General features: G+C 31.2%; 4 protein-coding genes across 4 annotated transcripts; 1 reads left to right on the plus strand and 3 right to left on the minus strand.

The window, feature by feature from the left end:
- The first annotated feature begins 21,363 nt into the window (after nt 1-21,363).
- On the plus strand, nt 21,364-24,212 carry LOC120085302 (basic leucine zipper 34-like). Its single transcript, XM_039041218.2, has 4 exons — nt 21,364-22,144; nt 22,392-22,482; nt 22,622-22,748; nt 23,596-24,212. Exons 1-4 carry the CDS (start codon nt 21,564-21,566, stop codon nt 23,769-23,771), a joined length of 975 nt encoding a protein of 324 aa, XP_038897146.1. The 5' UTR covers nt 21,364-21,563; the 3' UTR covers nt 23,772-24,212.
- Nucleotides 24,213-24,986: 774 nt separating this feature from the next.
- LOC120085163 (glutamate receptor 2.8-like) lies at nt 24,987-29,692 on the minus strand. The gene is made up of 5 exons (XM_039041044.2): nt 28,351-29,692; nt 26,915-28,158; nt 26,330-26,642; nt 25,842-26,239; nt 24,987-25,721 (listed from the first exon to the last, which is right to left on the minus strand). The coding sequence occupies exons 1-5, from the start codon at nt 28,616-28,618 to the stop codon at nt 25,326-25,328; spliced, it is 2,619 nt and encodes an 872-aa protein (XP_038896972.1). The 5' UTR covers nt 28,619-29,692; the 3' UTR covers nt 24,987-25,325.
- An 8,155-nt stretch (nt 29,693-37,847) lies between these two features.
- LOC120086153 (glutamate receptor 2.8-like) lies at nt 37,848-42,902 on the minus strand. The gene is made up of 5 exons (XM_039042629.2): nt 41,680-42,902; nt 40,257-41,494; nt 38,991-39,303; nt 38,481-38,878; nt 37,848-38,369 (listed from the first exon to the last, which is right to left on the minus strand). Exons 1-5 carry the CDS (start codon nt 41,945-41,947, stop codon nt 37,962-37,964), a joined length of 2,625 nt encoding a protein of 874 aa, XP_038898557.2. The 5' UTR covers nt 41,948-42,902; the 3' UTR covers nt 37,848-37,961.
- A 3,572-nt stretch (nt 42,903-46,474) lies between these two features.
- Nucleotides 46,475-50,246, minus strand: LOC120085367 (glutamate receptor 2.8-like). The gene is made up of 5 exons (XM_039041314.2): nt 49,785-50,246; nt 48,375-49,621; nt 47,806-48,118; nt 47,308-47,705; nt 46,475-47,179 (listed from the first exon to the last, which is right to left on the minus strand). Exons 1-5 carry the CDS (start codon nt 50,113-50,115, stop codon nt 46,784-46,786), a joined length of 2,685 nt encoding a protein of 894 aa, XP_038897242.2. The 5' UTR covers nt 50,116-50,246; the 3' UTR covers nt 46,475-46,783.
- Nucleotides 50,247-72,089: the final 21,843 nt, after the last annotated feature.

Below are 72,089 nucleotides of genomic sequence, written 5' to 3' on the forward strand. Positions count from 1 at the left end.
CTTCCACCTATGAATTTATCCACAAACAAGAATCACAATACCAGAATCAGACTTTCATAGAATATTTACACTAAGCCATCATTTCTCTCATTCATAAATATCATATTAGTACTAATTCCATTCACAAAGATCATGGTTAGATAAATTTACATTCATTCTAAGCTAGCATTTACATTTTATTGAGACAAAAAACAAGAATTACATCCTTACACAAATCGGCCAACAAAACTTGCCCATTGGGTCCGAATTACGTCAATCTCTCCTTACGTATATGCATCTTTTGTATTGAACTATAAAAAGGAACAAAAAAAAAATTCAACATAAGTTTACATCCATTTATTAAATTAAATCTAGCACTATATAAAAATAATTTACGTACGAGGCTAGTAATGGAAGTAATAGGATTATGCACTATTTCGTGTATATACTTTTGCACATAGTACCCGCATCCTACAGAATCTAATTGACGAGGGCACTGCATATAAAGAAGTTGAAAATAATTGTTAAATTGTTATAAAGAAGTCGAATGAACATAAATTGTTAAAAAATGAATACAAATTTATCATTACAGGTTTCTATTTTAGAGAAGACCGATGGTGTTGGAGATCGTGCTTGGCTTGCCATGTTTTCAATCCACTAAATAGTTTTAAAACATTAGTTAAACATAAATACTTCAATTAAGAGCTAAGAAAGTTCAATTACACTTACATATTTATAACTCCATGAAAATCTTTTTGAACCTTACTTCGAAGAGAATCCAAAACATAAACACAATTTTCTTGTAGATTGATTACAATCAATACCCAATGATAACTATAATAAGCAACAATTTTGAAATATTAGTATGTGTATAATACAAATTAAAAATAACTTAAGAACTTGTATCTACTTATCCTGTGTTATATGGAATGAGGACTAATTGGTCTAAATTAGCCAATTCTAGTTGATTGGCTAAATTTCTGGATCGGATATCTTGAGACTTCACGTATGGCGATATTCTTACTTGATCAATTATAAAAAATTTCTTCGTAATATCACGAACACATTCATCCCAAAGATACCTAAATAAATTAAAAGTTATTATTTATCAACATGAAACAAAGTATACATGAGTGAATCTAGATGAGTAATACTTACGCAATATATGTCAAAATACACATGTAGCCTATTTCAACCATATTGCAATATTGTAGCAGATCATCGAGGCCTAAATAAAAAAAAAATTATCTCTTCCAAATAAATGCTCATCCAAAGAGATACGGATCATGTCTACATCGGTCATGTTATACATGGCATGTCCTTTTAATAATTTGATAGTACCATTAGCGTTAGTATATTTGGAGAGGACTGGCTGAAGCTCTTAATTACTAAATGATCCTACCATAACCAAAGTTACAAAAATTCAAAGTAGGAAAAATAATAAATAACCAAACTCATAAACTGAAAAGGAAACATATTTTTTTCTCATCAACCATAACTACAAGTTCACAAGGCCATTTTACGAAGTTGCCTATTGCTTGCTTTAAGAACTCTATTTTACCCTTCACAGGAATTGGTATAGGCAAATCTTCTCCAATGACAATGTCAATTAAAACTTTAATAGTTAAGCATGACACATCATCATCAAATGTTGTGGCTACTGCAACAATATTATCTACAGTTCTTATAGCCAAGTGGCATGGTGTCCCCTTAACAAATTTAAAAGAACTTATGTCATGCATGGTTAAGCACGTACAATATGATTAAAATTTAAAAGTACAATAAATAAATTACCGCCAAATCTTCTTTAGACATCTTCTCAGTATCTTCTTCTTTAGACATCTTCTCAGTATCTTCTTCAGATGCACTTAGTGCAACACCTCTAACAGATGATTTGGACTGATGAGATTGCCTGCTGTGAGTTCTTTCTCTTGACACTTTAGCATGTCGAATATTTTTTTGACTAGATCCTCCTTCAATTTCTTAGTTCATAGAGACTTTGGTTTTACTAATTTGAAATATAAAGAATGGGAAACAAAATCACCCATTCCTCTAACACGTCCCCAATGTTCTTCTGTACCCAATGCTTCAGTGAGAACATCTTCACCTTCATGAACTTCAGCCAATTTATCCTATAAAACATATCACAATTTTCACACAATATCTATATCATCTTAAACTTATATATATGTCATCTTAAATTTTGCATAATATATACTTACAATCCGATTGGCACATTCTCGAGTAACTTCATCAAAGTATTCATTATTCTTTCCTTTTCTTGCTTCTTTCCATAAATTCGCCTGATAAGAAGGGTCATTCGATAGGTTCTACATGAACATACATATTTAATTAGCATAAACATATTAGAATAAAATATTTAATTTAAGTCTAATAACTCACTAATTCTTGGGTAAGATTCGCATAGCCCTTCCGAGAAATGTGGTGATTATATACATATTTCGCACGTCTTTCTTTTTTAACACAACTGATTTTCTGTACAACAAATCTAGTTGAAGTTACCTATCAAAACAATGATAATGTTGACATGTAATTTATTGTGAATGACTTACCTCCCATTCTTCACTCAATCGTTCATTGACGAACGATATCCAATGATCTTGCTCTATATGAGAATATTGTTGCGGTGGAAATTGCAAGACCGAGGGTTCATCCTTAAATGGAAGTATGAACTTTTGAGACAACGTTGTCTTGAAAGTCCGTAAAGTTTCAAATCTGTGAGCGACACTAAACTTTGAATGTTCGATGAATAGCCTTCAGGTACTTTAATTTCTGATAGTACCTTACAAAAGCTCAATTTCTCAGCTCGTGTTAATGTATAACATGCGGGAGGTAAAAAGACCTTTTTTCTCTCCTACTTGAGGGGCTAACTATGATCTAATGTTCAGTTCCATCAAATCTAATCAAGTCTATATTCCATCTTTTGTTTTACCAGGAATATCAAGCAATGTGCCAATAAAATTTGCACATACATTCTTTTCGATGTGCATCACGTCTAAACAATGTCGCACATCAAGATACTTCCAGTATTCTAACTTGAAAAGAATAGATTTTTTCTTCTAATAACTATCTCCACTGTTCTTTTCTTTGATACTTTTCTTACCAAATGAATATTGATACTTACTTGTTTCTGCAAGAATTTCTTCCCCACTCAATGGTTCTGGACCAACTTCTAATTCTTATGTTCCATTAAAAGCTTTATTTTGTTTTCTATATGGATGATGGTGGGGTAGAAACTTGCGATGCCTGAGATATGCCATCCTCTTCCCCTTTGGTAAATAAGTGGATGAAGTATTCTCTCCTCAAATTGGACATGCATGATATCCTTTAACCGTACAACCACACAAGTTACCATACGTTGGAAAATCATTATTGGTCCATAATAAAATGGCTTTAAGCATGAAACGTTGTTCTTCATATGCATCATAATATTCTACCCCATCTTTCCAAAGTTTTTTCAAGTCATCTACTAATGGAGCTAAATAAACATCAATGTCATTTCCCGGTTGTTTAGGACCAGATATTAGTGCAGTCAACATCAAAAAATTTCACTTCATGCACAACTATGGAGGTAGATTGTACGTCACTAACATCACTGACCAACAACTATATCTACTACTAAGATCTCCATGTGGATTTACCCTATCTGTTGAAAGAGCAAGACGAAGATTTCTAGGTTCTGACCCAAACTCTGGCCACAAATTGTCTATTTTTTTCTACGATAGGGCATCTTTGGGATGTTTTAATAAACCATCTATTTCTTTCTTTTAGCATGCCACGTCAGTAAACTTGCTGTTTCTTTACTTCGAAACATTCTTTCAAATCTTGGAACTGGGGGGAAATACCACAGGACTTTTGCTGGGATATTCTTAGTCCTTTCGTTTAAATTTTTTGAAGCTTCCATCTTGACATACCACAAATAGGGCATACATTTGCATTAGAAAGTTCTTTTCTAAACAAGCAACAATCATTTCTACATGCATGAATCTTCTCGTACTTCATTCCAAGAGTACTCAACATCTTTTTTGCTTCATAATTAGAAGTTGGAATTTCATTAGGACTAGGTAATATGTCATAAATTAATTCCAACAACTCTGTGAAACTCTTATTGCTCCATCCAAATTTAGCTTTTAAATTATATAACTTTACCAATGTAGATATTTTGGAAAAAGTTTTACAATTTGGGTACAATGGTTTCTTCACATCATCTAATAATTCTTCAAAATTATCGAATTTTCAACTGAAATAGTTATTGTATGCAGCCTTATATATTCCAATTATGTCATCAACATCAACATCATCCTTATCAACTTCGTCTCTTTCACTAGTAGACACATTTTCATTGTTTCTCTTAATCGGTGATGATTCACCATGAAAAATTTATGTCTGATAACTTTGATCTATACCATTAAAAAATAAGTGTTCTCTTATTTTGTTCACATCTAGAGTCTTTGCATTGACACACTTCAAATATGGACAACTCATGACATTTGGTATATTTGAATGTTGTAGACCATTTTTAATAAACACCTCGACCCCTAAACCATACTCAGCTGACATCCTATTCATTTTCCTCCACGACTTATCCATGATTGTAAAATATGCAACTTAATCTACAAAAAAAAAAAAAAATAACAAGAAAAAATTTAAAAGCATAAAATTATGATCGTAAAATATGCAACATCAACAAATTTAAAACAACTAGACTTTTAAAATAAGCATCTTATAAATATTACCCTGTCTTTGTTATTAATGTTGTTATGAAGTCCTTTTTGTGTCGGGTGCTCCTTCTCCACTTGTCAACCTTCTTAAAACACATCCAATGCAATCTTCCTATCTTCCTTCCAAATCCCCAAGAATCAAAATTTAGCCTTTACACATCAAACTTGAACCTAACAAATGAAAAACTTTACTTAAAATCAAGTATTGAATCAAAACAAATATCAATCCAAACAAATATCACAATAAACCGTGTCCTTAGATTTTGTATGAGTCAATATCAAGGAATAATAGCTCTTTTTTAGAGCTATCACATAATTAGGCTATAATCTCAAACCATTAAACTAGAATCTCGAAACTAACATAACTTAGCAAAGATTATAACATATGGTGGATAATTTACAAAAAGGAATATGCGACTAAGTTAGTAGTTACTCCATAGTTCTTGACCCAAAGTTAGTAATTACAAAGGATCCAACTTCATTAACAATAGGAAAAATATTACATACTGCATATCAAAACAATTACTCCATAGGAGCTCCATAGCCCTCTATTTTCTTATGTGTGCTACGGTGGGTCCTAAAGACCTAAATCATATCTCCTCACTACATGGCCAGGTATCTCTGGATTTCCCGGTTACTCTGGCCTTTTTCATCCCTAGTAATCTCCTACTCACTTAGGTGGCGCTAAACACATTCTCATAGCATAAGGGTAAAGTCACCATGAGTATAAGATCTAGTGGTTCACCATGAGTATAAGATCTAGTAGTTCGAAAACAATCTTTCACAAACCAACATAAACCATCACTTTCCATAAACCTTTATGAACAACATTTCACGCCAAACCATTCCATGAAAATCAAGCTAAAACGGGATTTTCAAAACATTTTCATCAATAAATCCAAGCTAAAACATATTTTTGATATAAATTTCCAACGAATCATAATATTAAAAGTACCATAAATGCCTATGAATCAGTGATAGGAAATTATCATCAAAACTACAATTTAATTACTCTAAAAACAAGTCATGCTCATAAAATCAGGTAAAACTGCAAAGGTTTATTTTCAAGGAAAGTAGTCACTCACAGTTAAGGGCGAGAACTGTTTAGGTTGTAAGCTTCCCCAATCTCCGTTTTTCCTGAAATTGTTCAACCAATAATATTAACACCATTTTTCTATTTCAAACGCCTTGTTTCAACCAACTTAACTTCTTCACAACCCATACTAAGTCAAAAGAAACTACCTAAAATATCAAGATGGAAGTGCATTTGGGAGTTCAAGCTAAAAGTGGGTTAATCAAGCTATAAACTAAAAGAAACAGCAACTATGTAATAAAACAGCAGTAAATTTGACAACAGTACAGATTTTTTTATAGTCACTTCATTGTCGAAGAATACAGAAAATTCGACGGCAAGCGATGGCGTGAAGGAGATCGACGGTGAGTGAAGGAGATCGACGGCGTGAAGAACAATCGATGGATGGCGAGGGATGAAAGCTGATAACAATCGACGGACGGCGAGGAAAAGGTTTAGGGATTGGGCGAGGTAAGGATTAGTGACGGCGTGACAGAGAATGGTTTGGGTGTAAAGAAGAGAAGGAACGCGCGATTTAGGGATATATTATTTAATAAAATAAGAAGAAAAAAAAATTACACCTTTATTGTCGGTTTTAAACCGACATTAAAGCCCATCTTCAATGTCGGTGTCCCTTTTTTTTTAAACTAACATTATAAATCCGATTTCACTTTTTCCAACCGACATTAAAGCCCGAATTTCTTCTAGTGTACATAAATCCACACATCCAAACTATATATTATAATTCTTATAATATAAATGATGCACGACTATGTTATTAATGCATGTAAGCATATATTATACTATTTATATTATATGATGCATGAGCATGCTATAAAATAAATCATGCAACTATATATTATAACATTTATAATATAGATGATACATGAATAATGCATAACCTATGATGAGATTTTACTATATGGAATACATTATGACATATATAATTAAATTAAATCATACATCAAGTGCATAATTTAAAAAGAAATTTATGGATCGGGATTGGACTCCTAAACCATTAATTAAATTAATATAACAATTATATTGATTTAATTAATCAAAAGATTAACTATTACATAAATAATAGCCAAATCGGTTCAAAATAAGTGAATGATAGCACTGAAAATCTGTTATTTTCCTCTTCCTAATTCTAGGTTATTACTATGCTTAATGTGTTTATTTAATGATTTTATAGGTATCAAGTATCTTGGAGGTAGAATCAGTCGTTACAAGCTGTTCGTGGTTAATTTTGAGCAATTATGAGCTAATTTGAGCAACCAGACTTCAAAAAGATGTGAAATGACGAAAATGCTTCTGGACGGATCGTTGCAATGCTACAAGGCAGTAGCGATTTGACACTGGAAAACAGGGTTGCATTGCAATGCTACATGTAGCGTTGCAACATTCCTGATTTTTTGCGGAGGCGCACAGGATGTTATAATGCTGAGTTGTAGTTTGTAAGTTTTCTTCTTCATTTTAGGGCAAAATGTTCATGAAATAATTGACTCTCAATCGGTTCATATGCCGATTTTCTCCTCTTCTCACCTCTCCACATGTATTTTTCTCAATTTTTCTCGTCATCTCATGTAATTAGTGAAGACATTTTTGGGTTCTTCTCTTTTTTATCTTCATGGGAAGGTAAGACCTAGCTCTCTATTTTAGGGATTTGGAATAATGTAATTTTGGAAGCTTTGTTTGAATATAATTTTTATATTATTGTCTATGGGTTTCAATATGAATTTTGTGTTTATGAATTGCATAATTTCATTATTGATTGACAACCAATAATTTGTTGTGTAATTTGAATGCTTAGAGATAGTTTAGTTATGATATGTGATATATAATTAGAGGCTAATCTCAAAGGAAGCAATAGATTAGTTAGGCTTGCAATTCATTGTTTAAAATGAATAGTATTTCTCCCATCAACTAGAGAGAAACCACGTTGAATGTTTAATTAAACGGGCTAGGGACAGTCAAGAACCTAAAATTGTATTTAAATAACTTTACGAACAAGAATTGGATTGGTCCATTCTATTTCCCTAAGTTATAATGTCGTAGTTAATTACATTTTTATCTTTTACTTTCATTTCATTTTATTTCTTTTATTCATTTCCTATTTCAATCCACACCAAAACCCACCATTTTACTACTTTAATTAAAATGCACTTCAAGGAACGAATCTTCCGTGCTTCCCTGATGTTCGACTCCAGACTTGTCGCTTGTACTACCAATTAGTATAAGTTGTTCGTTCAGTGATTTATAAATATTATTTGACTAGTAAGGATTTATAGGCGACGATAAATTCCAAGCTAGAAGTGAACCGGGACTTGAACTACATGAATTGGACCGCCCAACACCCAAACTGCCCACGAACCACTCGAACCAAGCGAATTGGATGCAAACCAGCTAAACCAAAAATCGAACCACGTGCGAACCGGTTGATTTTTTCCATCTCGGAGCATGGAAACCCTGTACAGTAGCCACTATACAATTACAATTTGTGTCGTTTCTTCTCCGATTTGGGCCTTGTTTTCACCAATACATCGCCGGAAATATCACGAATGACTCAAACAATAATTTACATACTCTATTGCAATAATTAATGCCCAAAACAACGAACCCTTACAAACCAATTTGTAAAAAATTAAAGAAATAAAGACTACAGACCAATCTCGAAATTATCCAAGAATTGCAAACAAAACATTCAACTATTCATCACATGAATAATACAAAATGCATACCCACCATTAATATGTAAAAGAAAATTCTGGAAATAAAATAAAATTGGGAAACCAAAAAACCTGGCTCTGATACCAATTGAATGAATGGTGAAGTTCCACAACGAAAGCGGGATCGTTCCCAATTTTATTTTTTTACGGAATAAAAATCTATAGAACAGAATTATACATTTAAACAAGAAAATACAACATGCTTAAAAGGAAGAAATTAGGGAAAATAACAATTATCCTTGGAGCCAAAAGGTCTTCACTTAATTCCTTCTCCAGTTATGAACTCTTCGAAATTCGAACAAAAATACAGTAACCCAAATGGCCACCACCACTAGAGTACCTTTTGTATTCTCTATTAGGGTTTGAGAATAAGCAGGAGTGGTGGACTTTGCTAAAACTTTTGGGAAGAGGGAGGAGAGGATGAGATGAAATTTTTGTGAAGAAGATGAAGATTGATAACCCAAAAAAAAAAATCCCAACTTACACATTTTTAGTGAGAGAGAATTAAGGGGAAGGCCCTTTAATTTTTAAATTGCATTTGATACAATATAATAACTATAGATTGTGTTATATTTGACATAACATATATATATATATATATATATATATATATAATAAGTTAGTTATTGTATATGTAATTATTATTTATTAAATTTAATTTAATTTAATTTAATTTTTATAACATATAGTTATTATATTATATCAAATGCAATATAACCTATAGTTTTATTTTTCTCAATAATACATGGTATTTAATATGAGTTCAATTCAAATTAAAAAATAATTATATGAATCTCATCCATATAATTAGTATTTGAATCATATTTAAATATTGAATTCCTCTCAAAATAAACTTTATACTATAATGTATCAATACATTATATTAATTATATCACATATAATTAATTCTCTCAAATAATTTGAACAATTCAAATTAATCGAAAATTAATTCTCAATAATCCTTGTTGAGCTACAGAGGAAACCTTATGGACCTGTAGATTGAAACTCCAATGGTACGTGGTAATTAATTAAACTCTTTAATTAAACTCAACATCTATTAATTGTCGATTACTCCACTAAAGACCAACAAATGCACTCTTCGCATTACAGATATATTTTTGCGTCCATTGGATATAACCAGGCAACAATGTGATGACCCTTCACAAATTGCTCGTAAGTACAGCTAGGCCAAAATTACCGTTTTGCCCCTATAGTTACATCTAATTCCTTAAGTACCACTGATCCCTCTAATGAACAATAAGTCATAGTTCAACTATGACCAAATCCCTCTCGGGCCAAGAGATGGTGTGGCGCATTGTTCAAGCCCTAGAATCGGCCCTTAAGGGAGCAATTTATCTACTTACCCTAACATCAGGGAACGAGTGAATTTTTTCTTCTGTAGTTATGTTCCCAACTTCCCAATTAGACGAATCCTCAAAATGGTAGACATATTGAGTCGGCAATCTAGCCACTCTCACCCAAATCAAAGAACCACCTTCATAGGCAGGAGTTCACAATTCACTCAGGATTCAAGTCATGTCATCTATGGTCACCCTAATGAAATGTAAGTCTCTATTATTAACGATGTTATATAATGAGATTAGTCATTTCATGGTTTGGTCTTGTACAAACTCTTTGTATAGTATACCCCCACCACATATCTCCATGTGATGATCAAGATCAGATCATTTGTAACACTTTATAACACTTGTAACATCTACAAAGCAGGTCGTATCCATAGTGTCACCAGGATAAGGTACCTAGCTTTATCCATTTACTACAGACCGTTTAGGTTATCATTTGAACATGATCCACCCGTATGTCTCTACATACATGTTTAAATTACATAAAACAACCTAGTATCTTAGTTTATTGGATTGAGTGTATGCTCATAAAATAACAATTATTTTATTAATAACAATTTTTTTTATATAGAGTTTACAAACTACGAGAATACAAGAGAGATTTAGGACACCAATCCGAACAGACAACGCAACATGAATGTCCTAAATTAAAGGAGGATATATTAAAGGAGACAGAACAAAACATAATTCACCGAAGTTTTTCTGCACTCATGATCTTGAAGAAAATGACCACTGTTACATAAGTCATCGAAGTTTTTCTACACTCATGACCGAAGTTTTTCTACACTCATGATATCACTATACAAAAAAATTGTCCGAAAAATAACCTACCAGACTTATTTACCCACTACCTACCGCAATCTTTGAAAAACTGGTGCACAACATTGGAATACGGCGACTCAGAGATCTCAAGTAATGTTTCCATGAAAGGGAGTAAATCCTTGTTTTAAGAGTATTAGATTATATGAAATATGTACTTTTTTTCTTTCATTAGGATTTTTTTTCCAGTGGGTTTTTTCCTAGTAAGGTTCTACCAGACATATTTCATATATAATGGGCAGGGAATATTATAAATATGTTAAATTAGGTGTAATGTAGATGACCACTGTTAGTGTCCATTGGTCATATGTCACTTATCCAGTATCCCATGTGTTGTCCATGTGTCTCAAGATTACACACTATTAGTGTTCATGTAATCCACCTTCTACTTACCAAATTGTCTATAAATAGTGGCATTTGGTGAGTTTTGAAAGACACACATTGGACAAAGTCCATGAAAATTTGAGAAAGTGGAGAATTTAGATAAATTTCTTATTTTATATTTTGTTAATTTATTTTATTTTGGGGAATTCTTATACATGGAAAAAAATATGAAACTATTTACATATATAGTAAAAAACAATTTCGTAAATTTGGTAAGTTTTGCTATAATGTGTAAATAATTTAGTCAATTGTCTATATTTGAAAATGTTCTTTTATTTTTTTATTTATATATTATATTATATTTATTTTATTATCATATTATATTTTCTTTATATTCATGTTTTTATTGTGTATTGTTGTATTCCTCAAATTCGTAATACTTTTACAAATTTTGTTCCACATGATTGTGTCTACGATACAAACTTTTTTTTAATCTTAAAAATAGAAAAAGAAAAAGAACAAGTATATAAAATATAAAAATTTAATAAGTAAACAAAAAAAAAGGTAGGTTTTGGGAGTTGCTTGGTTGGTGTTCCCACGTGCTAATAATGGCGGTGTCGTTCACATCGCTGCTTTCCCGTACCGTACTTTTGTATTATTGGGATTCCCAAATTAAAATTAAAATTAAATTAAACTAAGATATTAATTAATTGACATTTATTTCTTAGTGCCTAAAGGCTACAGTAGTGCCTATATATATATGCCTAATGGCTAATCTTAATTATATTTATAGATTATACAAATATATAATATATATTTATAAATATTCTTCTGCTTTCTAATCTTCAAATGCTCTGCACATGCTGCACAGCTAAATTAGAGTTGTTTTCTTTTTCTTTTTTGATTTTTTGGATAATAGCTATTCCCAAAATTGCTGCTGGCTTGGGATTATCAAAATCTAATTATTCCTCATTCTCTTCAAATAATATCAATTTGGTTAATGATTCTTTAAAAAAATAAAAATAAAGCACTATTTTGATCTATAATTTTTAAGTTACTTTAATTTTAATCTATATATTTTAAAATATTGAATTTTAGTTCCCGTTTATTAAAAAAAAAAAAATTATCTTAACATCTACAGTTGGATTATTATTGATTTTTCAAATTTTATTTTTATAATTTATTAGCACTTTCGCTCTTAATTTTAAAAATATTTTCACATATTATATTTTCTTACATGAAAGTTACTACGGTTATTTAGTCAATTTTTGATAAAAATTAGGACAAATATCAATTTATACCCTAAACTTTAGATGTTGTATCAATTTAAACGTATTAAACTAATAATTATATTAATTTAAACTCTGAATTTTGGGGAATGTATTAATTTAAATCTCAAACTAATAATTGTATTAATTTAGACCCTTAACTTTCATAATCGTATCAATTTAAACCTCCCATTATGTTTTATTTAGATACACTTATGAATGTTCAAAGTTTAAATTGATTAATTTATGAAAGTTTGAGGTTTAAATTGATACACTTATGAAAATTTAGGGTTTAAATTGATATAATCATTAGTTTTGGGTTTAAATTGATACGAATATCAAAGTTCATGGTTTAAATTGATACAACCTCCAAAATTTAAGGTTTGAATAGATACAGTTCTTAATTTAGGTCTTAAATTGGTACAATCCCCAAAGTTTTAGGTTATAAATTGATATTTTACCCCTAAAATTAACTATGAATGACTAAATTTAAAATTTATTAAAAATATAAATTAAAATTAAAATTAAACAAACATCAAATTACATGGATCAAAATATATTTCAAATATATATATATATATATATATATATCAATTAGACTTGGAATTATGCATATAGCTTTAGTTGCTAATTATATTGATCAAGTGGCCTTTGTAACAAAACAATAGACCATATATTTTTATTAACTTAAAATTTGTTCATACGGTTAGAAGTTAGTCTCTATTAGTCTTCCTCTTATGTATATAAATTTTTTTTGGCGCAATAGTTACATTTGTAATTTTTTTACATAAAATTTATTGTTATTATTTAACCAATTTCGATAAAAAAAATTAATTTCAAACCAAGAATAAGGATTGATTTTAAGATATATTGGAAGTGTTGGACAAATTTTAACAATTAAAAATATAAAAACACTATAATGTAATGAGATATTTAACATGGATAATAATGGTATTCTGTTTTATTGTTGTTCTTTTGTTCTATCTGTAATACTTGTGTATAGAATCTACTTTAAAAACATCCTTAAAACACTTGCTAATTTTTTGGGTTGTTTGAAGAACTATTTTCAAAACCTTTTTATTTCCAATTTTTACAAATATGTAATTTTAAAATAAATAAATCTTTTTTCCAACAAATATTATGTTATTTGTGATTATATACTAAAAGCAAACAAAAAAAATTAACATTTTAATATGGTGTTTGTTCATAATATAAAATGAAGGGAATTAACTTCTTTATTTTTTCATTTTTCTTTTCTTTTCTATTCTCTCTCTTTTTTTTTTCTTTTTTTGAAAAAATGAGGAAAATTAACGTTTTACCACAGAAAAAAAGAAAGGAAAAAAGAAAAGGTAACTTTAGTCATTAGAAAACCGTTGTCTAAACGCATATTTTTTAATTTTCATTTAAAAGCAATGAATATACACATTTGTAAAATAGAAAACTTATTCAAAATAGGTTTTATTTATGAATCTTTTGTAAAACTTTTTGTATTGCTTAAGTAATATATTATAAAGGAAATTACAATATGGTACATTTTTTCATTCAAACGTTTAAAAAATTAAAAAAAGGCTTTTATTTATAGGTTGTATGTAGGTCAAATCTTTAGTTTTTTAAATTTAAATTTATAAAGAATATTTCTACATAAAATTTATTTCCTTTGTTATTTTTCCAAGAAAAGGGTATTTTTAAATATAAAAAAAATATTTAAAAATATTCACACAAATTCCAAAAGTACAAAGCACTTTTGGTGTAAATATTTTTAGAATTTTTTTTATTTATAAGAATTTTCCTTCTAAAATCAAGTAAGTAACTAAAATCAGTTTTAAAAAAATTATTTTAATTTATGAAGTTTGACCGATAATTCATGTATTTTAAATATAAAAAATATAATTGGAGATCGGAGATAAACAAACATAAATTTTAGAAATATAAAACTAAAAATGAATGATCTTGTTTGATAATCAATTGTTTTTTTTTAATTTTGAAAATTAAGTTTATAAACACTATTTATACTCTTAATTTATTTGTTATGTAATCTACTTTTTATTAGTATTTTAAAAAACCAAACAAAGTTTTGAAAACTAATAAAATTAATCGTTACAAACTTGTTTTTATTTTTGAAATTTGCCTAAGAATTCACATGTTTATTTAGGAAAATGAAAACTACTATAGATAAATAATATGAAAACAAATCCAAATTTTAAAAATAAAATCCTAAAAATCAAATAGTTATCCAAAAAGTTGAAAATATTGTGAAACAAAGCCTTAATTTTTGTTTATTGTTGTTGCATCAACTTTCAGATTTTGACAGTCATTTTCTTTGCTTCAAATATAAGAAATGAATTTGAAACAAACAGTAATAAAAAAGAGAAGAAAACAAAATATGTTCGGAAGATGACAAACATTTTACATATAATAACTTAATGAAGTTCTTATTTAGTTTATAGATAAATATTATTTTAACACACTCTTTTATTTTAAACAACCACATTTTTTTAATTATGAGTATGGATATATTTCTTAAACTTGCATCAAGATTTTAAATTGAATGGATATTATATATGTATGTTTTGTTCTAAATCATATGCATTGATTCCATCCTTGTTTGATACATTACTTAAATTTATCTTAATAATAACATTTCAACTTATTCCTTTTATTAGTTACTTTATCTCTAAATTGGTCAAGTTATTGAAGAAGCATTGAATAAATAAGATATTAATAATTCTTATATGGTTTAAATGTTTAAATTTTTATTCCATATTTATAATATAATAGTTGAAAATTTAAACTATCAGATCTTTTGGTCACTAACATATATTATTGTCAATTGAACTATGTTCATTTTGGTGAGATAACTATTACAACATTTTTATCTAAAGAATAATCCTACAATGTTTGATTTACAAGCTTTTTGAACATAGTTTAAAGAAGCAATTGGGAACAGGAAATTTGAAAATTGTTCATCGAAAATAAAAATAAACCTTAATTAATAGATTAAAAAATATCACTATCTCTTGGGCCCCTACTTCAAAGGAAGGAGAATCAAGATGTTTATTAAAAAGAGTAATCTCATTTCTCTTCGATACTTTCGTGAATCACATTCTCATCCTTTATTCGGTAGAGTTTCACATCTTTTTGTTAATTACTTTACAATATTATTGTTTCTCTTTCGTATATTGTTATTAATAATTTTACTATTAGTTTTCTTCTACTAAAAATGTCGGCTTATCTATTCTTTTATTATCTCTAATCCTTTTGTAAAATTTATAGTTTCTATTTAATTTGTTAAATAGTTAATCATTAATTATTCTGTTAAAATAGAATATTTGTATTAGATAACATATATATATATATATATATATACGTTAATTAGCTTTCTTTTAACCAAAAAAAAAAATCTTGTCTGAATTGATGGAATTTTATTTTAATTAGTTATTGTTTTTAATATTATATAATTTGTTAGAATGGATCACACAGTGCTATCAAATAAAATCATTATAGAATAGATTTCCATTTATTATTATTTGAATTTAAAAATTATACTAGCACATCGTAATGTAATTAACATATGAAAATATTATTATCTTAATTATAATATATTTAATTTCTATGTTGATTAACCATAGCACATAAGTAACATTAGTAGACTTTTGATTTGAATCTCACAACTCGTCTAGATAAGTAATAACAAAAAAGATAATCTTGACATTTAGATGGATTTTTGTTTTGATTTTTAGTAAATAAGTAGAGTTTAAAGAGAACATTATAATTGTTAATATGAGCATAATTGATGAACTAAATACTTTATTATTATTATTATTTTAAAAAAAATGTTCATTAAAAGGGAAAGCAAAGTAATAGAAACGCTCTCCTTCAAGGCCTTTTGTCACAAAGTTATGAACTAAAACATTGTGAAATTCATGAATCAATATTACCACGTTAAATATTAGGATTTAAATTATTATTTTTTTTGGAACTAATTTACCGTGACAAAAACCGCGTGGATCCAAAATAAAATAATATAGAAAAAGAAAAAAGTAATATTATGGACAATCCTAAATTTATGGGAACTGATCCAAACGTGGAACATGGCATGCATTATGCATGTGATGATGATATTCACCCCCCTATTTATTTCTTTTATTTTTAATAGTTTTTTTTTTCATCAGAAAGAGAATAAATCTTTATTTAAAAAAAAAAAAACAGTAGAAATAGTAAGTTCGAATTAACAAATAGGGATATGACAATAAAGTTGGGGTGCGGGTTTGTTTTAATATATTAAAAATTAGAGAAAATATCAATTTACCTTCCTAAATTTTAGGAATGGTATAAATTTAGACCCTGAAATTATATAAAAACTTGTGTAACGATATCAATTTACAATTATGTTTTATTTGAGAAAATTTCGTGTGAAACTTAGAATTATATTAATTAAATCCCTAAATTTTCATAGATAAATCGATTTAGACTTTTAGTAAGAATTTTCAAAAGTCTACCGACGCTTGAGAATCAATACGTACATGGGTGATTTTCAAAAGTAATTGAAATGAAAAGAAGAGTTTAACTAACTCAAATCATAAGTTTAATACGATATTGATAAAATAAAATCAAGATGATAATTGTTTAAATTAATACATTTACAAAAGTTTAATGTTTAAATTGATACAACTATTAATTCATTATTTTAATTGATACAATTCTAAAGTTTAGGGATATAAATTGATATTTTGCTTAACAATTAAAAATCTACTTAAAAGAAAAAAAATTCCTTTTCTTTACTTTTTTTCTCCCGATAATATGTGATGTGGGGATTAGGCATTTGGTATTAAACCTTAAAGGTGTGGATAGTATAAATATTATGCCAATTGAAATTTATTGATTGTAGTAATAAAAAAAAAGTAGTTAAGCAAGAAGTTTTGAATAATCATAATTAGTGTCCCCTAATTTTCTTAAAAGAAAAATAAATTTGGCATAAGAATGAGAATAATAATAAAAAAAAAAAAGAGCATTAATTTTGCCTTTTCCTTCACTCTTGAGATGATGATTTGTACAAGGTACAAAGAAACCATAGAAAGAGAAAGAGAGGCTCCCATGTGAGTGTGATTTGGGGACAAAGCAAAGGAGGGGAAGGTGGGCTATTTGAAACAGTTCACATGGGAGGGAAAAGAGAGCAGGGCATTATTCTTACAAGCCCCCCTCTCTTTCTTTTTCACAGCTCACATCCCCCTTTTCTTCTCCATGGAAAATACTATTCAATAACATATAGACTCTATTAATATGTTTCATGGAGTTGATGACTTGGATTTTTTTATTCAACAATTACATCTACATCATTTAACACACATTTTTTACTATTAGATACCACAAATGTTCAACAAAAATTATCACTTTTATCTTAGTTAAAGGTTTTACTTATCTACACCTCACTTCCAGTTGAATAAATTCGCCATCTAATCTAAGCATAATTCAATTAGATTAACATAAATACTTTTAACCAAAATGTTAGATATTCAAATCCCGTGTGTTCAAATACTTGAAAAGGAATTTAAAAAATGTAATTGATCTTGCATGCATATATTTAGGTTAAATTACGATTTTAGTCTCTCTATTTTAAAGTCTACGTTTGGTTCTTGAATTTTCAAAAGTGTCTAATGAGTTCCTAAACTTTCAATTTTCTATCTAATAGGTTATAAAATTTAAAAATAGTTTAACACAAATTTTTAAATTTTTTAAATTTTATTTTCAAGATTTTTTTTAAATTTTGTATCTAATAGGATATTTGACCTATTTGTTATATATTTGTATTTTTTTTTTTTATAAAAAATGAAAGTTTAAATTAACACTTTCAATTTTGGATTGACCTATAATATTTTTACGTGAAAATAGCAATTTATATCCCTGAACTTTAAGAGTTATATCAATTTAAATCTTGAACTAATTATTATATCCATTTAAACACTGAACTTTGAGGGTCATATCAATTTAAACTCTAAAATAGTATAATTATATCAATTTAAACCCCAAGCTTTTATAAGTGTATCAATTTAAACCATGAACTTTCATAATTGTAACAATTTAAACCCTCCATTATGTTTTATTTGGATATATAAATTGATACACTTATGAAAATTCTAAGTTTAGATTGATATAATTATTTGTTTGAAGTTTAAATTGATACAACTCCTAAAATTCAAGATTTAAATTGATACAATTGATGCAATAATTAAGTTAAAGTTTAAATTGTCACAATCCCAAAATTTAAGGGTATAAATATTTTTAAAGTTCAAGGACCAATTAGATACAAAATTGAAAGTTTAAATATATCTAATAGATGCTTTTTAAAGTTTTCATTTTGAGTTCAACAACCTATATACAAAGTGGAGAGATCTAAACTATCTCTGATAGTTTAGATCTCTTAGGCCGGTTAAATTATATGCTTAGATTAATAACAATTTTCAAAATGAACATTTCTCAATTAACGTAGTTTATTTTAACAATCAAAAGGTACGTAATTCGAACAATCCCTCACCCCATATATTAAAGGATCCTTTAATTCATGAGGAATGTACCAATATTATGATGCTAGCAGCTAGGCAACAGTATGATTTTTAATTGTTTTAGGGAGTACTTGAGAGTGATATTTGGCATATGGATTGATTGATAAACCAACAACATGGTTAATGGGAGATGTTCCTACCACAAGAATTTTGAGTTACCTACTCAAAACATTAATTATATATAATCATCCTTTCATTAATAATTCTTATTATTTTACTATTTATATCTCATGTATATCTTAATTATGACACTCATATCCATTTAATACTAGCCAGGAATTCATAGATTTGAACATTTTATTTAATAATACATATGCAGCCTACAATAAGATTTTCTATTCCCATAAAAACCCAACATTATATGAAGAAATGCAAATTATGTAAATTTTTTATTTTAAACATAATTTAGTTTATGAAGGTTCATATTTACATTTGTTTGGATATTGAAACTATTTAGAAGTCCTATATTTATTTTCTAAATTTTGTATTAAAAAATATTTTAGTCCTTACTCTTTACTATTACTTTTTCTTTTTTCAAAAAAAAAAAAAAAAAAAAAAAAACTCTCTAATCTATTTAAAAACCAAATACCTAACTTTATTATGAAAATAATTTACTAACTAAAATATCTCGCATTTCCATTCACTCAACCCATGTGTATAAAAAAGAAATTATTAGTTTTAATTTGAATTCTAGAAATGTCTCTAAGGTCAATTGTAATTGTAAAGGTGATGTTTTAACGACACTAATTTTCAAGATTGTAGTAAATTAGATTTAAATTGACTCATTAAAAAATTTACTGTAGATTAAAAATACTTGCTTAATTTTTTTTTAGTCAAAATCTTTATAAAATTACTAGGGTATAATCGGTTGAGTTTAGCTCAATTTGATTATTGGATAATGTCACACCAATTAATCGATGATTTAATTTTATCATTTATGTACGTTGATTCATGATTCACTTAATCCCAAGTGTGAAGGTGGTTTCGGTCAAGTTAGAGGTAGGCACAAATGAGTATATGCCACGTTAACTTCACATTGTATTGAGTTGTGGGAGTTATCAAGTGGATCGCTCAATCGACATTGCTATCCATTAATAAATAATGAATGACTATAACGAACTGAAAAAGTTAATTAGTTGGTTTATTAGTTCGAAGAGATTCAACAACTCAAATCGAGCTAAACTGAATCAATTACACATCTAGTATAGTTTATGAATATTTTGAGTTAAATTGATTAAAGTCATTCCACACATATGTTATTTATTATTAAGATTCAATTTTTATTGGTTAGATCTTTTTCTATTGAATTTAACATCGCGAAACTTGAATCGACAACAACTTCAATTGGTTTAAATCTCTCTTTTATTTAAAGCTAACAAGTTAAAATAGAAAAGAGAAAAACATAAAATCAATGTCATATACAGATAAATCCATAATTTCATTATATCGTAAACATATAGAGAATAAAAAAAAAAAAAAAAAGTCATAAATGGGTATAACTAAATATAATAAAAGGTACAAGATAAAAGGTTTACTTTACAACTTAAACATTAATTTTTTTTTCCCATTTTTATAATTTTCTAACAAAATATCTCACTCAACATCAATATTTCAATCTTTTCACTAACATTTCTATGGAAGTGAGATCTAAACATTTTCATGGATAATAATAGTAATACACTAAACACTATATCTATATGGTCAGTTTGATAGGTAACTCAGATTGTGTTTTACAAATATGCATTTGGTTGACTATCCGAATTTTATTTTTGGATTATGTGATTTAAATAGTAAAATTCTAAAAAACAACTTTTTTTAAAATCTTTTCAGTATATCCAGATTTTGAATTCAAAATTTTAAAAGGCAGAATTATATTAAATATGATAAAAACAATAACAAATATAGTATTTCATGTTATCAATTCAATTACTTTTGTTAAATTAAAATATGCAATACATAATATTTATATATTATATGATAATATAAAATAATATAAGTATACAATTTTTTTTTTTCATAAAACAAGTTCATAAATTAATTAGTAATAGTTTATAATCAATCTAGTATTTAGTAAGTAACTAAAATTAATTTTATAGTTTATAAATATATTTTTTAAAAAAATGTTTGTTCAATTAGAAATTAATTTCTTAATATGCTATCAACATATATCTAAAAATTAAAAAAAAAAAAAAAACATAAAATACAAGTTTGTTTTCTTTAAATTTCTTATTTTCAGATAGTTCGTATTTAATATATATATATATAGTAAAAATAAGGGGAGGGGATGTCAATGACAATGGGTCACATCGGCACGTGGTGTCTGATATCTTTTGTATAAATATATACACACACATATATATATTTAATGTGGAATTTGAGATGTTAAAATTAAAGAAGAAGAAGAAGAATGGCCTTAGTATGCATCCCCCACAGCTGTTGCTAGCTGTCCCTAATCCCATCTCCCCATGTGACCCACTTTCCCCCCCTTCCCCCTATCAATTTCAATTATAATCATCCCCCAACTCCAATAACATTTCTTCTTCTTCTTCTTCTTCTTCTTCTTGCCCTTTAAACATTATTTATTTATTTATTTATTTATTATTTTTTATGCTTCTTATCAGTTAGTTAAGTTTAGTTCCTAATAAATCCATTTTCCTCTATATTTGAAACACTTGTTTTCTTTCTCCTCTTTAATTATTACCAATTATGGCTCAATTGCCCCCAAAAATACCCTCTTTCCCTCAAAATTGGCCTCATTTTCCTCCTCCTAACTCAATGCCCAATTTAACTCCTCCTCCTCCGCCGCCCTCCTCCTCCCCCACCACCCACCAACCCAACTCTTCTTGGCTCGATGATTTCCTCGACTTCTCCACCGCCCGTCGCGGCCTTCACCGGAGATCCATTAGCGACTCCATTGCCTTCCTCGAAACCCCTTTTTCCGATCAATGTCGCAACTCATCCCCCGCCCTTCTTCATCCTCCTCCTCCCTTTGACCGCCTTGACGATGACCAGCTCATGTCCATGTTTTCCGATGACATTTCCATCCCTCTCCCTGCTTCCCCTTCCAATCCTTCCACCCCTTCCGATCAAAATAGTAACAACGATGACAAAAACCCCACCGATGACCCCATGCTTTCGCCGCCCCCACCGACTCTTCCGCCGCATCAGTTGAAGAATGAACCCGCCGACGTCGAAATTAGCTCCGGCTGCCAACTCCTGCACCAATCTCAACCTCCGCCACCTTCCTCCGCCGGTGATAACTCCATTGATCCCAAGCGAGTTAAGAGGTATGAATTTTTCAATCAATCAATTCCAAAAATCTAATAAATTCTTGAAATTTCAATTCATTCAACTACTAATAAAACTCTTAAACCACTAAAAACACACTAAACAAATTATAATTAACGTAACATTTGTGCATGGGTGACCACTACATTATAATTAATGTAACCAACAAATATAATATTAATTAAATTAGAATTAAAGCATAATAATCATTGGTGGGTGGATTTTTTTTTTTTTTTTTGGTATTAGAATTTTGGCAAATCGACAATCAGCACAAAGGTCGAGAGTGAGAAAATTGCAATACATTTCTGAGCTCGAGAGAAGTGTAACCACATTACAGGTACGGATTTAATTTAATTTAATAAAGTTTAATTTCCTCTTTAATTAAATATTATTTTTTTAATTGCTATCAATTAAATAAATTATATATAATCACAAATATAATTATATATTTATATTTTTTTTTTGGGTGGTGGTAGACTGAAGTATCAGCATTGTCCCCAAGAGTGGCATTTTTAGACCACCAAAGATTGATTCTAAATGTTGATAATAGTGCTCTCAAGCAGAGAATTGCAGCATTGGCCCAAGATAAGATTTTCAAAGATGGTAAATTATTCCTAATTTTTCAAACCCATTTCTCACTCTCTTTTTAAATTTATGTTGCCATCTATATTTTTTAATCCACTTCTATATGCAAAAGCTCAAATTTTTGTTTTAAAAAAGGTTAGCCATATTGATAGATTATAATTGGATAACTAGATAGACTGCAAAAAGATAGGTGCAGACTACTACGATACACGAGAAAAATTTCTAATACTAACGTAGTATATATTCTTTAATTTCACTCATATTTTAACACGTCATTAGACGATATATTATTTTAGATAAATTACAAATTTGGTCTCTATAGTTTAAAGAAAATTATAATTTAGTTCTTATAGTATATAATTAGAATATAGTCTCCATAGGAACTATTTATGAGAATATTATCAAAGTATAGAGACTATTAATGAGACTTTATCTAATTATAAGAACCAAATTTATAATTATTACTGATATTTTAATTCATGGGTCCAACAATAATGTTTAAATAGACAAATTTTTATAGATAAAAAAATGTCAAACTATTTATAGAAATAATAAAAAAATACTAATAGGCAATGATCGACTTCTGTTAGTAGTGTCTATCAGTGATAGACCTTCTAGCAGTTTCTATCAGTGATAGACATTAATAGATTTCTATTAGTCTCTATAAAAAAGATTAAATTTTTACTATTTTGTGTAAATAGTTTATCTTATTTTTCTATTTTTAAAATATTCTTTTATGACAAGCCAAGAGGTTTTCTATATTACGATAGTACTAGGTTTTTTTCCATAATGCAGCTAAGTAATATTTTAAAAAAAAGAAAAATGATAATAAATGGGGTTTTTTTTTTTTTAATTATTAATGTAGCTCATCAAGAGGCATTAAAGAAGGAAATAGAGAGATTGAGGCAAGTTTACCACCAACAAAGTTTGAAGAAAATGAGCAGTAATCAAAATGGGGCGGCGCAACCGCAACCACCGTCGTCCGGAGAAGGTACTCCGCTGCAAGTGGCTGAGACGGAGAAGGAGCAGGCTGTAAGTTGACCGTGAAAAAATGAATGAATGAATTGCTAACAAAATGAACTTTCTTCACGTGATTTGCTTCCAATTCCCACTTGGATGTTTATGTGGTGGGACCACACTTGACAGCTCGACAATCAATGGTCAGCATCTTGACACGTGGATGGATTGATTTAGGAGGGTGATTATGAAAAAGAAAAACAACAAATTGTTTTTCTTTCTTTTTTCTTTTCAATTTTTTTAACAGTAATGGAAGAGAAGATAACTATCAGTCTGGATCTGTTGGGGTAACGAATCTGGGTTTCTTTTTCTGTCTTTTTTTTTTCAAGATAAATTTTTTATTAAAAATTGGGGTTTTTTTAAGGGTGGATTTATTAATTGGATTAATTAATGTATTGAAGCAGATGTTGTCAGGAATTGATGGTCTAATTGTTTGAATATTTTCTTATATGCTTTTCTTCTCTAGCTGCTCCAGCCTCCAAATCATGTGAACATGTTCTTTCTTCTTCTTATTATTATTTATTCTATTTTTGAAAATTTTGAAATATTTAATACATTAAATTAACTCTTTCCAATGTTGGGCTCATTTTAACTTTTCCCTATTACTCTCTCTCTCAATATAAGATTATTATCATTATTAAAAATTTAGTTAATGAGCAAATTAGGCAATCATATAACTTTGGTGCATATACAAGTCCACATGACACATTCAAATGTCATGTTAATTCATGATATTGGGTTAGCTTGTCATTACTATTTAGATGTATAATTAATATCAAAGACTGAAACGGAAAGGGAAAAAGAAAAAGAAGAGAGAAAAGTATTCTAAAAGAAAAACTGTATTGGTGTAGGTTCAGAATTAAAAAAAATTGGATACAGTATACAAATCCAACATTCTCCTGCATTTCTTGTAATTTGACCACATCATTCTACTTGTCTCAAACAGATGGTTCCTACTCATGTGATCAAAGATGAAGTATTAAATTGTATATCAAATGTACCTTTCAGGACTAACAGAGGGAATAAGAGAAAAACCAAAAATGAAATAATAGCAAAATATGAGTTGGCAGCTACTCGTATATTAAAGGATAAAAATGTTACACAAGTGCAAATTATAGTACATATCAGATGTGTCTTAAGCCTGAGGCATTACATAAAACATCTCAAAGAAAGAAAGAAGAAAAAAAATAATAACAACACCCAACGATCACTAATCTTAAAAATCAAAATGCTAGAATGTATCGTTCGAATCTGAGATAAAAGACATGTCTGTTATGTTCTATGGTTAAAACATTTAACTTTTACATTCTAATCTTATTTTTTGGACACTACGTTGAGAAACCGAATCATAGAGTTTAGTAGTGTAAGTTTATGCTAGTTGAAAAATGCTCAGGTTTACCTTCTAATCTAAAACTTTGGAAATCTCTTTTGTTTTTGAAAATGTAAATGGAATCATCTGATTTCTCAAGCTTCCAACTAGAGCTCCCTCATCTGTTTAGTCATCATCTGATTTCAATTCTACAGAGAACACCCTGAACTATATGGTATGCCAATGACATGGAAATCGAGTACAATTATCTAGACCTGAGCTTGTATATCCATGGTGTTCGAGAAGTTATTTGAGACGGTCATTTGCGGCTCATCGCTTACTTGTCGAGAAAATCGCCTTCTGTGCTTTCCCCAGTTTCTCATTACAGCTATCATTAATCTCCAAATGGTATTCTGTTGAAAACTGAAGTTATGAGCATTAAATATGTATAATGTGAGAGCTATTGTTGATACTCCTCCACTCAATACAAATAATATGAAGAAGCTGTTGGGGCTGAGGCTTGAATTTTCATCCTTTGCATCCTCATCCTCACATTTCTCATTAGCAATCATGCTATCTTCCAAATCTCTGAACTTCCCAGTTTCAGATACCTTAAGCAATGCTTCATTAATATCCGTTAACAGTGGAGAGCCTCTTGGAAATGCCTGTAGGTGGGAAACAAAGACAAAAAGTATTAATCGTTTTCCAAGTGAGTCTTTGAAATGCAGAGTATTTACATGTGATATGCTATTAAAAAGAATAGCAGCAAAGCAACAAGGACTTACAAATCCAAATCCTCCAACTTTGTAGGTTGGCCCAGAAACCATGAATTCCCTACAAAATCTTGCAAGGAATATTTTTACAAAAGGGACTTCAAGAAAAGCAGCTGCTATCTCCTGGTTTCTGAGAGCTTCAGCATAATCATCAGGTGTAGAGTAGTTTCTTATGTTTTTGGCACGAAAATGTAAGACATCTTCCAAATATCTTTTGACAAATGATCCTCTACCAAATCCGACCAACGCATTTGTCCTTTGGAGAGTTTCGATATTCGTTATAGTCGGTTCGAGCTTTTGAATAGTGAGCATGCTTGTAAGGTTAGCAGTATATATTTGAGTTATCACAAGTGCCATAAATAGCCAAACCACCATGGTCATCCTGGACAAGTTACTGTGCAGCACATTACCTATGGTCAAGAAATCAGCCAATATGATGTTAGATTATCTATTTACCCCCCAAATGCAAAACAAAAATTCATCAGCTGTGTGTTGGTTACCATGTAAGGAGAAGAGGGTGGTGAAGGATGAGCAAAGCATGGTTCCAGCTTGATTAAACATCGAACCTTCATGACTCAGATAATGATTTCTTTCTATGAACCAGACTACAAAGCCATTGTAGACATTTATCACAGCAATTGCAAACCACATGGTCACTGTAAAGGGCTTTGTGAACATCAATGCTCGATTACTTGTATCTTTTATGGTAGGAACTACCATCACCAGCCCTGCTTCTGAGTAAGGATGTGTAAACTCTGCATTTTTATAGCGTCGTGATAATATCGCTATATCACCTACGACTGCGTCGAAGTTCTTCATAGACAAGCAGAATAGGAAAAGATTGTTAGGAAGGAGAAAAGTAACAGTAATTTTTGTATGTCTGATACATTGCGTGGGAAGAAGCATTTTCTTCCATGACTTTTCAGTGTTAAAAATCTTCTTGCAAAATTTTGTTAAAATGAGATGGCAGTTAATGGTATTAAGTTATGGCCGAATTAAATAAGAACTTTAATATTCGTGCAAAGATTGGCAAGTTGTTCTTGTAGCAGCAATATATTGAAGAAAATATGAATATTTTTCTTTACCTTCAGGTAGACTTGCTCCACCAAATCATCATATGGTCCATCGAAACGAAAAAATTGGTACGGCAGAGGGAAGTTAAGGTTGTCTATTGTTGCTTTAAACAGATCAATTGCAAGTCCATTGAAGGATAAATTGTTTCCCATAGGATCTTCTTCCACATGTACATACTGTTTGAACATGGAACTAGTTGGCACCCCAATTCTCAATGAATTGGCATCTGTTGATACAACCCATCCCCTTGGAGTTATCGAAGATCCACCTGGCCAAAACACTTCACCGAGATCCTTCATCGACAAGCTCGAAGACGAATTTTTCCTCAACTCTCTTGAGAAGCCTAATTTATCAGACCAGAAGCCTAGTTCTCTATAACTCCTCCCCATCACATTGATGATCTGAAAAGTATCAGATAAGGCTAATTTTCTGTCCTTAAACTGAATCTTTCCACTGAGTCCTTGAAAATCAGTGAGCTTTATTTTTTCCAACAAGTGATTACCCTTTTCTTGGATTTCACTCATTGCCATAGCTGCTGTCCTTGCAGCATCATAAGCCTGAATCGCGAAAATTCCAGGCTCGTGATTGTCCTCGTCAGAATGCTCTAATCTAAACCGTTTACAAAACCGACGATAAAATTCATGAAATGGAGGATTGTCTTCAGGGAAGAAGCTCTTGACTCCAACAACTCCTTGTAGTAAAGAGTTGATAGAAGCATTGAAAGAATGTGCAAGGTTTGTGAAAGAATCAGTAGTGATCCAAACATAGTCCTTTCCCATCATTCCCATATCTTTGGCTATCTCAAATAGACGTAATGCCAACTTGAAAGACATATGAACTACAAAAATTCTGCTTGACCCTCTTCTTAGCCTCTCCAATTCTTTGGAAAATAAATCAGAATCAAATTGAGAGAGACCAACAAATTCACTTACTTCAGCTCCTATGTCTCTGAGGGCATGTACAAGATGAGGAAATATTCCAGTGGTTGAGAAATCTCTATCTTCATATATAACATTGACTAGGTGCCAATCCCACGAACTGACGATACCAGCTATAGCCCTCATTTGATTTAACTGGGAGGGAGAAGCTTGGACCAAAAACTCGAACCGCTCAGTTGCCCAATTTGGTATTTCATTAACTAAGGCTAGAACTGGAATCTGTTTCTCATTTCCAACCTCAGCAACTACGGATGCAGCTTCCCAAGTTTGTGGTCCTATAAGAATCTGAACTCGTTGCATACTGATGAGATCATTAGCTGCAAATTCAATAGAACGTTTAGATTGTGATTAGGCTATAAGCTCTGTTTGATTCATAGGAGGAAACTTGTTTAAACTACAATTTGTTGAACAAACCAGGACTCTTCATACTTCAGAACAGTTCAATAAATATGGTAAAGGAAGGAAAGCATTCCATTCAATTAAATTAAGAAGAAATATAAACTCTCTACCTGCAAGAGCTGCAAGATTTGGATCACTTTTGTAGTCTCGGATGACAAGACTGAAACTTCGATTGCTGAAGGAGTTAAAATCCTCAACAGCCATCCGCATAGCTAAAATCTCTTCCTTACCAATCCTGGAACTTTTGTCTACAATGACACCTATTCTGCCGTTTCTGCTATCCTCCGTCGTCGACTTCATGTTTCCTTCAGTTTCATGCTCCCCAGAAACCATCAAAGCAAACAAGAAGAAAGAAAAAAGAAAAGGAAACTTTCCCATTTTTCATAAAGGCATAGGCCAATGGGTCTACTTTCTCCTCTCCTATATATATGCAGTAAGAAGCCCCCAATCCTTTTTCTTTATATTTTTCTTGCCAACTAAGAAAAACATTACCTTTTTGGCTCATATAATCCAAATGACCAGGAAATCATAAGATTCAAGTGTGTCATAGACCACTAGCTTCAAAGTGTTTTGACTCTGCCTAGAATAATGAGTTGTGAGAGCTCGGAAAGGCATTGATTACTTAATACCACTTTGGTCAATATATGAGTTCAGACTATAAAATGATATTGACCCTCTTATACATGATGAAACTCAAAAGTCTTCCCTAAATTTCCAAAATGTACATCAAACACAGCCATTTCTTATTTGTACAATCCATATCATTCAAACAACTCAATGAACATGAAGAACTGAGAAAGAACATGGAAGCAGAAAATGGATTTAAATCAAAACTTCTTAGAAACTCAGGGATGTCATCAGCAATCGGATTATAATAATTGGAATTTCTAACTATTATACCTTCAATTAACTATAGTATTACTATTTCAAATTCCTCTCTACTATATGCTTTTTCTATTTCCTACTCATCCTCTCTTTCTCTCTTTATTACAATATTTACTATTTCCTACCTATACTATTGTAACCCAACTACTATAATAACCACCGACTGTAATAACTAACTCAACACTTCAAATGCCCTCTTAGGTTTTACCATTTGGGTATTCTGATCACAGATACAATACAGAGCAAAAGCAATGTCCCAAAGCAAAAAGGGTATTCTTGGTTTGTGAAATCCAAGTGGGGGGAGAGAGGGAAAAGGAAAGAAACATTAGAAAATGAATATTCAAAGGAGAAATACATACAAGAGTGAATAAAGAATGGATAAAGGATTGACTATGTTGGTCAGAGTCATCATCAAGAAGGCGGAAATCTCTGAAGGTTGTTTTGTATATTCAAATAGAGAAAGAGAAATGAAACCTGGAATTGAATCTTTCAAGCTGCCTCTACATATTAAAAATTTCTCAAAGCATTTTCGTAGATTTCTTCTTGGGACTTTTGAAAGAGTTGGCCAATATTTTAGGCATGTTATTCCATTCTTGTAAGTTGAATTTTTTGTCCACGCCCATGAAGACACTAGACTTAAATGCCATTTCCGGGGAAAAAATATAAAATATATTATTAGTTTTGTTTACTATTGTTATAATAAATATTATCATCAAGTAATCAAGTTAGTTTTTTTTTTTAATATTTTTTCAAAAAATAAAACATGTGAAATGGTGATTTGAATATCTAACCTCTTAGTTTTTGAGCCAATTTTATTGAATTTAATCATTATCTTGATATACATTGGTTTCATTTACTAAATTATACATTGGTTTCTATCAAAAAAAAAAAAAAAAAAAATTATGAAAACTTTAAAGCCTAAACCGTCAACTAGTTAAAGATGATTCTTTTTTTTAGTATTAGAAAAACAAGATTCAAACTCATAATCATGAAATTTTAATTAATATCTTAATTTAACAAAACAAAAAAAATTCAAGATGAAGAATTATTAAGTCCTCTTTGGTTTGAACAACACATACAAAGAGACTCTATCACCTAATCGAGACCTACACCCCTCTGTCAGACCACTAATTCTCTCCCGTGACATCCTCCCTCATGTGGTTCTCAGTCTAGTCATTATCGCAATGTAGCAATATATAGATTAAAAGTATATTTTAGCAAATAACATTAACAATGACCATTTTGAAAAAGTTTTTAAAAACTTGGGGTTAAATCATAAACCTTAGAAGGCTCAATACATTAAATATATCAATTGGATAGAGTTCAAGGTTCCAAAATATGTGTATATATATGTTAGTTATTGTATAGTCAATATTTTGACCATTTATATTAGCATTGATGTAATATGTAATGGTATAATAACAATAATAATTTTCTCTAGACATGCAAATTAATAAATTTGACATAGTAAAAGGGGAAAATCCACGTTGGCGATTTTACAAATCCATAGAATATAACTCAAAAACGACATTGTGAGTAGTTGGAAAACAAGTGTGTTTGACCTAATCAAAGTCTTTAAAAATTTTGGAAATATTAAGAATTAAGATGTGAAATCCTTACCTTTGTCTGTCCCTTCTCCTCTTTGTTCCTCCTGCACACACAAATGACAAGACCATTTTATACCATTTTTTGTACCTTGTTACATGTTTCTACTTTATCCTAAATTCCTTAACTTGATCTTATTTTCATATTGGGTTAGTTAAGATTCGATGATTATTTCAATCTCTGTCTACACTTTAATATGCTTACTTAATTTGGACTAGTATGGTCTACATTAATATAATTTAATAATTAAGGCGGTAACTTATCCGATTAAAGTTAAAGGTTCTAAATCCTCATCTAATATTTATAATCCCAAAGTAAACCAAAGAAGGGAGCCAATGTCCTCTCTGATTTATCTTAAATTTTTATATTTCTTCTTATTGGTATATCACATCATGTTAATATTGATCAATTTTTTAATACTCATCCAATCTATTAAAAAATTACTAATTTAAACCATAAGCTTTCATTAGTACATCAATTTAAAGTATTGTTACTAATTTTTAACTATTTTCACTTCATTCTATTTTAAATAAACTAAAATCATTATAAAAATATTGTTCTTTTAAAATTCTACCAAATGAAAAGAGACAAAAATATATCATGATTGTTATGAACTTGAGGAGTACAACGATGCACGATGAGAATATAGATATAGAGAAAATATAATATAATGATAATATATAACAAAATAAATAGATATTAAAATTAACAAAATAAATTAAATTAACAAAATAAGAAATAAGAAATTTCTCTAAAATATCAAATTTCTCCAATTTTCATGGATTTTGCAGAATATATATGTCTTCCAAAATTCACCAAATGCCATTATTTATAGGCAATTTGGCAAATAGGAAGTGGATTACATGGACATGTAATGTTGAGACACATGGACAACACTTTGGGAAATGAGGACATGACACATGGCCAATGGACACTAAACATGAGCATCTAATAGGCATCTATTATCATAATATTTATAATACTGACCCTTAGATGCCATTATACATATGAAATATGTCTTGTTAAAACCAAACTAAGAAAAAACCTATTGGGGAAAGAATCCTAGTGAAAGAAAAAGAATATATATTTCATATAACCTAATACTCTTAAAAAGAATACAATATATTTATTCCCTCTCATGGAAACATAACCTTGCCTTGAGATTCACTACTTAAATAAACGAACTCCCAATTTGCATTATTTTATTTCCATAACCAAACAGAGACTGTTGATGAAAAATTAATTAACTAATTAAGAAGGGAAAATAAGAAAGATCAATATGGACGATTAAGTTAATTAATTTAAGGGGGTTTTATAAACAAAGTCTTGCATTGGTAATAGCTATTCAATAGGTAAACTGAAGTTGGTGTATTATATTATTTGCAGGCTAACACAGATAGTTTGATTAAGAAGGTTTTAGAGTGTTTCTTTGTAACCTCGTGCAGAAATATGACACTAGAACACCAAAAAATGTATCAATATCCCTCCTATTTAGATGAATATCGATATCATTGGTAATCAACATTATACCAATACAAATATATATCGAATTATTTAAAATTACTGATATTAATTTTAAGTACGACAAAAACCATATAGATAGTAGTTGAATGGTACGGGTGTCTCGTAAGGACAAAATCTCGAAAATGCTCAAAGGTTTCCCAAAAACACAAATGGATCCCACATAATTGTCAATGATAATTAGATTGCAACTTTTGTTATAAAGTCCAAAATTGATTCCAAATCCAAACAAATCCAATAGTAAGAACAGTATAATGGCATAAGAACAGTATAACGACGATCAAAATTATAAGAAATCATAGAAATTGGAGAGAAGCGAACTCACGAAAATGTAGGAATAGACACAGTGACGGCGACGAATGAACGACGGTGAACGAACTAGTGACCAACGATTATTGATTGTGAATGGTGAACGGCGACCAACCAGCGCCAACGCTCTCGGACGACCAGCGACCGGCGACACCTCTCTCTCGGACAAACCAGCGAACGACGACACCTCTCTCCCAACTTCACTCTCGGACGACGCCGTTTGGGGGAAGAAGCCAGATGGTCTCTTGTGCTCTTTCTCTTTAGGGTTTCAAAATCTAGGGAAGAAGAAGGCCTTCTACTCGATCTGATTTTTATACCAAATCTCTTGACGGCCCTCAATAGCTGTCGGAAGATCCATCGGGAGTTACAATAACTCCCAACGGGTAATGTCTTACCGTCAGGAGATAGTTCCAATCTCCCGACAATTGGTATACGTCGTTGGGAGTTCTTTTTAACTCCCGACGTGTTCCTCACGTCGTTGGGACAGAACTTATCTCCCGACGACTGATTTACGCGTTGAAAGACCTTTTTCTTGTAGTGTTGCTTAATGTTGATTTAGGTTGGTTGAATTAATCTTTACATATCCCATACCAATCTTTTTATTAAAATCAAATCGGGTACTTTAAAAGTATTAGTTTTAATTACTTTTCCATTTTGAGTTGTATTTATTTACATGAATTTATTGTTCAAATTATATGTTAGCGAAAATTTTGTTAATTTATTTAATTGGGCCCACATGAGGGGAAAAAAATTTTCATTAGCTTTAATTAATTTTTTAAAACTCTATTCACCCCTTAGGGTTGTCCTATCATCCTACAATTGGTATTAGAGTCGGTTGCTCTCTTGTTTGTGATAAAAAATTTCATAAATCATTTTAGATTGATACTCATCGTTTGAGTTTCTCACATTCCTACTATTGGTATTAGAGCAAGGAACTCTTCCACATAAACCATTGTTAAAATCTTGTTTTTGATACTTAAATAACTTATTTTGAAAAATTATTGGAAAGCTTAATTGCTAGAGTTTTATGGCAACTTTAGAAGGTCAATGTGTTGATAAACCTCATTTCTTTAATAGTAAAAGTTTTGATATTTGGAAAAAAGAATGAAAACATTTTTGCTTGATATTGATTTTAATATCTTGTATGTTGGTGAACATAATTTGTCTAAATTAAATTTGAATGATAAATTGCTCTCTTTTAATGCCCAAGCCATAAATATCATATGTATTGGTTTGGATAATAGAATATATGATAAAGTTTCACAATTTGATTATACATATGATATGTGGAATTTTCTATGTGAAATTTTCTTCACAATATGTATAGCATAGAAAATTCTCCTTGTAGTATTAATGATTTATTTGATGTGAAGGAGAATTACAATTCTCAAAATGAAAGGAAAGTCTATGAAAGGGAAAAAGAAAAATGTGATGGATCCTCTTTGTGCATAATGTCTCATTTGGATAATTATTCAGGAGATGAAAGTGACACAAATGAGGCAATTCAAAAATCCTCTACTTATGATGAACTATGTGATGCATTTGAAAGCATGCAATGTGATCTTGAAAAGCATTGATCTAAATATTAAAATTATCCAAGAAATAAATCTTTGGTAGATGAAAATGCATGCTTGAAAAATAAAGCTAACAATGTGATGTTGAATAATAAAATTGATGATTGTTGTGATGAGAAAAATGTTTTGAATGATAGAATTAAGTTGCTTGAAAATGAGAATGATGAACTCAAATCTTTATCATGTGAAATGAAAATTGAATTGAATGATTTGAGAGATGAAAATGAGAAAAATTAGATATTATTTTTTAGAGTTGAAAGATGAAATTGCTAGCTTGAAAGATAAAATTCTTATTTTGGAAAATAGCAATATATCTTTTGAAAAAAATAATTTTTCTCTTATTCATAAAATTAAGTTTCTTGAATGTGACAATCATGAGAAAAATGATCTTTTGAATGTGCTTAAAAAAAGAATTGCTTGCTACTGAAGAGCTTGAACTTGCAAAAGAATATCTTAAGGAATTAACTATTGATGCACAAAAATTAGATAAAGGTAAATCTTCGGATTAGGTTATATGTATAAAAATTGTTCATCTACTTCTAAAATCATTACTTTTGTTAAAGGCGCCCCTTATATGTATTTAATTTTGTGCACAAAGCATGGAAAAATTAAACATATTCATGAAAATTCAAAGTTTGTGCATAAACAATTTCATGCTAGACCAAAATGTACTCATAATGTGAACCTTGTGAATAAGCATGAAAAAATCAAAATTTATGCATAAACATGTTCATGAAAAATCAAAATGTATGCATAATGCTAAATGTGTGCATAATCACAGTAATACAAGAGACATACATGTAAAATCAAAATTTGTGCCTATATATCATTTTTGTGGAGATAAAGGTCATATCAAAACCTTATTTTAAATTGAAAAATGCTCCAAGCAAGAATTTCTTTGAGAAAAAGATTGTGAAAAATCAATTAGTTAAAAAGAAATTCTTACCTAATGTTACTTGTTATTCATGTGGTAAAGTTAGACACAAATTTAATACTTGTTATTTGCCAAAAATGAATAATAATAATGTTGGAACTAATTTAAAATGGATTCCAAAGTATTTGCTCACTAGCAATGAAGGACCTAAGAAATGGGTACCTAAACTTTTTGGTTGAGCTTTCTTTGTAGGTGTGGTTTAAAAAGTAAATGGTTCTTTAGACTTCAAATTGGGGAATTAATTCAAATTAAAGCAACTAAAAAGCTTTCTTGAATCTAACAAAGAAAATTGCATATTTGATAACATTTTTTTTTTTGTAACTCTTGAGATAATTATGCTATTGGTATCTTTATGGAATTTATCTCTTGAATGGTTTTAGAAAGTTTAAATTTATTTGCTTGAATTATATTGTATATAGAATTCAATGTCCATGAGAAATAATTGAATATCTATCTATTTGCCATTTATCTATATTGTTTATTATTTGGCTTTTTGGTCAAATAGATATTTGCTCTATCCTTATGTTTTTCTTGAAAAATATTGAGGAAAAGGATGTTGAGTTTTGCAAAAAAATATCTTTATTTTGATGCTTAATATATGTTGATTATCCTCTGGATGAAAGTGATTAGAGTTTTTATTTAATGTCTTTTGAGCATGAAGTTATGCATATTCTATGATTTATATCGTTGAATGAAAATCATTTTGAGTTGATGTTTGTCCTATGTTAAAAAGAAATGTCAAATTCTTTTCCATAGGAGGACTATTCACAAAATTGCTAAATTCTTGAATCCCGATAGCATATTGTTCAAAATTACTACAAATTCATTTGTATTGCTTCCATGGCTTATATTGATTTGCTAATATGACTTTGCTATTATTTGGTATCATTTGTTTCACAACAATTGGTGTTTATGTTATAATATTTGGTATCTCAATTGTTTGATTTATTTGAATGATTTTATCTCATTGGTGTTTATTGATTTTTCTCATTAGAAGGAGATTGCTTGATTTGAAGAGGAATTATATATTTTATATATGAATGAAATTGATTCCCATATATTTTATTGATGTGTGCCCCTCTTATGCATATTATTGTAAAATTATGTTTTGAAAATTTATTTAATATTTTTACCCTCAAGTTCAATTATGTGTTAAATATCTTTCTGTCCCTTATTCCCTTATCAAGGGGAAGTGGTTACTTGATTTTCAAAAGGGGGAGAAATTTGTGAAATTGGTCAAAATAGAATTAGTTTGAGCTTGGTTGATTCTTTATGATGTCTCTTGAATTTACAATGTTGTTACTTATTTTTAAGAAGCATGTCAATAGGAAAAGATTTACAAAGTATGTGTTCATGATTTTAGGAGAAACTTTTATGTTTTTATGTTATGTTTTCTTAATTGTCTTTTTTGATTGATTCCAAAAGGGAGAGAGGTAATAAGGAAAATGAAAACATATTATTATTGAATATATTCTTTGTGTTCAAGTAAATTAAAATTATGTATGTGTGTTGACTTCAAATTCATATTGTATATCACACACTTCTTTGGATTTTATTTTTCTTGACTTGTTTGTCATCATAAAAAATGGGAGATTGTTGGCTTTTTGGCATTTATTCTCAAATTAATTAATAATTCTTCTTTTATTCATTAACAATTTGAGTGTTTTGAAGTATCTATTGCGTAGTGCTCGAAACAATGATTCCAATGAAATTTGAATCACTCAAATTGAAGTTCAAACGAAGAAGATATAACCGAAACAAACTTAATGAAAAAATCTCGAATGGATGACGACATGAAGCTCTAGGGTGAGTGACACATGAGACTTTAACGGTGGATTTTAGTTTTTATTGAAAGGAAAGAGAATTAAAAGAAATTGATTTTGTAAAAAAAAAAAAAAAAATTTTGTTAAATAAAAAATAATTTTAAAAAATAAATTTTATATTATTTTATATTTGTGTCTAACATCTAGTTTTGGACACATGGTGGGAATTGCTTTTGATTGGGTTTTTAAAAACTTATTTAAAAAGATATATATTATTATATTATTTTTTGTTTTATATCTAATGTGGTTAGTTGAATTTAAATCTCCGTCATTCGACTTTCTTTTACCAACATCCAATAGTCTAAATTAAATGTGGTTTTCAACAATTTTTCTTCTATTTAAATTCTTCATCTTCTCCAAAATTATAACAATTAGTTTATATTATTTTTCAATCCTCCAAACTCAAAGCCTCCATTGTTACTCTCTTTGAGTTTCAATTTTCTGCTTTTCATCTTCTTCTTGAGAGAGATATTTTATATTGTAAAGATTCATTTGTTGAGTGCTACAATTTGTAAATCCACTCTTGTAGAGAATTTGTCAAGTGTGCTCTTTATTTTTACAAACATTTTGTAAGAGTTGCTCTTGTTCCCAGAAAAAAAAGTTGTGAACATTGGTTCGACTCTTCTAGTGAAGTACTCAAAAGAAGCTTGAGAAGTGGACATGGACCGATTTTGTCAAACCACTATAAAATTTCTAGTGTTAATTTCTCTATCTCTCATACTTTAATTATGCAATTAATTTATTGTTATATTTTATTGCATGAAATTAATTACAATATTTATTCCTTAAATTAATGGCTTAATGTTAATTTAGATTGGTTGAATTGATCTTTATACATCTCATACCAATATTTTTATTAAAATCAAATTGGGTGTTTAAAAATATTAAATAGCATTGTATTTATTTGCATGAATTTATTAATGAAAAGTTTGTTAATTTATTTAATTGGACTCACATTAGAAAAACAAATTATTAATTTTAATGAATTTACTTAAACCCTATTTACGATTGTCATACCGATCCTACATTTCATGCTTCCAACTAAAGCTACCATGTCTGAACAATGGAAATTAACGTACAGTTTTCAAGACCTGAATTTGCAAGTTTGTAGCATCTGGGAAGTTCTTCGGGTCGGTTTCTGGCACGTCGCTTACTCGTCGATAAAATCCCCTGCTGTGATTTCTCCATCGCTTAGTTACAGCTAACATTAATCTCCAAATAGCGTTATGTTGAACACAAGATTTATGAGCATTGATAGTGTAGAATGTCAATGCTATTGTTGATACTCCTCCACTCAATACAAATAGTAAAAAGAAGCTGTTGGGGCTCAGGCTTGAACTTTCATCTTTTGCATCTCTATCCTCACATTTCTCTTTAGCAAGCATGCTGTCCTCTAACTTTCTATACTCCCCAGTTTCAAATACCTTAAGCAGAGCTTTGTTAACATCTCGTAATAGAGGAGAGCCCCTCGGAAATGCCTGCAAGACATCGCGAAGCAAGAAAAAAAGTTAATCTTTTTCAAGGGATTTATAAAATGTAGAGGATTGAAATGAGATGCAAAGCAAACATAGCCAGCAACAACATCTTACAAATCCAAATCCTCCAACAACGTAGGTTGGTCCAGAAATCATGAATTCCTTGCAAAATCTTGCAAGGAATAATTTCGCAAAAGGGACTTCAAGAAATGCAGCTGCTATCTCCTGGTTTCTGAGAGCGTCAACTAGATCGTTCGGGGTAGTGTAGTTTTTTACACTTTCAGCAGGAAAGTCGAGAACTTCTTCCAAATAACCCTTGACAAAAGTTCCTCTGCCTACTCCCACGGATGCATTTATTTTCTGGAGAGTCTCAATATTCGATATCGTCGCTTCAAACTTTTGAATAGTGAGCATGCTAGCAAGATTAGCTGTGTATGTCTGAGTTATCACAAGTGCCATAAATAGCCAAGCCACCATAGCCATTCGCGATAAGTTACTGTGCAGCCTATTACCTTTTGTCAATAAAATCAGCCAAAATTATGTTTATTGATCTGTTTTATTTTATTTTTTGTCCAAATGCTTAAGTAAAGAATGACAAGTAAACGCATCGGTTATGTTGGTTACCGTGCAAGGTGAAGAGAGTGGTGAAGGATGAGCAAAGCATGGCTCCAGCTTGATCAAACATTGAACCTTCATGTTCAGGACAGTGATTTCGTTCTATGAACCACACAACAAAGCCATTGTAGGCAGTTACCACAGCAATTAGAATCCACATGGTCACTGTAAAGGGTTTTGTGAACAACAATGCTTTATTGCTTGTGTCTTTTTTGGTAGGAACTATCATCACCAGTCCTGCTTCCGAGTAGGGATGTGTAAATTCTGCATGTTCTACACGTTTTGTCGTCATTGCTATGTCGCCTATTGCTGCATCATATTTCTTTATAGGCAAAAAAAACAAAAGAACAAAAAAAGATCATTAAAAGAACAAAAACTAAACAAGAATTTGTATAAGGCTTATAAAATGTGTGGGAAGAAGCATTTTTCCATGATAATTCATTGCCAGCTTTGATGACTAAACAAACAGAAGTAACATCAAATGACGTCTTGATTAGATGAGAAGACAGTTCTGTAAGACTCCTAGTAAAGAAGGTTTAGGGATAATTAGTATAATTAGTAGTAAGGGCATTCTAGTAATTAGACATTAAGTTTGTTAGGTTCTTTGGTTATAAATAGAGGAGGGCTAGAGGGTGGGGAGAATTTTGGTGGAATTTCCTAATTGGGAATTTGGGAGAAGATTTTCAGCCCTCTTGAAAGTGTTGCTTTGTTCACTTCTTATTGCTGATTTCCGCTGTAATTTCCCCTGAAGTACATAAATAATTCATTCTAGTGCCTTGCTCTGTTTCTTGGAAATTGTCTTGTTGAGTATTTTACTGTTTGCAGATTTGGATACCTAACAAATTTGTTAGGATACCACCTAACAAGGAAATACTCAAGAACACAAGTATTGGTTCAAGAATAATTAAATATGGAAGTATATGAAAATGTATTGAAATATGCTATAATCTCATAAGGAAAGTAACAAGGTAACCCTTAACCTTTCGAGAGGGCTAGTCTCTCCCAAATTTCCAAATTAGGAAATCCCACTAAATTCTTCACACCTTTCTCCAACCCTTCCCCTTCTATTTATAGTAAATTACCTAACCAACTTACTAATTATTTACTATATACCCTAACTAATAACCATTATAATATTCTACTAATTATCCCAACAAATTCCTTCAAATAGATTTCAAATGACGTCTAAGATTAGATGAGAAGACAGTTCATAATTAAGGTGAGTAGTTCTTGTAGCCAATTATTCAAGAATTATACGAATATTTTTTTCCTTACCTTCAAGTAGATTGCTTGCACTAAATCATCATAAGTTCCGTTGAAATGATAGAAGTCATGTGGCAGTGGAAGGTAGTTTAAGATTTCTTTAAACAGATCGATTGCAAGTCCTTTGAAGGTTAAATTGTTTCCCATAGGATCTTCGACCACATGTACATACTGTTTGAACATGGAACTAGATGGCACCCCAATTCTCAATGAATTGGCATCTGTTGGTACAACCCATCCCCTTGGAGTTATCGAAGATCCACCTGGCCAAAACACTTCGCCGAGATCCTTCATCGATGAGCTCGAAGACGAATTTTCCCTCAACTCTCTTGAGAAGCCTAATTTATCAGACCAGAAGCCTAGTTCCCTATAACTCCTCCCCACCACATTGATGATCTGATAAGTATCAGCTGGGTATAATTTTCTGTCCTTAAACTGAATTTTTCCACCGAGTCCTTGAAAGTCAGTGAGCTTTATCTTATCTAACAAGTGATTACCCTTTTCTTGGATTTCACTCATTGCCATAGCCGCTGTTGTTACAGCATCATATGCCTGTATTGCAAAAATACCAGGCTCGTTGTTGTCCTCCTCAAGATGCTTTGATCTAAACCTCTGACAAAACCGAAGATAAAATTCATGATATGGAGGATTACTTTCTGGGAAGTAGCTCTTGACTCCAACAACTCCTTGTAGTACATGGTTGATAGAAACATTGAAAGAATGTGCAAGGCTTGTGAAAGAATCAGTAGTGATCCATACATAGTCCTTTCCCATCATTCCCATCTTGTTTGCTATCTCAAATAGACGCACTGCCAACTTGAAAGACATATGCACTACAAAAATTCTGCATGACCCTCTTCTTAGCTTCTCCAGTTCTTTAGAAAATAAATTAGAATCAAACTGTGAGAGACCAACAAAATCACTAACTTCAGCTCCTACATCTTTGAGGGCATGTACAAGATAAGGAAAAACTCCAGTGGTTGAGAAATCTCTATCTTCATATATAACATTGACTAGATGCCAATCCCATGAACTGATAATACCAACTATAGCCCTCATTTGATTTAACTGTGAAGGAGAAGCCTGGACCAAAAATTTGAACTTCTCGGTTGCCCACTTTGGTATTTCATTAGCTAATGCTAGTACCGGAATCTGATTCTCATTTCCAACCTCAGCAACTACGGATGCCATTTCCCAGGTTTGTGGCCCTATTAAAGCATGAACTTGTTGTACACTGATGAGATCTTTAGCTGCAAATTCAATAGTTCGTTAGATTGTGTTTGGGTTATAAACTCTATTTAATGATAGAAAGTAGCTGGCTTAATTAAAGTAGGAGTAAATGAAAAAACCAGGATTGCTTTCTACTTCAAAACAGTTCAACTGATATGAACACAAATGCATTTAGTTAAAATTTCCAGATAAAGAGAAGTTTCACCTGCAAGAGCTGCCAGATTGGGATCACTTCTGGAGTCTCTAATGATAAGACTGAAATTTTGATTGCTCAAGGAGTTAAATTCCTCTATAGCCATGTGCATAGCTAAAATCTCTTCCTTACCAATCCTGGAACTCAGATCTACAATGGCCCCAATTCTGCACTTTCCACCATTAACCAGTGTTGCACTTGCATTCCTTTCAGTTCCATGCTTTCTAGAAACTATGAGAGCAAACAAGAAGAAAGAAAACAGAAAGGGAAGGTTTCCCATTTCTTATGAGAATGACAGTCAAAAGCCAAAGGCTTTGCTCTCTCCCTTCCAATATATATAGTTTGGCAAGAAACCCCTACCATCTCTTCATCCTTCTCTTTCCAACTAGAAAAAGTCATTTCTTTATTCACTCTTAGAATCCAATTGTCCACAAAATTCCAAGAATTCAAGCAGGCGGCACTAATCTTATTCAATTTTAGCCTCAAGAGCTTTGACTCTGTCTACAAGAATGATCAAGAAATCTTGACAACCAACTTTATAAGTTCCATTTCCAATTCCAACCACCAAGGAAGACATTGATTATCTCATAGCAGTTTAGGGACTATTATTACAAATATTCAGACTGTAAACATATGTGCCCTTTTTAGTTTTCATCCATGAGCCATGACAAATCTCAAAAGTATTTCAGAATTTCCAATTCTCCAAGAACACAGACACAAATCAGAGACAACCCATTTCCTATTTGTACAATAAATCCATGCCATTCCAACATCCTTACACAACTCAATGAACATGGAAGAAAATATGGTAGCAAATAGGTTTATAAACCCTAACAATTTCTTCTTGAAACAACTTTTACTGTTCTTGTCCTTAAACATACTTTACTAACTCTATTTTTGTTCGCCATTAAAGCATTGCAGTTAACATGAATCAAACCCAGATTACCAAATTTGCAATCCAACCTCAGATCAATACAAAAATGTGTTGGGTTTTCGAAATGCATGAGAAAAATGTTGGAAGATGAATATAATTCAAACAAGAAGACTTCCCTTTGTAAGTCATGAGTGAAGGTGGTTGTGTAAATTCAAATATGCGGAAGGAAGACGGCAAAAGGGACCGAATCTCGAATTTTCCCTAATTTCGTGAAGCATTTTGCTGCTGGGGTTTTTGTTCGAATTTTCCCTCCCTGAGAAAATGAAGGCAACCATACAGGAATTTTCTCACATTCTTGCCATTTGAATCGGTCGTCAAGAACCGACAATTTCATGTCGTTTCAACGGTCAGGATTTAAATTTGAGAATCAATTAAAATAAGAGATTTAATAAAAATAAAGTTGTATTAGATATCTGTTTGGCAATAAATTGTAATTTCGAATCTATTTTTTAAATTTTATTTTGTCATTTTTATAAAATAAAAATTGTTTTTCTATTTTTCTAAATAAAAAATTAAAATTTGTTATCTCTTGAACAATTGTATTAGATGTGTTTAATATTATATTTATAAATCGTAGAATTGGTTGTAGACTTATAGTTATCTACTAATTTTATGTTTAATATAAATGAGGATTAATTAATTTATCAACCTTATTTAGTTAAATTCTTTTGTATGATTATTATTTTGTAATATTCTATAATTTATATTAAATTACATAAGATATGTTTTAATTTTAAAAAATAAATGGAGTTTATAATCTGTAATACTATATTTTTAAAGAAAAATTATTTTAAATGACAAAAACTACTAAAAATATTTACAAACAATAGTAAAATATCACAGTATATCTGTGATAGATACAGACTACTATGTGTGTCTATCAAAACTCTTTTTAGATTCTATTATAGGTTAGTTCATTTTCCTACATTTGAAAACAACTCATTTCTATTTTTTTTTAAATATAATTTTGCATTTTGAATTTTAAAATTCAAAATCCAAATATATTAAAAATATAAAAATATTATTTTTAGAATTTACAATGTTGGTTTCATAGAATCTAAAATCAATTTTCAAAAATAGAATTTAGATTGTCCACCAAAGAGGTTTAGAGAAAAAAATAATTAGTTTTTAACCTTAGATGATTAAAAATATATTTTTTTCAAAAAAAAAGAGATCAAAATAGACCTTTCAAACTTAAGACTAAGAGATTAATCATTATCTTTTAAACTTATAGAAATCAAATCTTTACCTCTTAAAATATATTTTAAAACAATATAAGAATCAAAATATTACTAGAGTAAATAAAGAAAGGAATTGTACTATTTAAATCAGAAAAAAAAAGACAAAATTAAAAATCAAATGTATAATTTAATCACAAGATTTAGTCAAGTCATAACATTTTGACATGTGACTAAGTATACAAACTTGACATGTGACACAGTTTATGGTATAATAATCATACAAACTCTAGTTGACTAGAAATAATCTTGACAAATACAAAAAAATAAGAAAAAAATAAATAAACTTGAATAGTAAAGGGGGAAATTCCACATGTTGGCGTATTGGTGCAAATTCACAACGACAACACCATTTCTAACATACAATAAATACATTTGAAAATGGTAATCATTTGGCATATTTGTTTTGGTTGTATTCTGTCCGTGTCTGTCAATATTACTGTTAGACATTGATTGAAGTCTATCCATTTTGATAGTTTTAAAATTTTGTCATATTTTATAAATATTTTAGTTTATTTTTCTATATTTAAAAACATTCATTGTTTTTAATAATTTGTTTTTGAAATAGGCTTGTTTTATCTCGAATTCTTTTCCATAATTTTTACTTTCTCAATAATAATAATAATAATAATAAAACATTTAAATTCTTAGTCAAAATCTAAAACCAAAAATAAGTTTTCAACATTACTTTTTGTTTAGTATTCGAAACTTGATTTGGTTTTATAAATATTGATAGAAAGTAGACTACGCAATATAGAAATTTAGAGGTGAAGGTATTTTTTATACTTAATTTTAAAAAACCTAACAAAAAAAAACAAAATTGCTACCAAATGAGGCTTGATTTTTTGTTTTTAGTTTTTGAAAATTAAGCATATTTTCTCTCAATTTTTTCTCTCAATTTCTTGTCGTGGTGTTCATCTTTCTTAAGTAAGAGAATTAAGTTTTTAATCAAAAATAAAAAATAAAAAACTAAGGTCATGTTTGCTAACCATTTAGTTTTAGGTTTTTGTTTTTGAAAATTAAGCATATATCATCCATATTTCTTACATCTTTATTATGTACAATAGTTGAATTCTTAGCCAAATTCCAAAAACAAAAAAACAACTTTTTGAAAGCTACATTTTTAGTTATCAAAATTTGGCTAGATTTTTTATACCATTGGTAAAAAGTAGATAACAAAAGAAGAAATTTAGAGGTGAAAGTAGTGTTTATAGGTTTAATTTTACAAAACAAAATGATTACCAAACGGGACCTAAACTATTTAATTTTTTAAATTAAAATCATTTTAATTTTTTGGAAAATAAACTCAAGGCTTTCAACTTTCAATTTCATCAACTTAGATCATAAACTTAGATAGATAGTGTTGCAATTTTTATCCAATATTCAAATTCAACTAATTCAACCACTAAATTTATACATGTATAAATAATTATATATACATATATATATATATATAACTAACCAGTAACCAATCGAAAAGTTACTCCTAACAAACCAGCTATAGGCTAGTTCTCTTTACAAAAAGATATTAATATCCAATCTAATAAATGAATGGATTGGATTAGTCAAACTTAGACAATAGACCGAATTTGGATCAAACCTAAACCGAACTTGAGTCAGTCTTTGGGTGACAAGTTCGTTGTGCCTTCTCCAATAAATAAAATTATTTTAGTTTATAAGATCTCGTTCGATAATATTTTCGTTTTTGAATTTTTTGTTTCCAATTTTTTAATAACTAAAAACAAGAATGTTTTTAATAATAACTCTTCTTGTTTCTTGAAAAATAAATAAATAAATAAAAACTTGTTTGATAACTATTTATTGTTTTTCATTTCTGGTATGATTTTTTTTCTTTCTTGCTTACTTTTTCCCTTAATTTATAGTTTAAATATAATTTAGTATAAAAAAATATATAATATGCTTTAAAATATATAAAATACAATTATTAAGAGTTTACATTATCTAATACAAATAAGTTTCAATAAGAAATTAACAACAATAATAAAAGTTGTTTCTATCTTTCAAATGTTGTCCAAATTTGATTCACAATGTCATTTGTCAATCGATTTATTTGCCTTAAGTGATGTTGACTGAAATTCTAACTTAATTACATTGTTATGACATTGAGAATGTCATGGTTGTAAAAATATTAAAATGAGATTAAATTAATTTACAAGAAATAAACTTTATATATTGAAAAATTCTAACATGTTATAAAGTGTACTAAAAAAATTTAAAATTTAAAAGTTAAAATAATATATAAATATAAATTTAATAAATAAAAAAACAACAAAATAAAAAGAAATGGAAATAGGAAACAGGAATATTATCAAACTAGCCGAATAAAACTTTTTTTTAAAAAAAATTTAAAATACGATTTTCCCTCGCAATAATCAAAGGCATTCACGGGTGGTTGGCCCATAGCCCCATGTATAATGTGTTGGGGTTGTCCCAAACAACCATCCACTTGGGCCCTTATGTGGTAAAACAAAGCTCATTATGCTCAGACTAACCCTTCCTTCTTCTAGTCAAATACTTTTTAACCCATTTTGTAACATTTATTTCAACTTTATACCTTAATTAACTTTGGGTAAAGCATAAAGAGTGAGCATTTGAATCTAAAAGGTGCATTTCATGAATCAAACAGTTAATTTTCTACTTGTTTATAACACCTTTGAAAAAACCATGTTATTGTATACGCTTCCCACTAGAGCTTCCTCGTTATTCAATCTTTCTCCTAATTTTCGATCTAGTTACTCTAAAACTATGAATACATAGAATTACTATAAAGCACTTTCTTTTTCGTTCTCAAATGCCAATGACATGAAAAATTAAGATTTATTTGGAATGACTTGTCTAGTGCTGGAAAACAGTTTTTCAAATGTTAAAAAAGTGTTCTTATGCACTTGAAAAGTCACACCAACCTGATCCTATCTACAGTTTTCTAAGCTAGACTTCGCATGTTTGAGGCATATGGGAAGTTATTTGGGATGGTATGAGGCTCTTCACTTACGCGTGGAGATAACCGTCTTCTATGATTCCCCCAGTTTCTCATTACAGCTATCATTAATCTCCAAATAGTGTTTTGTTGAAGATTCGAGTTATGAGTAGCATTACAGACATATAATGTGAGTGCTATTGTTGATACTCCTGCACTCAATACAAATAGTAAAAAGAAGCTGTTGGGGCTGAGGCTTGAACTTCCATCTTTTCCTTCCCCGTCCTCACATTTCTCACTAGCAATCATGCTGTCCTCCAACTCTCTGTACTTTCCTGTTTCAGATACTTTGAGCAATGCTTGGTTCACATGTGGTAACAACAGAGAGCCTCTTGGAAATGCCTGCAAAAACATTTTTCCAAATAGATCTTTAGAATGCAAGAAGTTAGAACTCAAGGACAATTGGAAGGTCGTAGAATGCAGAAAGTTAAATGTGATGCAAAGCAAACGTATCGAGAAGAAGATCTTACAAATCCAAATCCTCCAACTTTGTAGGTTGGCCCAGAAATCATGAACTCTTTGCAAAATCTTGCAAGGAACAATTTTGCAAAAGGAACTTCAAGAAATGTAGCTGCTATCTCTTGGTTTCTGAAAGCATCAGCTAAACCATCAGGTGTGGAGTAGTATTTTATGGTTTCTGTAGGGAAGTGTAAAACTGTCTCCAAATATCCTTTGACAAAGGATCCTTTGCCACATCCCACAAATGCATTCATTCTTCGGAGAGTCTCGATGTTCAATATAGTCGGTTCAAGCTTTTGAATAGTGAGCATGCTGGTAAGATTGGCTGTGTATGTCTGAGTTATCACAAGTGCCACAAATAACCAAGCCACCATGGTCATCCGTGACAAGTTACTGTGCAGCCTATTACCTTTAACCAAGCAAATCAATCAATATGACGTTAAATTATCTGTTGTGTTCTTTCAAATGGAAAAATAGCAAAACAATAATTCACCAACAGTTTTGGTTACCATTCAAGGAGAAGAGAGTGGTGAAGGATGAACAAACCAAGGTTCCAGCTTGACTAAACATCGAACCTTCAGGTTCAGGACTGTGATTTCGTTCTATAAACCAAACAACAAATCCATTGTAGATGTTTACCACAGAAATTACAATCCACATGGTCAAAGTAAAGGGCTTTGTGAACAACAATGCTCTATTACTTCTATTATTTATGGTAGGAACAATCATCACAAGTCCTGCTTCAGAATAAGGATGTGTAAATTCGGCATGTTCGTAACGCGTTGATACTATTGCTATGTCACCTACTGCTGCATCAAATTCCTTCATCAACAACAGGCAGAACATGAAAAGATAGTTAGAAGGAGAAGCATCCTTCCATGAGATTTCAGTGTTAGCTTTGATTACTCAACTGAAACAGAAGTATCTTCAGACAAAGTTTTGATTAGATGAGATTACAGTACATTCTATTAAGTTATGAATGATTTGAAAGGAAGCTCTTAAATGTAAGCATAAAAAGGAAGGGTGTTTCTGTAGTCATAGTCATATTATGAATAATATGAGAAATTTTTTTCCTTACCTTCAAATAGATCTGCTTCACTAAATCATCATACGTTCCATTGTACGCATAGAACTCGTGCGGCAGAGGAATGCACAAATTGTTTAAGGTTGCTTCAAACAGATCAATTGCAAGTCCATTGAAGGATAAATTGTTTCCTATCTGATTTCCTTCCACATTTACATACTGCTTGAACATGGGACTAGTTGGCACACCAATTCTCAACGGCCTCGCATCAGTTGGTATAGCCCATCCCCTTGGAGTTTCCCTATATCCACCTGGCCAAAACACTTGGCCAAGATCCTTCATTGACAAGCTAGTAGACGCATTTTCTCCTAACTCCCGTGCAAAGCCTAATTCATCAGACCAGAAGCCTAGGTCCCTATAACTCCTCCCCATCACATTGATGATTTGAAAAGTACTGGCTGGGGGTAATTTTCTTTCTTTAAACTGAATCTTTCCACCCAGTCCTTGAAAATCAGCGAGCTTGATGAATTCCAACAAGCGATCATGACCTTTTCCTTGGGTTCTACTCATTGCCATAGCTGCTGTTTTCACAGCATCATAAGCCTGTACCGCGAAAATACTAGGCTCGTGGTTGTACTCATCAGAATGCTCTAATCTAAACCTGCTACGGAACCGATGATAAAAATTATGAAACAGAGGATCGCTTTCCGGGAAGTAACTCTTAACTCCAATAACTCCTTGAAGTAAAGAGTGAACAGAAACATCGAAAGAATGTGCAAGGCTTGTGAAAGAACCAGTAGTGATCCAAACATAGTCTTTTTCCATCATTCCCATCTCTTTTGCAGTTTGAAATAGATGCAATCCAAACTTGAAAGACATATGAACTACAAAAACTCTACTTGGCCCTCTTCTTAGCCTCTTTAGTTCATTGGACAATAAATTAGAATCAAAGTGAGGGAGACTCACAAATTCACTTATTTCAGCTCCGACATCTTTAAGAGCATGCTCAAGGTAAGGAAATATGTTGGTTGTCGAGAAATCTCCATCTTCATATATAACATTAACCAGTCGCCAATCCCATGAACCAATAATAGCAGCTATGGCCCTCATTTGATTAAACTGGGAGGAAGAAGCTTGGACCAAAAAATCCAATCTCTCAGTTGCCCACTTTGGCATGTCATTAGCCAACGATAAAACCGGAATCTGATACTCACTTCCGACCTTGGCAACTACAGAAACTGCTTCCCAGGTTTGTGGCCCTATAAGAACCTGAACTTGTTGCATACTGATCAGATCTTCAGCTGCAAAGTCAATGGTTTACTTATGTTGTGTTTAAAACATATACTATGTTGAATGCATAAAAAGAAACTGGTTTACTTTAAAACTAGCATTCTACTTCAAAACTCTTCATCTGATATAAATAGGAATGCATTCAATACAATTAAAAGAAACAGATACTCTTACCTGCAAGAGCTGCCTGATTAGGATCACTCTTGAAGTCTCTGATCACAAAACTGAAATTTTGATCATTGATTTTGTTAAAATCCTCTATAGCCATCAGCATAGCTAAACTCTCTTCCTTGCCAATCCTAGAACTTTTGTCTACAATGGCCCCTATTTTACCTCTTCCACCATTAACCATTCTTGAGCTCATAGTTCTTTTAGTTTCATGCTTCCCAGAAACTATCAGAGCAAACAAAAAGAAAGAAAACAGAAAGGGAGACTTTCCCATTTTTTCAGAAAGAGGCAAAACCAAGGGGTTTGCTTTCCCGATTATATTTGCACAAGAAACCATTTTTCTTTATATTTTTCTTGTTGACTAAGATATGACATTTCTTTTCTCCCTCTTCTTTTGTATTCAAATCACCAAGGTCCTGATTGATAACCATTTTAGTTTTTGAAAATTAAGCATATAAATACCTCAACCTCTTCCACGTCTAAATTACTTGTTTCGTTATCTACTTTTTACCAATATTTTAAAAAACAAAGCCAAGTTTTGAAAAAAAAAGAAGAAATTTTTAAAAATTTATTTTTGTTTTTAAAATTTGGCTAAGAATTCAACACTTTTTTACTTAAGAAAGATGCAAATAATTGTACAAAATTGAAAGAAAATAGGCTTAATTTTAAAAGCCATTATTATCAAATGAAATTTCACTTGTGTGACAATTGACATGAACCACTTGCTTCTTAGAGTATTGACTCAACCTAAATTAATGGAGTTAAAACTTGACCACTAACTCTAAATTCCAACCACCATGGACAGACATTGATCATCTCATTCTGTTGTAATTAATAAAGAGAAATTACCAAATTCTTTACAAAAACAAACATATATCAGAGACACCCATTTCCTATTTGAACAACCCATGTCCATTCCAATATGCTTAAACAACCCAATGAACAAATTAGAACAATATGGAAGAAGATAGGTTCAAAACCTCTCATCTCTAAACATTTCCATTTTGTTCTTTGTCATTAATGTTTTGAACAGGAATTTAAATAAAATAAAACATTCAAAGTTGAAATTAGGTAAAAGAAATTTTTTTTAAAAAAAGTTAAATAATTAATTAGAAGAGGAGTATTTAGGGCAAAGTGAGAGGGATGTTTTTGAATATTGTCACTATTCAAACCTGCACAAACGGCCAGAAATGACTTACGGCTGTAGTGAAAGCTCTGAAGCCGGCCGTCTTCAAAATTTCTTGAAAATGCTTAGGAATTTTCCAAGATTCTTGTTTGGATTCCCGGAAAGTTGGGAGTAAAACCTCTAGGGAATTTCCCTCCAGTTGAATAGTTCCTTCCTTGATTGTCAAGGTATTAAATTTCCATTGACATTTCCGTCCCTTTAAACTTTGACATGAATCAATAAATACTGGACTTTATACGGATGAGGATCCGAGTTTAAACAAGACAATTTTAGAAAAATAAGTTTTTATTTTTTAAATATTTTTTTAATTATTTTTTTTAAGCTTCTACTCATATTATCACAAGAACGTAACAACCCTAGAAAGCACTTGTGGTACCCTTTGATGTTTCTTTTCGCTCCTCACTTTCGTTCATCTCGATACTCATTCCCACTAACTTCACATTTGCATTTGCTTCTGCTTTCACTCTCGTTAATTGTTTTCAATTCTAATTCTCTATACATTTAATTTGGACAACATATAACATTTCATTTCTTTTTTCTTTTTTTTTTTTCATCTTTAACTCTCTCTATAATGGAGCTAAAATAAAAAAAAAACAAATAATGAGAGCGAGAGTGAGAAAAAGTATAAGTAATCGAGAGCAATAGCAAGAATGGGTTGAGATGAGCAAGAGTGTATAGCGAGAATCCAACGATGAGAGCCACCACACTTACTTCTAAGGATTGTTCCGGTAATTTCATCATGTGATGACTCAAGTAGAAGGTCAAAAAATTTAGGGAATGTTCGGGACAAAGAGTTGGTTATTATAGTTCGAGTATAATAGTTTATGTTTGGATATAGATTATTTTAGTTTGGGTTACAATAGTATGTGTTTGAAGTGTAAACTATTTTAGTTTGAAAAGGAAATAGTAAACACTATAGCAAAACATAAAAAAATGATGAATGTAAAATCGTAAAAATAAAAATTGTAGCAAATAGTAAATACTATAGCAAACAGAGGTTTTGAAATAGTATTGATTGTAGCTAATTGGAGAATACAAAATAGTACTTACCGTAGTAAAAAGTGGCTAAAATATTCCTTTTGGAGAATATCCTACAAGATCCATTCGTTCTTTTTTCTCTGACGTAAAAAAGGAATAAATAAATCAATCAAATTCCGAGAGGTAGTTAACAAAGTTGTAGTGCAGGAGCCACTTTACCATATTCCGAATTCAATGGAATTATAGACAGAACTTCCCTATTTTCAAAAAAAAAAAAAGAGAAGGCAAAACCCATATCGGTTCACGTAGAAATGGACTGGAAAAGTGGAAACAAGACCGGATATAATTTGAAAAGCCTAGTGATTGTGAGGCCCCAACATACCCTTAGTTTTCTAAAAAGTTGGTCCTTTTTTGTTTAGACCTTCTTTACCAAATTTCTATCAATATTTACATTTTTTTTTTACCAAATATTAAATAGGAATATCAAATCTCTAATCTCAAAGTTGATAATACAAGTTTTATATCATTTATGATGTGCTCTTGTTGACGCAACATTTACATTGTATCATACAAAAACTTACAAATATAATGTAACATATCCACAAAATATTACATATTTGAACTTTAATTTATTTTAAATATCGATCTCTTTATTGACATTTCAATAAAATTGAAAATATTTCTCTTCACATTGACATTTAAACCCTTAAGCTAATTCAAAGCCATTATTACTTTGGGTCAAAGTTAACATACTAGATAACTTTTCAATTTAAGTAGATTTAAACTAGTTAAGTATTATATACTTGTCATCTGAATATCTACTTCCACAAAATTTTAATTTAAAAAGAAAATTGACCATGACTAGGAGGCATGTCAAAAGAAAAAACTATAATAACCTTGAATCTCTACCTCCACAAATTTTAAATTTAAAAAGAAAATTGACTATGATTAAGTGGCATCTCTGAAAATAAAAAAAAGTATAACAACCTAATCCAAGGCTAAAAGATGTTTTTAAAACTTCATAGAAATAATAACTTAATCCGGTAATGATTTAGTTCATGTATTTTAAATTTTATAATAATTTAATTTTGCTACTTTATAATTTATAAGGATTTAGTCCTATGGTAAAAAATTATTAGAATTTAATGTAATTTCTTGCACATGTAGATTAATAAATTGATCCAAAATCAAATTTATTTATAAGTTATAATGACTAAGTCGTTATGTAACAAAACTTTACACTTAATTTTGATGAGATGTTTCACGATAAGGATTAAATTGTTATAAAGTTCGAATATAAGAACTAAATTATTAATTATTAAAATTTAAAGGTTAAATTGATACAAAATTGAAAATGCAAAGTCTTTTCAAATAAAACTTGTGGATCAAATTGTTGCTTTCATGAAGATAATAACCAAAATCTTTTTAAGAGTAATTGTTATAAATGATAAAACTATTGGAAATATTTTCAAATATAGTAAAATAGATATTGATAGATATTTATCACTGTTTCAATAGACAATAACATTTTGTTATATTTGTAAATAAGTTGGTTCATTTTTCTCTATTTGAAAATAAGCTCTTTTTTAAATCATAATTCAAATATGGAGTGAAAATACCTATAATGCTTAATGATAGTATAGGGTGAGGTTGCTACTATTTCTTTTTTTAGATCAAAGATTCAAATCTTAACTATTAGTGTACTCATAGAATTTATTTTTCGTCCATGTGGCAACATTTGCATCAATATTTCAATATTTTTATGAGTTTGACATCAAAGTAAATAGTAAATCAATATTTTCATTATATTGTAAAAAAATCCATAAATGACATAAAATAAGCAACAAATGTCACTAATAACGTTAAATATAATAAAAATAATAAGCAAGTTAATTTATTTAAAAGGTTAAGTTAACTAAAACTAGAAATTAATATGAGATTTATAACTAAAACTTACTAAACTCTTCTCTATTCTACAATTTTGATCTCTGACTTTGGAATTGAAGTCATTTTTCTTTATTTTTGTTGGTCCTTTTTTTCTCAAATTACAAATTTTTTATGTGTCACTTGAAGGTCAGGTGTGTTTTCCTCTCTAAAATTTGGCATCAACAGGCAAAACTGAAAACTTAAAATTGGAAAAGTTACCAAAAAAGTGGCATCTGTTACTATCATAATAAAAAAGCTTGGAGAACCTAATTTTAAAAATTTTGTAAAATGAATGTGTATTTTAAAAATGGTTATAATAAATTTACAAACGATCTGTTATACCAATCACATAAAAAAAAAAAAAAAAAAAGCCGATTAAGATTTTTGTAAAATCACATTTAACCCTTCCAAAATTTCTTTATGTAGCCTTTTTTACATTTGCACAGTAAAGACTTGGGTCATTGATTTTTGAAATGGTAATTAATTTTTTATCTATTAAGTTAGGTAACTACCAACTTTAACATATTGTTATAATAATAATATTCTTATAGACAAACATGAATTTTGCAATAGAAAAATGTGGTAAATCTACGTGAGTTTATTATTAACATATATGTATATATATATATATTACACTCTAGGTAATTGGTATGCAATTTCCTTGTACTTCTTGGAACCAAATCAAAGCTTTTCGTTAAGATATTATATATATATATGTATGTATATAAAAGATGAAAGTATAAAGACTTAAACTTTGTTTGGTCTTCCACATATGTGTCACTTCAATGGAGAAATGTCAAAAATATGACATCTTCTACGGGATAAAGACTTTGGAGATGAGTTTTTAAAACGTTGAGTTTTGGGACAAATTAGGTATGAAAGGTCAACTCTATTAGAAGGATGTTCTTTTCTTTAATATTTATTGTGATGATTTGTTTCTTACTTTGGACTAAGGCTCTACCTGAAATTGTTATAACTTTTAAAATTCTGCCCTTTCTCAATAACAAAAATCGTTGGAAAAAGTCAAAAAACGTCGGAAAAAGTTTTTCTGATGCCTTTTTCACCGTCAACAAGGTCGTCGGGATAGCCTCATCAGGAAAACCTTATCCTGACAAAAAAAAGTTACTTTGTCGAGAATAGAAAATTTTGTGACAAAAAATTAGAGAGGCTTTCTCCTGACGCCTAGACCACTTTTCCCGACCCCAAAAACCAAATTTCTAACATAGGAAAAAGTGACTTCTCCTGACACTCATATGGTGGCGTGAGGAGAAATATCTTCTCCCGATGCCAGAAATTTGGTTTTTGGGGTTGGGAGAAGTGGCGCCTTCTAATGTCAAACGATGGCCTTGTTGGGATTGATGTCCTAAATCTAATGTATCTCGTGGTTTGTAGCTTTGTTAACACAATTATGTATCTAATAAAATCGGAGGTATTTTATTTGATATTTAGATAACATTAATTCAATCCAATAAACTAAGATCCAAGGTTATATGATGTTACTTGAATAGTATGTAGTTGCTATACAGGTGAGTCATGTTCAAGTAATAACCTAAAAGGTATGCAGTAAATGGATGAAGTGATAAGCACCCGCAATGCTTATTGGATGCAAAGCTAGAGATCCTTTTAGGATCTTTGCAAACACTCATAAAGAAAGCTAACTTAGATCGAACTTAGAATCTATGATGGTCACTCTTAGATCCTAAGACAACTCACTCCAGACTTAGTTTGATCAAGACTAATCCAATGAATTGATTTAAACATCAAATCTAAAACAAGATTTGAAAGAAAAAGACAACACCAAAGGGTTGGATAAACAACTTTTGAAGAGCATTACAAACCATTTTATAGGCCAAATAGTTGTGGATAGACCAAGAAAGTCAAAAGTCATTCAAATACAATTAATTGCAAATTGTAGAAAATAACACCTAGAAACTTGAAACTTAATTGCATACTAAATTATAAGTCAAAATGCAAAACTAGAAAGGTAGAAAATCTTCAAATTGCCTTAAATATCTTCTCTAGAAGGCGGCAAAGTAGATGTGCGTGTTTGACAAGGTTTGACATCACATTTCCTCATGCAGTGCACACTTGACAACATTTTCTTCACAAAAATCTGCACATTTTTTTGTATCACCGTGTCATCTTCCAAACTATAGGATTTTCCTGTACCATCTTCATATCATTCTCTTCTTGACTCATTGAACTAACATTATATAAAACTTTGGTCTCAAAATTATTTGTCGGTTCTTGTGAATTTGCTAGTTTTTGAAGATGTAGTGTGAATGCCTCTTGAATCTTCTTTGCCTTGTTTCTTGTAATTGGTTCTTTAGGTACATGCAATGGTTCAATGGTTGAATTCACATCATGAAAGTTGAGTGTCTTATCTTAGTAACACTACAGATACGACCCACTTTATAATTTTACATGAGATGTAAGTGTTACAAACGATATGAACCATATTTTTCATATAGAGACGTGTGAGTGAGAGTATCTTGTATAAAGGAGTTTAACATAAACTGAACCGTGAAATAATTAGTCTCTTTTTATAGCACAACTACTACAAAAACAGTGTTTCTTGACATTTTTTAAATGTCAAGTGTCACTTTCTTGACGTTTTAAAAAACATCAAAGAATCCAATGTCAAGAATGTGGATGTTCTCGACTAGGAAAAAATGTACACTTGACATCTTTGAAATGTCAAGAATATTGACGTTCTTGAAAAATAGAAAAAACATTAAGAAAAGTTTCACTTGATATGTGAAGAATGTCAAAATATACTTTACTTGGTCCTTAAAAAATGTCAAGAATATAAGTGTTCTTGACAAGAATAAAGTGTCAAGTGCATAATTTCTTGACAATTTCCACTTGTCAATTATATTTGTGATTTTTTTAAATTTTTTTAATATGGATGTTTACCTATAAATTATTCCTATATTTTGATCCAACAATAACATGTTATATATTATATAATAAATGAAAAATATCCATCAAACCAAATAAACAACCAAACACATTTTCGATCTTATAAACCAAAATTTCCTCCAATACCTTTGACAAAAGATCACCTTCTTCAACATTGTCAATATAAAACTTACAACTCCATGGACTTTCTATGTTAGAAAAATATGGACAGCCTCATATGAACATTTCCAAAAAGAATATAAGAAACATAATTCCATCAGTCAACCTCATATGAACAATTTCAAAAATTATATTTTCAAAACTTCTATCAAAACTATCATCCAACGACAGTGGAAACTCCATTGTTTAGTACATCTTAATTTTTTGCTCTTAGACGTAACAAAAACTAATGTAATTATGGACCTGGGTCCCTTTTCATAATTTAAAAAATTCACTCTGAAGCTATAAAAATTGGCAAAAATGGCAGTATAATAAACAAAGCCCTCCATCAAAAATTGCATAGTAGAACGTAATAGCAGTACGAGGAGACAAATCTTAAGAAATTTTTTAAAACAGCAGTACATAATACAACAATAGGATAAAAATCACGTCCATCCCATTTATGTAAAACAGAACCTCCAAGAGATTAAGGATTGCAAAATCGTAAATGACTTTCTATCAAACGCATGCATATTACATAAACAAAGAGATGATACTTAATCAAGAAGTCGTGATAGTCTAGTAATCATATAATTAAGAACATCTTGATGATAAAATCTCGAAATGTGTAAAGTATACTAGACAGTTTGCTTGCATGTGCAAAGTTCACGGTGTCTCAGCCTTCCTTTTTAGAGTAATCTCACATGTCTTGTCATAAAATCTTGTAAAAATAGTTCCAAAGCCTTTGCTGCAATATAATTTAATACACATGAGAATAGTTACAAAAGACAGAGAAATATTTGTGAAGCGACTAGTTGTGAGGATATAAAATTACTAACTATTTAGTGTATACTTCGCCAAACCTCTCTTGAATTTGAATATAAGATGTCAGTTGGCATGACAGAAGTACTTGTTTCCCTTTCCACCAATAACCAATACTTCTGTTCGTGGGACTTCACTCCCCTATGGAAAAGAAAAAAGAAGTTTAAGAAATTATAATAAGCTTAAAAAAACCATGAAAGGGAGTATTTTTATGTCTTTAAAAGACCATGGCCCAATAGCTATAATAAAGCATAAAGCAATAACCGTATATGCAGATGCAACATAATCAAAGCTCTTGAAAGAACAAAAAATTCAGTTTCACGAGGACCTCAATGACAAATTAATATAACTGGCAATATTATGATAATGACGAATGAACGAATAGACTTTCGTTCAGAGATATATACGTAGGATAAGAAAAGGAAGAAAGCCTTTGATTCAATATCGTATTTCAGTCTAATGCACTAATCTTCAGCAAAATGTACTCTTAGATGGTTTCTGCTATTTCGAACTTGGCAGACATTATCATTGTACAAATTAAAGAAGCGATTTGAACAAATATAAACTGAAGAACATGTATGCAAGCCAATCAGTACATGTGATAAAGAACAAGTCATAGATAAAAAAGAGTGAGAAAAGGTTGATCAAATAATCTCTTAAGCAGATAACCTATGTAATACTTACATAACCTCGAGTACATACCTTTACAAGGCCTCCAGCAAAAAAATGAACCACCTTCCATAAGCATCTACAAAAATGAGATATGTTAATAGAATTCATCAAAGAATAACTTTTAGCCTAATATCATTTTTAAAATATACGAAATTTACAAAAATTTGAAAATAAAAGCAGTTCTAAATCAGAAAACTGTGGAATTTCCAATGTGGAACCTGGAACAAGAAACCACACACAAAACATAGAACCCAAAACCAAATCGAGTTCAAATTGATCAACAACTCTTGTTGATCTTTCTGTAGTATCTTTAGATAGTTCTTGCAATATTAGTTTACCGTGAGGTAGATGATTTTTAATATGATTCTCTTCCAAGAATGTTGCATTCGTCGATATAAACACTCTATCTTCTTGGGGATCATAAAAGTATCCTCCTTTTGTTTCCATGGGATATCCTACAAATAGACATAATTTCGAACGTGTTTCCAATTTTTTAGGATGTTGTACCAACACGTGTGCTGGACAACCCCAAATGCGGAAATGACGTAAACTCGCTTTTCGTCCTTTCCACAATTCATATGGTGTTTCTGAAACACTTTTGGATGGAACAACGTTCAGAATATAAACTGTAGTTTGTACTGCATATCCCAAAAAGGTTTGAGGTAATTGAGCATAACTCATCATAGACCGAACCATGTCTAACAAGGTTCGATTTCTCTTTTCTGCAACACCGTTTTGTTATGGTGTTCCAAGTGCTGTGAGTTGGGATTGAATTCCATGATCTACTAGATAGTTTTGGAATTGCAAATCTATATATTCACCACCTCGATCAGATTGAAATGTTTTAATTCTTTTACTTAATTGATTTTCAGTCTCAGCCTTAAATTCTTTAAACTTTTCAAGAGTTTCAGACTTGTGACTGATTAAGTAAATATAGCCATATCGAGAGTAATCGTCAATAAAACTGACGAAGTACTGATATCCTCCTTGAGCTTTAACATTCATCGGACCACAATGAATGTATAAGTTCAAGAGGTTCTTTGGCACGAAAACCTTTGTTAGAAAAAGATCTTTTCGTCATTTTTCCCTCAAGGCATGATTCACATGGAGGTGGGGAGTTGTCTTCTAACTGATTTAGATGACCGTTTTTTACCAATCTCTCACGAGATTAATGTGACCAAGCCTTAAATATCTCTATATTAATCAATTCTTACGAGATTGATGGAGGTGCCAAAGATAGGCATTAGGAGAAATTTTTCGCTTTTTATTATGAGTTTCAGCCGTTTTAAATATCTCTATATTTAAAATAGCTTTTGCTTCAGTTGGTTGTAATATGTATAAGTTATTTGCAAGTCTAGTAGAACAAATATGAACACCTCTTGAATAAACAAACACTTCATTATATTCAAAAGATACACTGTACACATTCTCTAAAAGACAAGAAATGGAGATCAGATTTCTTTTCATCTTAGGTACAAAGAACACATTCTTAAGCAAGATAAAATAATCTCCAAAAAACAACTTCACATCTCCCACTACTTCAGCTGAAATGACTTCACCTGTGCCCACCTTAAAAGTCATCTCATATTCAGAAAGTCTTCTCCAAGAACTAGTTTCCTGTAGAAAAGTACAAACATGATTAGCGCCGCCTGAATCTAATATCCAGGTAAGGTGAGAATTTTCCACTATATATGTTTCAAAAATTAGTAAATCATATTTACCTTGTCTAGTCTTTTCTGTTTTCATTTCAGCCAGATATTTTGGGCAATTACGCTTCTAATGCCCAACCTCTCCACAATGGAAACATTTTCCCTTGGGAGTTTTGTTTTTGTTTTTATTCGCAGCGATTTTCTTTTTCCCTTTTCTTTTTTTCTTCATTTGAACGGTTTTATCCTTAGAAGAAGAAGGACCGACTTTCTTATCATCAACGGGTTTCATACCAGACGTGGACCCTTTGTAAAACTTTTTCGGTTTGGAAATAACATTTATTTCTTTTTCCTTGAGTTTCATCATCGATTGATAAGTTTGCAATTCATTCAACAATGTAGTTAAGTTATAAGTGATTTTATTCATGACAACATTTGTCCTGAACGGCAGATAGCTCTCAGGAAGTGATTCCAGTATCATGCTCACTTGACTTGTTTCGTCCATCATAGCCTCGTGAGCCTCCACGATGTTAAAATGGACCATCATGTCGAGAACGTGTTCTCTTACGTTGGCCCCATCTTTCATACGTGTCACATACACATATTTTATGGCTTCATGTCTAACAGACAATGACGGTTACCCAAACATCTCCTGTAATGATGTCATGATCTCACGAGCTGTGGGCATGACCTCATGTTTCTTGTTGAGTATATCAGATATACTCGCCAAGATATAGGCCCGGGCTTTTTCGTTCGCCCTCACCCACCTATCATAAACATCCCGAACATTTCAGGTAGTCGTTGAATTGGGAACTGAAGGACGCTCCTCCGTTAACATAAACCTCGATTTCCAATTTAAGTAACCCTCTTTGTTAAATTTGTTAGAAGCAAGCAATTGTATGATCGAGTTCGACATTGTTGAAACATTTTAAACAAACTCTATTAAATATGCATCTAAATCAATTTTAGCAAAACTAAAAAAGTACCTAATAAATCTTTATTTATTTGCAATGATACTTAAGTGATTTAGAACAAATGCTACTGTGGGGCAGTCAAGAATTCCTTCACAGAAGCAAGACAGGTCTTGATCAAATACTATTATCTAGAATAAATCATATTCCAATAGTTCTTTTGGTTATCGTTTTTGGTCAAAATCTTTACTAACACTTAGTAATTCTTATAAGTATGACTTGCCATTTTCAGATCTTATAGGACGGTATGAATATGCCTCCGAGATAGAAGACAATATCCAAGAAAGAACTATAAGACCCTATTCATTTTACTGAAGCTTAGATTGTTCTGAATCCTATGTTACAACCCTTCGTAGGGATCATCGTGGTTAATGACTAGCTAGTGCCGCATAAAAATGACAACAAATGCAACATAGGAATCTCACGGTTCAAACTAATGGAGGAGACCGTAGGATAATGTTGACACATTTCCTTCACCCACTTACTATGAACCACTTCCCCCATTCACCTTGTTATTGACCCATGCAAACACTTTCCGTATGGAGAAGTCGAGGTAAAATTGACAAGAAGCCAAGCATGGATCTCATGGTGTGAACTCTTGAGGACGTGAGAGCTAATAATTATATATCAAATATATTGTTGATCTCCCACTAAAGTGTTCTAAATGTTTGGGTAATTTATTTAGGCATGACGGTTAATTTCATACAACCTAAGTTTAAGTGATTCATCCAAATATAACTCTTATAATTGGATTTAACCTACAATGTCTAGGTGATAAACCATTTTATTACCTCACATCGCTCACGCAAGCTCATAAAAGCAGTTAACAATTCTCAATAGTTCGGTCATAATCCCCAAGTAGGAGGTGTTTCGTAAACTGTCAATTTAAGTACCCCTAGCCTTAGATAGATGATGAACCGATATGAGTTTGTAACCGTATTTTATAAGGTAACAATCTATTTTAACGTTTAAAATTAGTTGTTAACCTAAGTGAGTATGCAACTGTTCTTTGTTATGGATTTTAAAAATCTAACCAATTTTATAACAACTTACAAAATTTAGACATGCTTAACATTCACAACATTCAACAAAGGTATCTAATATAACTATTATATTAAACACAACCCTAACATGCATACTATATATTATAACAATTAAACATACTTTCAATGCATGTAACAAGCTTCCTATGGTGGGGTTTTAAATCTACATGGCATATTGTATGCTTATATATGAATTATTTAATTATCACATACATCTCATGCATAAACAATTAAACACTAACTGTGTTAGTTTTCGTTTTGGCATAAACAAGCAAACAATTGGCTAACTATTACAAACAACTTCATAACCGTCTTTGAATTGCTTGAACCGCTCCAAACCAAACCCAAAAAAACTTGAACCGAGCTGGATGAGTCTGAACCGGACCAATTAAAACCATTTGAGGCTGAACCGGATTGAACCTTGAGAAAACTGGTCGAACCGGCTGCTCTCAGTCCAACCTCAAAGTGCTGCTAAGGCTGATCGTGTAGCAAATTCAACGTATCGTTTAATTCCCACAACAAAGCTAAACGATTGTGTAATGTTATCGTATAGCAAATAAACGCATAGCTTAGCTCACACAGATACATGATCGTTTAGCGTTCAACATCACAATGACCAGCGTATATTGCTAAACGATCGTCTAGCTTTTCTTCTCATCGTGTAACGTCTGGAGCTAAACGATCGCTTAGCAAGTGGACATCATCAACAAATTTGAGCAGAAGCTGAAAATATGGAACAGTAGCTCGGCCTCCTTCGCTTGTTTCTTTAATTATATCTTAATTTCAACTCTAATGAATCCAAATAAATTACAGGCTCTTGCTAACACACAAAATCTCATTAAACAAGAGCCAATTACAAATTTAATTGAGAGATTAAAGAGAATTAAGATGCCAAAACTCATAAAATCATAACAGTGTATCAGTTTTATATATCTCATGAAAAACACCCACCACACCAAAATTAGACCGAATTGAATACTTAAAAGATGCTCTGATACCAATTGAAAGAGTTAAACAACATGCAGCGAAAGTATCAAGGATCCATAAGCATTCAAATTCACTAATTTTGGCAGAAACTAAAGCATGCTTTTCTAAAAATAGAGTTTCAAGATCATACCTTTGATGAACTTTCCAAGAAACCGAGTGTACAATAGCAATCTTCACTTGATATCACCGTGAACTACCTCAAAGCCTTCTCTACTATCCTCTTGGAGTTTTAGGCAGAGTTGTGGGACTCAAGAATAGCTTGAAAAGGTGAAGAACAATGAAGAACTCACAGCAGTCGACAGGAAGAACAGTTTCTTCTCACAGTCATTTTTCTCTAAAAAATTCTGCATTCATTCTTCTCAAATTACTCCAATCTTCTATATATATTGTAGATGAACATGCAAAGAAGTAAAGTGCATGGCTTGCAACTCATGCTTGGAGAATTAATGAAGAGAAGATAATGGCCTTTGTGTGAGCATGAAGATGAAGGTAATGGAAAAAATTCAATCTCCATTTTGTGCACCATGCAAAACATTTTTCACTTTTCTTTTAAAACATAAAATGATTTTTAAAACCATTTTAATTGAAAATTAATTTTCTTAAATTAATTTAACATCAAATATTAAATTAATTTTTGCACAATAATCATCTTCATATATTTAAATCATATTTAAATATATATTCTCTTGTTCCGTTTAATTTGAATGTTTCAATTAATTTCTCAAGTTATCCTAAAGCTTATCCATTTATGAGCTAGTAGGGGGACCTCGCGGACCTACAGATCATGGGCTCCAACGATTCGAGATTAATCGGCTAAACTCATTAGTCCGATCTAACCCCTATTCGTTAACTAGTGGGACACTCCACTATAGTCTATAGTTGAACTCCCCTCACTGTAGGTATATTATATCCACTTAATAACCATAATCAGTAAGTCGATCTTTCACAGGTTGTTCGTAATCACAGCTAGGTCAAAAATACCGTTTTACCCTTGTGAATACATCTTGTTCCTTAAGTTTCTACTGATCCTCTAATGAACAATTCTGATTCATAATCTTTATGAATCATATCCTTTCTCTATCATGAAAAGGCAGGGCCCCGATTGTTCAAGATCTAGAGTCAGTACTTAAGAGAACAACCTATTTGCTAACCCTAAATAAGGTAGGAGTGAATTCCATCTTGCAAGACTATGTCCCCAGCTATTCATTCGGTCTTATCCCTAAAATGGTAAGCTTATTGAGCAGTGCTGTTGGACTACTCTCACCATTTGCATATCAAAGGATAATCCTGAACAAAGAGGAGTTCATAGCTAGCTTAGGATTAAGATCGAGTTAACCTAGGTTACATATAAATGAAATAGTCAGTTTTAACAGTAAACGGCCGTTATAAAGAAAAGTGACTATTTTCGTGGTCCACTATATGCAAACTCATTGAATACGATGCCCCCACTCTCATTTCTCAACATGAACGATTTGTGGATCATATCGTTTGTAGCACCTTACAACTTCTTGTAACAACTACAAAGTGAGCCACATTCAATAGTGTTACCAGGATGAGATACCCAATTTGATTCATATACTTATTAGACCATTTAGGCTATATACTGTCAACTTGATCCTATTTATGTCATTACATAAAGTTACAACATTCAGACTATAGCCAAGGATGCGTTTATTGGATTTTCATAATAAGATACAAAATTAACAAGTCATTATTATTGATAAAATAGAATGTTTAACACGAACTACGAGTTTTAAGACATTCCCAACACTTTCTCCCTAAAATTCATAGGGTGAGATTCATGCTTGGCCTCGTGGTACCCTAGGCACATGATAACTCTAAAAAAGAGCTATTGTTTCTAGCTTAATTTAGGCTCGTTGTTGGATTTTATGTGTTTATTATCCTATTTTGTAGGTATCGAGCAATCAAGAGGGCATTTGGAGCTGAACGAGGTTAATTTGAAGCAAATTGGAGTCGATTTGAGCATCCGACCTTCAAAGGAGCAAAAATGACCAAAATGGCCCTACTTCAGCGTTGCAACGCTCATCTCTTGCCTAGGTCCAACCCAACACCAAAAAGAGCTTGAATAAAATGGCGCCACTGTTAGGGATGGCAAGCCAATTAATCTCTTTCGTTGAAATTGATAGTTAACTTTAAAAACCCAAAAACATTTTTCTTTTTTTGTGTCTACTTGTTTTCTTATGGCAAACGATATGAATATCTATTACACAATTTGTGCGTAGTATACAGCCCAACATAGAGAACGAGAGGTAAACGAATTTAATGAGCCTAGAAATCAAATATATGAACTAACCTCTATTGTTCAAGTTTTGGCTACTGAACAGATTCAGGTTTCGTGTAGTCCTAAGCGCGAATATTATCCTCCTTGGGAGATACATAGCCAAATTTCATTATCGATTCAATCTCTTTCTACCAATTTAGGTATTTCTTTGGAAGATTTGGTTAGGAAATTTTCTAATGGCTTTGGTGAGTTTATGCAGGAATGTCCCTACAGTTGTCAAAAACTTTCGATTTTCCAGGAGGATAGCTTTTATTCCGGACACAAAACTAGAACTGAGTTTCAGAATTTGTGTGACCTCGTTGCTCAGATTACTGAATCAGTTGGGAGACTTGAAGAGTCTAGGGCGGAACAATCTTCTGAGAGCACCGAACTGAGCAGTGGATTGACTCGCTCGATAATCCTGTTGAGCAACTTATTCCTTGAGTTCTTGCTCAAGATAAGATGTTGGATTCTGTAATATATGAACTTGCTAATGGTTTTTTTCAGTGTGAGCAGGAGCCTATTGAGTCTCACCATGAGACTCAAGCCCCCGTGCTAGTTGAGGTCCATCGTATTCCTCATCTTGCACATTTCGTGCTGACATTGGAGAATCATTTAGAGCTCCTCATCCTTTGTGACACCAAGGTCGATCTTATTGAGAAATTTCCCTGGACCGTGATGATGAAGCTATTGATCCTCCGCCATGTTTAGAACAAGTAAGAGAGGTTAAGTATGAGTCTAAGCTTCATTTTGAGGAGTCTCATGTAAAAGAGTTAGAGGCTACCAAGCCTCGTTCTTCTTTTCCCTCTAGTATCTCACATATATTTGAATATTGCTCATCTTTTCCTTATGAGTCAGTTGAGTCAGTCGAGTATTTTCTTTACTTTGACTCTTTAGGCTCGCTTGAGTCTTTTGAGTATTTTGATTCTTTATTTTTCCTTTTTTTGAAAAAAAAATTAAAAATCCCAAATTCGACCTATCTTGTTCTTTTCAAAAGATGGGAACCCTTATGCCTTATTGGGATATATTGACTCACCCAAGAAAGGACAAGAGAAATACAAGAATTTCTTTGTGCCTTTATAGGGGACATGTCGCATCGAGCAACTGATGTTAAAAATTTGCACTTCCTGGAGGCGGCCAGGTGATTAATTTTATTTGCTTTCTTTTCTTCCTTTTTCTTAGTTTTCTTTTGCTTTTCTTCTTTTTGGTAGGCCTCCCCAAAACACAAAAAGAAAAGAAAACCAAAGTGAAGAGAGCGATATCTCAATCATCCTATGCACGGTAATGTTTTTCAAGGGTGATTTTCTGTCCTTTGTTACCCTTTTTATTTTTAAGCTTTACTTGGGATGTATGATTTTAAGTTGGGGTTGGGGTATCTGTTAGGTAGCTTTGATTTTAACTTGGGGTCCTTAAGCAATGTGCTCGGACTATGTTGTGTGCTTTGATTGCCTTGTTCGCTCTGTTCCTCTGTTGTTACTATGATGATTTATGACGCACTCTTTTTGTGATAGAATTTGCATGGAAGGACGTTAGAAAAGCATGATCATGATTTTTAGCCCATTTTTAAACATTTTTCTTGTCTCTCATGCATCTTTAAGTCATTGTTTTGTGAAATTAAAGTCTTGTATGCTTAAAATTAGGTTATCTGGTATGTATTTATATTGTCACCACGAAAGGTCCACCTTTGACTTAGGAGTAACCTACTGGGAATGTCCTAGAACTCGCAGTTCATAAATTTTGTGTTAAACATTCTATTTATAAATAAAATATTATTGAGTATTTTATTCAATAAAGTTGTTGATTTTGCATTTTATTATGAAAATCCAATAAACATATCCATGGCTATAGTATGAATACTTTAACTTTATGGAATGACACAAACATGATCAAGTTAATAGTATATAGACTAAATGGTCTATAAGTATATAGATGAAATTGGGTATCTCATCCTGATAACACTATTGGATGCGGCCCATTTTATATAGGTAATACAAATGATGTGATCCATAGATCATTCAGTAGAGGCATGTGAGTGGAGGCATCTTATGCAATGAGTTTGCATAAAGACTGGACCACGAAATTGTCACTTTTTTTTTTTATAACGGTCGTTTACTGTTAAAACTGACTATTTCTTACTTAAGTAACCAAGGATAACTCGATCTTACTCCTGAGCTAGCTATGAACTCCTGTTTATTCAGGATTATCCTTTGATTTGCATGGGTGAGAGTAGTCCAACAGCACTGCTCAATAAGCCTTCCATTTTGGGGATTAGACTGAAGAAAATCGGATATGAGATTTCTATGAGCAGCGGAATAAGACTATTCCAAATTACAATCATGAATTAACATATATTTACAGTCGACTTCAAACAAGCGGTTATACAATTCAAATGCAGAAATTACAACATGAACAATAGAAATGCATAAAGAGATCAAACTCTACGCACAATAACAGAAGTGTCTCCACGCTTCGATGCACACGATTGCTCGAACAACAGCAAACTCAAACACCCGATCTACATGACCACAACACCGCACGAACATAACACAAACACTTTGCGCTCATCCTCAATGATCTCCTCGATCATGAACTCCTCCACAACACGAATAAACTCTTCCACAGCACCACAAACGGCCTCCAGTAAACATCGACGGTGTCGAGTTGAGTCTAAAACCACCAATAAAGTGACCTTGGTATTCTCGGTGTGAGAATCCAAAGGGTGGGCTTTGTTCGAACTTGGATTGAGGCAGACGAACAGAGGAAACACCGATCGCACACACGACTAGGCAAGTGGGAGATGGCGGAGACCTATCGTATAGGTCGATGCCCAATCGTTTAGATAAAGCTAAGTGATCGTCTAGCAAAAGCTATGCGATCGTTTAGCTCATCGTTTAGCTCGATTTGTCGCCTACAGACACTACACGATTGTTTACTTTGGGCCAGTGATCGTCTAGCAAAACTATGTGATCGTTTAGTAAATACTGCACGATCGTTTAGCTCACACATGTACGATCGTTTAGCTCGCCCAATTGTCATTTAGTAAATCCGAATTTACTTGACGACTTCGTGAGTTTCTTTTGTGGGAGAGAGAAAACTCAAAAACCTTTTCAATCGTTTATAAAACTTCTTTTTTCAAAATAGGAAAACCATTTTACTTTTAAACTCACAGTTACCATGATTCAATAACCACCCATTACTATAGTTATTAAAAGAAAAAGAATTAATTATCTAATAATTAATATTATTATAAACATAAATGATAACCAATTTATCATACTATATTTATAACCTATAGTTTTAATATTTCATCTCATGAAACATATAAACCATAGTTCTTTTTCTATTCCATGGTACTTAATGTAAATCTCATTTACATCAATCTCCACTAGATGTATCTCCTACATCATACCGATTATATCATATATAATCAAAATACCTCTTGTCAATTTCAACATTTCAAATCAACACCAAGAACTGATCCTCAACTGAATCCATTGAGCTACCAAGGGGACCTCATAGACCTGTAGCTCGAAGCTTCAACGGTACGTATATAACTGACTAAACTCTTTAGTCACGAGATCTACCATACGTTAACTGTCAGGCACTCCACTAAAGACCGACAACTGAACTCTTCTTACCATAGATATATTATATGTCCATTTTAACCAATCAGCAGTGCGACAACCCTTCACAGATCACTCGTAAGTACAACTGGGCCAGTAACCGTTATGCCCTATACTTACATCTGTCTCCTTAAGTACCACTGATCCCTCTAATGAACATAAGTTATAGTCCTACTATGACTGAGTCTTCTCTTCCAAAGATAAGTTATGGCCACTATGTTCAAGCCCCAAAATCAGCTCTTAAGGGAGCAATCTCTCTACTTATCCCTGCTTTGGGAAAGAAGTGAACTCCATCTTGTGGATTAAGTTTCCAGCTCCCAGATCAAACAAGTCTCCAAAAAGGTAGACATGTTGAGTTAGCAATCTGGCCACTCTCACCCATACTAATCAAAGGACTGCCCTCAAAGTCAGAAGTTCCCAAAATACTCAGGATTGAGGTCGTGTCACCTATGGTATTTTAGGTGAGATGTAAATCTCTAGTATCAACGGTTTTATATACAGAGCCTAGTCATCTCGTGGTCCAGGTCTTATACAAACTCTTTGTATAGGACATCCCCGCTCCACGTCTCCACATGAATGGTCAGGATCTACCATCTGTAGTAGTTTACAATACTTGCAAACTTCTACAAAGCAGGTCGTATCCGTAGTGTCACCCGGATCAGGTATCCCACCTTAATCCTTATACTACAGACCAATTTAGGTTATCACTTAAGGCATAATCCACTTATATATCACATATACATGCTTAAGTTTACATAAGATAACCAAGGAGCTTTGTTTATTGGATATGAGTAAATGCCAAAATTAAATAACACTTATTTTATTCATTGAACAATGTGTATCTTTACAAAACAACGAGACTCCGGGAGAATTAGGACACCAATCCCAATAAAGACCGGATGGATAGCTGGGGACATAGCCCTGCAAGATGGAATTCACTCCTACCTATTTTAGGGTTAGTAAATAGGTTGTTCTTAAGTGTTGATTCCAGGTCTTGAACAATCGGGGCCCCGCCTTCTTATGATTGAGAAGGACATGATTCATAAGTAGTATTCTAAATCAAATTGTTCATTAGAGGGTTAGCGGGAAATTAAGGAACAAGATGTATTTATAGGGGTAAAACGGTAATTTTGATCCAACTAGTTGGAACGAACGACCTGTGAAGGATCGACTTACTGATTATGGTTTATATGGACAGAAATATATATACAGTGAGGAGAGTGCAACTACGAGCTATAGTGGTGTTTCTTGATAGTTAACGAATAGTAATTAATTCGATTAAAGAGTTTTAATGAATTAATTACAGGTCGTTGGAGCTCATGATCTGTAGACTCATTAGGTCCCTCTACTAACTCTTAAATTGGAATAACAAGTTGAGTATTGATGTATGAAATTAGGGTCATGAATTTGAAATGTTCAAATTCAATTTTAGGGTTTCCGATTGATTGTATATGATACAATTAAAAACATTTAATCGAAATTAAATGAAATTGGAAAATCAATTATTTAAATTATGATTTAAATATAAAATTGATTTATTGGTGAAATTGACATTTTTTTAATTTAATATTTAGATAGTAAATTAATATTATTTTAATCAAAAAGTTTGATTAAAATTAATTAAAATTAGTTTGATTTAAATTAATTATTTTTTAATTAATTTTATAAAACTAATTTAAATAGTTAAGTAAAATGATTTGTTGATTTATTGGGAAAAATCCACTAACTATATGTTGATGGATTATCACCAAATTCCAATTTGATTTTGTGATAATCTCCTAGAAGGAGCTCCCTTTCATGCAACCCTGTATATTTGCATTAATTCTACCTATATATAGAAGCTCCATGCATGAAGATCATTAAGGATTCTGAGTTTTACTTGCTGAAGTGAAAACCTGAAAAGCCTACACATCCCTCACTTGTTCTTCATCAATTCAACTTGATTTAAGTGTTTCCACCACATGTTCCAGCTTGAGCATAGTGGAGAAGATCTCGGTGGTAGTCCTCTTGAAGATTCAAGTTCTATCTTGGTGGATTTTAGCTGAATTTGTGGAGGAAATCTTCAAAGGTAATATGTATTTCAAACTCTCTAATGAATATCATATAAATAGCATGCTTAAAACTCAAATTAAATATAGTTTAAGTGCTTATTGATTCTGAAATCTTCCGTTGCATGTTTTATTTCTCCTTCATAACCTTATTTGTTTTAAAGAAAAGCTAGACAGAGTGGATAAAATAGGATCTAATATGTGAATAAAATAAAAAGAGATAAGAAAAAGAAAGAACAGCAAATTAGTTGTCTTTCTAAAAAGAAATATATAAAAAAAATAGGCATAAGTCGTCGTGCCTGCAAAAAAAATAAAATAAAATAAATAAATAATGGTGTGAGTGTATGGATAGAGTGAATAGGTTCCCGACGGTTGAGTGTCAAAGCTAGCCCTCTAGGTAAAAGAAATGTCTTTTATGTTTTGTGTACATGTGTTTAGGCACCCCTTTCTCATTGTTGCCTCTTCGCAAGTTAGGTATGTCCAAGATCAATAATCAAGCCAGATTAGGGGAAAAATGGATTGATGACCTTATAAAATTTTTTCGGGTTGTACAAGCTTAACTAATAAGACTCTAGGCTCACTCATGCATGAATAGATTAAGAATCATTCTTAAAATTGTGTTTCATTGATTGATTGTAATTGAATTTCATTCTTTATTACAAACTTTATTCTAATTGGTTGTTGAGACTAGAGTAACAACTTTGCAACTAAAGCTAGCATATCTTTGATTTTTTTTATATATGTTTGATTGTGTACCTCTACCCTGCTCAGGACAAGCAAGAATTAAGTTTGGGGTATTTGATAGCTCTAAAAAAGAGCTATTATTTCTAGTTTAATTGATGGATTTTATGTGTTTATTGTCATAGTTTGTAGGTACCGAGCAATCAAGAGGTAGAAAGAAGCATTTAGAGCTAAACGGGGTTAATTTGAAGCAAATTGGAGTCGATTTGAGCATCTGGGCTTCAAAGGAGCAAAAATGACCCAAATGCCTTTGCTTCAGCGTCGCAACGCTCATCCTTTGCCTAGGTTTAACGCTCGCTTGACGCTTGAAGACAGAATACTAGTGTG

Source organism: Benincasa hispida, chromosome 9 (assembly GCF_027475165.1).
Source record: "Benincasa hispida cultivar pf3 chromosome 9, pf3_genome.v1.1, whole genome shotgun sequence".
Taxonomy (NCBI): domain Eukaryota; kingdom Viridiplantae; phylum Streptophyta; class Magnoliopsida; order Cucurbitales; family Cucurbitaceae; genus Benincasa; species Benincasa hispida.

Bases quoted from the DNA above. Each gene is read 5' to 3' on its own strand.
- LOC120085302 (XM_039041218.2), top strand. From the start codon at position 21,564: ATGGCTCAATTGCCCCCAAAAATACCCTCTTTCCCTCAAAATTGGCCT. The intron at 22,145-22,391 runs GTATGAATTTTT...TTTTGGTATTAG, and splicing joins GATCCCAAGCGAGTTAAGAG to AATTTTGGCAAATCGACAAT. The intron at 22,749-23,595 runs GTAAATTATTCC...TTATTAATGTAG, and splicing joins AGATAAGATTTTCAAAGATG to CTCATCAAGAGGCATTAAAG.
- LOC120085163 (XM_039041044.2), bottom strand. From the start codon at position 28,618: ATGGGAAAGTTTCCTTTTCTTTTTTCTTTCTTCTTGTTTGCTTTGATG. The intron at 28,159-28,350 runs GTAGAGAGTTTA...TTGAATTTGCAG, and splicing joins AAATCTTGCAGCTCTTGCAG to CTAATGATCTCATCAGTATG. The intron at 26,240-26,329 runs GTAACCAACACA...TCTTGACCATAG, and splicing joins CACCCTCTTCTCCTTACATG to GTAATGTGCTGCACAGTAAC.
- LOC120086153 (XM_039042629.2), bottom strand. From the start codon at position 41,947: ATGGGAAACCTTCCCTTTCTGTTTTCTTTCTTCTTGTTTGCTCTCATA. The intron at 38,879-38,990 runs GTAACCAACATA...TATTGACAAAAG, and splicing joins CACTCTCTTCACCTTGCACG to GTAATAGGCTGCACAGTAAC. The intron at 38,370-38,480 runs GTAAGATGTTGT...GATGTCTTGCAG, and splicing joins TTGTTGGAGGATTTGGATTT to GCATTTCCGAGGGGCTCTCC.
- LOC120085367 (XM_039041314.2), bottom strand. From the start codon at position 50,115: ATGGTTTCTTGTGCAAATATAATCGGGAAAGCAAACCCCTTGGTTTTG. The intron at 48,119-48,374 runs GTAAGGAAAAAA...TTGTTGATGAAG, and splicing joins TGAAGCAGATCTATTTGAAG to GAATTTGATGCAGCAGTAGG. The intron at 47,180-47,307 runs GTAAGATCTTCT...ATGTTTTTGCAG, and splicing joins AAGTTGGAGGATTTGGATTT to GCATTTCCAAGAGGCTCTCT.